Below are 72089 nucleotides of genomic sequence, written 5' to 3'. Positions count from 1 at the left end.
TGTATGGAAATTCCATGATGAAATCCACTTTTCTGTATAATTATTATGTACCAGTAAAAATAAATGAATTTAATGCCAAAATTTCCAAAACTTAAATCATGTTTACTAACTTTAATATGAAAGAGAAATTCAAATTCATTTCAAATTCAAACCATTTAAATCCATTGACTCCTATTGGGTTCTAATTAATATAGTGTATGTTAACTAGGATTCCTAGTTGGTTCAACAGTGTCAGTGAGAAGGCATTCTGCCATCTGCAAATAAATAATCAATACTGTTTATAGTTGAAGTGTATCTGAATGTGAACTAGTCCAGGAACTAGGAGATCATATTTTGGTCCCAGCTGTAGCATTAATATCCCAAGTAGCTTCACTGAAAACTATATTACATTTTTCAGATTCCTTTTTCCCAACTGTAAAATGAAATGGTTGGAAAAAAGGTTTAGATTTTCAAGCTCCATATGCTGAGAACCTCATTCATTTATTCACTCAGTGATATTTACCAGGCATCTGTGTGAGGTGCTGAAGACAGGCTCTGAGTCTATAGCAGTGGGAAAGCCAACAGAAGTCCTTGCTCTCCTGGATTTCACACATTCATGAAGGGAAACAATAAACCAAGAAGTAAATAAAATTGCTTCTGATAGTTTTAAATGTTGATAATATGATTAAGACTATCTTCATATCTCAAGGAGCCAGGGTTTGGTTTGGGTGCATGTGTACAAACTGATGTACAGTGCAGAAGGTACTTAGCCTACAGTGCTTCATATTGGGGTAGTATGTCTTGAAATTAGGTTAACCGCTGGTACAGACAGTAAAATTAAGATGTTTATAGACATTTGATATACTGTTCTTTATTGATTAGCCACCTAATTTAGACAAAGTTCCTTTTAAAATGTAATTATATCTGAAGCATCTAGAAATACTATTGACATGGAAGTGAAAGTATATTTAAGTGATAAGAAGATTAGAAGAGGGACATTCCCTTGTTTCTTCTTGTGGCACCATTATGAACTGGAAGGTAGGTAATATTTGCCATGTGCAGAAAGGCAAGATAGAATGAATCAAGAATACATGATTTCCCCTAGATGCAACAGTTCTGCTTCCATATTTATCTTTCATTAAGTAACAGAACTAAATTGTCCCTTTCCGTTTCATACTGGGAACACAAAAATAAGTATCAAGGGCTGGGGTTGTGGCTCAGTGGTAGAGCACTCGCCTAGCATATGTGAGGCACTGGGTTCGATCCTCAGCACCACACAAAAATGAATAAATAAAAATAAAGGTATCGTGTCCATCTACAACTTTAAAAAAGAATTAAAAATCAATCAATCAATATCTAATTTCCCTAAATAGGAAAAGCTGTTTGTTACTATATATATCTACATTGAATTCATAGGATGTATATTCACAGAACATATATTCTACAACAAAATTGCCAATGCATAATGTCACTAATAGGTAATTATAATTTTTAAGAAATAAAGAGTGGATCTATGTTTTAGATCATAAAATAAAAAAATCCCTAAAAATCATTTTTCTATTATATGATTTAATAAATAAGTTCTACATCTTCCAAACATGTATCAGGTACTTTAAATAGTACTAAGCAAGATGGATCCAAATAAGATAATGAAACAGTAGTAGTTCAAACTGGATAATGAAGGATGTCTATTTCATTGACACATTTGTTCACACAGAAGCTTTGAATGCTAGAGAGGAGAGGATCTTCCCTTTACATGGATATCACATCCATTTAAAAAAAAAAATACAAACAATAGGCTAAATTGTGCCTCCCTCAAAGCACGCATGGCTTGGCCCCCAGAACACTAATCACACTGGCTTACAGCAGAACAGCTGCTGCCTAAACAAGGAGCTCTGGGCAGTGCAGCAAGACAGAGGGGAATGAGTTGACCTCAGCCAGAGAGTCTGCAACAATGTAACTGCAGAAAATAATCCACCTAATTTCCAACAGTAACTAACTGCGGGCGGGGAGGCGGGGGTACTCAAAGTCAGAGCTAAAGATACCATCAACTACTTATTTAGATTTAAAATTTTTCTTACATAATATGGAAAGAAAGTGTATATATTTAAGCCATTTTAGATAAGACTGCTTTATCTGAGCATAAAATTCTTGGAATTTTCTTGTAATTTCAGCCTGCTCAAAAACAGTAAATAATGACCCACTGTGCTCTGAAGAAAATACTAAATATTTTCTGGAACAATTATTTGGCCAATGTAGATAATCTGAAAATAAAAGACAAATTATTTTAAGATAAAAGTTTCTAGTCATACTAGGAACACTGAGAAATACAAATTTCTTCCAGCTCCTTACAAATATGACAGTGAGAAGCATCACAGTGGTCACGCCCGGTGGAGCACAGAACATTGTTTTGTGTGCTCTTGTTCTCATGGGCCCCCCGACAGGTTATGCTCTTTGCTCAATGTACACAAGCTCAGCAAATTGTCAGCACAGACAAAACTATGGACAGGGCCACAGGGCTTGGATAACTTTCAAACGAGCTGAGCTATCACCAAAGATTGTGAAGCTATCCAGTCACAGACATTTTGTGAATTGTCTATAATCTTTTCTCCTGTGTGACTCAGAATTGATTTGTATGTTATTAATTTGTACCTAATTTGAACTATTCAGTGAATATTATTCACTTCCAACTCTATTTTAGAGGGCTGCATCTTGCTCTTCTTGTCCTAAGGTCTTCCAAATTGATATAAATAATCAGTGCATGGCAATGATTCTCAATATGTGGGGGTAAGGAAGAGGCCAGAGTGCCCCTCCACACACACACACACACACACACACACACACACACACACACACACACATTACAGAAGTAAGACACGTTGATCAAATGTCTTTCTAATCTTAAAATAATATCCTGTTTTGCTGACATGCTTTTATGACAATATCAGAAAACTCTCCTCTACTATTGCATTAAATTTCCAGAGAAAACACTTAAAATATTTCTAAAATATGTGAAAAAAGGTTTTTTTTTATTCTCCAGGGCATAACCAAATAATATTTGGTGGTTGACATAGTTCATCTTTACTTTCTCCTATGTCCTTGAATTTGCTTCTACCATTTTCTCCAGCCTCCCACCCATTCCCCATTAACTTTTTGTTCTGAATTATTTTAGACAAATTGCCCACATGGATCTACTTGTTCAGTTTGTGTCGCTCACTCACATTCCCTAAAAAACAGCATAATTGCTTTTGACTTGTAGATATGCTCATTACTTTCAACTTTAGTTATAATTGGTTAAAAATATTGGCTGATAAGCTATGTCCTTGAAATATTTTTGCCACTTTTTGAAGAATAGAAGCCCTAATGGGGAATGCAAGAAGAAAGATTAACTCATTGTACTTTGGATGAAGCATTTCAGGTATACTGAGATCCATATTTGGCTTGTCAGATTGCTACTTTGACACCCGTTACAGACATGTTAGGAAGGCTAAGGAGATAGCAATTCATATATGTGACCAGACTAGGGCAGGAAACCAGTCAGATCCACCCTGACTTACTCCTTAAAACTTCTGTTGTTTCTCAAGATGTTGCCACATGTTCTTATAGGAATGGAATCATTTGGTGCTAACTTAATAGTATATTAATTTAATTTTTGATATCAGGAATTGAACCCAGGGGCACTTAACCACTGAGCCACATCCCCAATCCTTTATAAAATTTTTTTATTTACCAGGTTGCTTACAGTTTTGCTAAATTGCTGAGGCTGGCTTTGAATCTGAGCTCCTCCTGCCTCAGCCTCCCAAGCCACTTGGGTTATAGGCATCCGACACCATGCCCGGCTAGTATATTAATTTTAAAAGAATCAAAGTGTGGGGAAGCAGGAAATATTAGCATATGATGTAGTTATAATTTTTAATTAAACCAGTAAAAAAATTCACACAGTAATCAACTGTGCATTTTTCTCAGTGTATTTCATTAATGTAGGTTTTCTCCAGATTTTAGTTTTGCATCCTCATTAATTCTTAACTGCACAATCTCCATTGACTTATGATCCCCAGTCTATAGCTTCACCCTGTTCCTCTTACTTGAGCTCCAGCTTCATATGGGTTGCTGCCTGCTAATCTCCCACATCTGTGTTACTTCCCATCTTGAATCTGCATGAATCCCTCTGTCCTGAAGGAGTGTGTTTACCTTCAGTGTACTCTACCTGGTGAAAGCCATCACCATTCACCTGGCTATCAAGCAAAACCAGAGATCCTGCTCCTCCTCCTTTGTCACCCCTCGTACCATCAATCCTGGTTGCTTTAATTCAGGTCCTTTATAGATATTGGAGCTATCTCACTAGACAAATTCTTAAATATATGCACTATTATAGTTCTTCATCACAGAATAGTAGTAGGTATAAACTCACAGTTATACTTTCAACAAATATTTGTTAACTGATGATCACCCAATTTACCAAATACAATATACTTAATAGACTTTAATGTGTTTTTTTGAGCACTTTACATGTTATTTGTTTAGCAAACTTACTTTCATACCAGTAAATCTGGATTTTTGATAAGATACTTGCTGTGCCACAAAAATTAAATTGATCAAATCCATTATAATCAAATGCTCTATTTACTATAAGCCAGATATATATAGTTTCATGCTTGATTTGGTTTGGTTTGGTTTAGTTCTAAGCAAAAATTATCAGAAAGTGCAAGGGAATAAAAGATGATGGGCAGAGAAGAGGCTTGGATTTTATTTACCTGTGAGATGTGAGGATCACCTGATTGATTAAATGTATTAATTTATTGGTACTCAAAGTGTGGTCTGTGGATGAGCTGTACAGACAACTGGCAGCTTGTTGGGAATACAGAATCTAAGGCTCCATTCCAAGTATACTACATTACATTTTTTTTACAGTATCTCTTGGTAATTTCAATGCATATTAATGTTTGAGGAAAAAAAACTATATCAAATTATCTCAAGCAATAATATATATAACTGAAGGAAGATTGATCATGCATCAAAAGTATTTTTAAAATGATACCCCCAGAAGAAAATGAGAAGAGTCTATTCCAGTATTGTTTACAGGGGGATAAAGTCAGTCTTCAGAGTGTATCCACTAAGAAAGCCATCCCTCCCATGAACTCATTCTCCATAAGCATTTCTCCAAAAAGAATATATGCCTATCATTATACCTGTCTTAAATAGGTGAAGCAATAAGAAATCAATAAGCCCATTTACAACCAAAACATACTTGTGACCAAATATGGGCCCCTTCTAGCAATGGTAAAAACTCATATCAAATAATAATTATTTGATATGGTTATTTTTATTTTAGCAAAATCCTAACTACAGTTTCTTCATTCTTATTATGGACTCAGAGAAGAGCCTTATTTGATAATCTGATGAAAATCTCCTCTTTTAGTAGATTGAACAAACCTTGTGTGGTTCTGTCTGCCCCTGGAACTTGTCACCCTAGTTAAATGAAAGTTAGAAAAAACTCAAGTCTATAAAAAGTGTGATAATTAGACTGTCAGTGGCTTGGTTTTTTCATGCTTTCTTTCTTCTTCTTCATATAGTCATCTTTACTTTCAGCATTGTCATTATATCTTTCTTTTCTTCATCCCTCTCAGACTCCATTCTTCCAATTCCTTCTAAACCATTAATACAGTATCCCATAAATATCTCTTTGTTTGAACTATTGTGGGATCTTCATACTCGGGAAGTGTAAGAATTTCCCTTGTACAGTCTTCCAGATTGGCCACAGCTTCATTAGGAAGCATGACTATGATTTTCCTTGTATCTGGTGAGATGAGGAATCAAGGAATGTCAGTGGGTTAGGATCAAGGAATAGAATGTCCTTTTGCCAAAAAACCACTGTAGGAGTTCCAAATAGAGCAAATCTTTGTGTCAGACCCATGTCCATTCACAAGAAACAGCAGATTTTCTTTTGATCATCTAATGGTGGAAATACCCTGCATCCTGACTAGCAGTGAAGAAATGTTGCTTCAAACTGGATTACTCATGCCTCCTACCATGCAAGGCTGCCTATGTAAAGAACTAGCTCAAAATTTTAAAAGGAGGGATCAAGTGTCTTTGAGAGTATTTGGGGTCTGACAAAGAATATTCAGTTGCAAGCTAGAGAGGCAGAAAGCTAGACATGGGTTTTGCCACTGTCTAGCAATAGCAGGTGAGTTATTTCATGTCTTGAACGCTCATTTCTTTAACTTCAAAATGAAGAACTGGATCTTGAAAGTCCTTTCAAACTAGCATCCTTTGTTTTATAGTTCATCATGAAAATTATTCCAAAGGGAAAAACCCCAGTTGCATTTAAATGAAATAAATGAATAGAATAAAAGAAGAAAGAGGGTGGAGTAAAGTGTGGGATGAAATTGTTCCAAACTGCTTGGTGGAATGAACATACAGCTATTGCTTTATGAACAAATGAGATCAATTTAACTGACAAATTCCTGCCATGCTTGTGGTCTATGGGAGTTCTAAGTCAGGCAGTCTTTTCTCCCTGGCAGGTCAGAACCTTGCCTGCTAATAGGCTGAATTTCATCAGTGAGCTTGGAATCCCAGAGAATATAAAGGGTGTTTGGGAGACATGGTGTAGACTCCTAGGAGCCTTTACTATTGAGGCAAGTGTTCTCTGTTCTATTTCACAGAGCAGTTTGACAGCCAGTCCACAAGCACTGAACATGGAACTTGCTTGTTCTCATGCTTTCTTCTTGAATGTCAGGTGGGAGTGGGATGAGAAAAAAGAAGGTATCTGCAAGAGCTGTAAAAAACCCCAAATAAATCTTGCACTTTGATAGAAAATTGAAATTTTACTTTCATAATTTCATTCTTTAAGTCTCAAAAACCAGAAATGACCAGGAAGGGGCCCCTCCTCCTTTTTTTTCTTTCAATGCAATTATTTTAGAAATATTATTTTGCAATGCTGATTTTAAAACTTTCCCACTTAACTGCTCTTTCATTTCTGCAGGGCCTGAGCAACTCCTGAAGTTCAAAGATCACAGTGCTTTACAAGGCTGCTCAGTTTAACATGATTGTGTTCACACAGAGCAATGAACTGTAGTATTTCATGCTCTTTCAGAATGGTAACTGTTGGCAGGGCAAAACTATTGGTAATCCTTTCCACAGCTGCAAAATAGCCTCTGTGTATCATATCACTAAGTTTAGTGGCAATCAAAATGCACAATATCTTCTCAAATCTACATTTACTCAAAAATCAAGATGACCAAAGTTTTACTTGCTTACATCCAATGATCTTATTTATAGAAGGTGCAAATTTAATGCGTTAGTAACATTGCATGAAATATGCATTGAATTTAACTAATCTCATCTGACAGTGGTTTATTTGGCTAGGACGCACAGTACTATACATGTGCCAGGAAGATTGCTATTTAATAAGCGGAAAAAAATGGAGCTCATAAATGTTTGTGGAGGACTGGAATGTTCTACACTAAGACAAAATTTCAGTGATGTATTATTTAAAAATTATAACAACACTTTGGAATTTGAAATGTCTGATGTATTGTGTACTCTAAAACTATATACAAATATCCTCTGTTTTGAGACAAACCCAGTAGCTTGTCTTTGCACTGCTACCCAGAGGAGTTAAAAATCAACAAATGAAAAGGACAAACTTCTCCACAGCTAGGTTCTTTAAGTCAGCATTAGAAGAAAATTATTCTGCTGTAGGATTTCTCCAGAAGTTTGTATTTAGAGACTGTCAACCAAAGGAAAACAATAAAAAATTGCGGGAAAAATCTTAAGTGACCAAGAGAGATCCTTGACTAGAAATCACTTAGCAAATGTGCTGAGGATGGGATGTTAGACAGCAGCATTACACATGTTTTCTTGGTGTAAGGCAGGAAACACAGCATCTCTACATGTCTCATTACTTAAATGCATGAAAGTACCAAGTGGAACAGCTGGGTTTTTTCAAAGCTTTTACCCTTCAGTTAAAGTAACATGTTCTAAAGTTAATTGTAGGTTGCTTTTAAATATAGTGTGAGGGGTCTCCAATTTATGATTCTCCTTTTCTTTATTGCAAAGGCAAAAGTAGTAGTATTAATAGTGTGTACATGTTGAAAATTTTTATAAGTTCATATCCTGATTATGATACTGATGTTCTTGGGAAATTCATTTTTTAAAAAAACTTTTTTAGTTGTAGATGGACACAATACCTTTATTTAATATTTTTTTAATGTGGTGCTGGGGATCAAAACCAGTGCCTCATGTATGCTAGACAAACACTGTACTACTGAGCCACAACCCCCAGCCCTTATTTTTTTAATTCTATTAATGCTACTGAGTAATTCTACATTCTTTCTTTTTTAAAATATTCTAGTTACTTCTGACTTTTTATAACTTTATTTTATTTATCTATTTATTTATTTATGTGGTGCTGTGGATCAAACCCAGTGCCTCACATGTTAGGCAAGCACTCTACCACTGAACTACAACCCCAGCCCTCTCTATTCTTTATTAATCTTGAATTTCTTTTTGAATTTTTTTGGTTGTAGATGGACGCAATACTTTCATTTATTTTTTTAATGTCGTGCTGGTGCCTCACACATGGTAGGCAAGCACGCAATCACTGAACTACAACCCCAGCCCAATCTTGAAATGTTTTTATGCACTTCATTATTTTTTAATATTTATTTTTTAATATTTATGTGGTGCTGAGGATCGAACCCAGGGCTTCGCATGTACTAAGTGAGTGCTCTACCACTGAGCCACAACCCTAGCCCCTATGCATTTCATTCTTTTAAACAATCTTGATCAGAAGAGGTGGATAACCCAATCCCATCTTTTTTGTAGTCTAATAAAAGATGTTTCCATAAAAAAGGCATTAAGAGTCCATTAAGATCACTGCACATGTCCAGGGGAAGATAGGCAAAAGATATGCTCCTTAACTCTCAAGAGTTTATAACTTCATGACAATATAAAATTACACATAATTTTATATTTTTTATACATAAAAAGTCATACTTTTTTATGGTAAGAACATTTAAAATCCCTCTTAATGATTTTCGAGAATACAATGCACTTGAGAACTTGAGACCCGTTGCTGAATATTGGTTCTTCTCTCCATGGCAGTTCCTGAGACCTGTCCCAACCATATTATTTGTATCAACAATCTCAATGAGAAGACCAAGAATGACGAGCTGATGAAATCGCTGTATACCATTTTCTCCCTGTTTGGCCAGAACCTGGATATCCTGGTGTCATGGATCATGAATATGAGGGGCCAGGCCTTTCTTATCTTCAAGGATGTCACAAGCATCTTACACTCCATGAAGGGTTTCCTTTTCTATAACAAGACCATGTGCATGCAGTAGGCCAAGAATGATTAATATCATTGCCAAAATGAAGGGCACCTTTGTGGAGAGGGACCATAAGTAGAAAAGAGGAAGCCCCAAGAGCCAGGAGATCCCAGCTGCCAAGAAGGCTGTCTACAGACCTGTTCTGGGTATGCCACAGAAGACGCAGGAAGCCAAAATCATGAACCCCATGCTGAACTAGGCTCCCTACATACTACCCCATGGCATGATCCCACTGCCAGGCCTTGCACCAGACAAGATTCTACCAGAGCCATGCCCCCACAACAGCTTTTACCAGCTTATGCCACCTGTCCAACTTTTTCCTGAAAATCCACCGAATCATATCTTGTTCCTTACTACATGCTATCCCTGCTTTTCAACCAGTTCCCTGGCTTCAAGGAAGTCCACCTGGTCCCCAGGCAGCATGACATTGCCTTTGAGGAGTTTGACAATGAGATACAAGCAGGAGCAGCTCTGGATGTCCTGCAGGGCTTTAAGATCACCCAGAACAACACTATGAAGATCTCCTCTGCCAAGAAGTAAAATCTTTTCCCCAGGCTTGCCCTCACCCCTGTTCTGTGGCTGCCCTTCCCACTTGGCTCAGACCCTGAAGATAATTCCCCAGTTGGAAGCCTTTTCAAAGCCACATGAGTGCATGGTCACTGTAGCCAGAGTCTGTCCCCAGACCTGTAACCTTGCACCTGGTGCTTAAGGCTGGAATTAAAGTACATTTTTGAGGTTGGTTTAAATATATTTATAATGCATTTTTATTAATTATATTCACCATATTGTATGATACATGTCTTGGATTTATTCCTCCTAACTGGAATTTTCTATCCTTTGACCACCATCTCCCCTGCCCCTAGTAATCACCTATCTAACCTCTACTTCTGTCACTTCAACTTCTTTAAGTCACACATGTAGCATCATGGAGTGTTTATCTTTCTGTGCCTTGCCTATTTCACTTTGTACAATGACCTTCAGGTTCATCTGTGTTATCACAAATGACAGGACTTTCTCTGTAAGGCGGAATAATATCCCATTGTGTATATACACCATGTTTTCGGTATCTTTTCATCTACTAATAGACACTTAATTTCATCCCATACTTTAGCTATTATGTATAAAGCTGCAGTGAACATAGAAGTGCAGATATGTCTTTGGCATACTGATTTCATTTTCTTTAGATGTATACCCAGGAATGGCATTGAGTGATCACATGGTGGTTCTAATTTTATTTATTTACTGAGGATTTCCAGACTGTCTTGAGTAGTAGCTATACTAACCCATATTTCTGCCAAGGGCCCTTTTTGCTCCACATCTTCCTCAATGCTTGTTAATTTTCGTCTTTTTGATGACAGACATTCTAACAGATGTGTGAGGGGACATCTCATTGTGGTTTTAGTTTGTAATCCCTCAAATAAGTGATGCTGAGCATTTTAAAATATAAACATTGGCTATTTGTCTTCCTTTGAGAAATATCTACTTAGTCCCTTTGCCCATTTATAACTTTTTTTTCTATTGGATTGTTCAAGTTCCTTATACATTTTGGATATTAACCCCTTATTAGATATATTTCTCCCATTCCCTATGTTATCTCCTCTTTCTATTGATTGTTTTCTTGGCTGTATCAAAACTTTCGGTGTGATGTAATCCCATTTGTCTGTCTTTGCTTTTATTGCCTGTGCTTTGGGTTTCATTTCCAGAATATCATTTCATAGACCAATGTTATGGAGCTTCCCCCTATATTTTAATCTAGTAGGTTTTACAGTTTCAGGTCTCATGTTTAAATCTTCAATCCATTTAACTTGATTTTTGTATCTGGTATAAGATGAGGGTGAAAATACATGCTTCTGCTTGTGAATATTCAGTTTTCCCAGCACCATTTATTAAAGAGACTTTCTTTTCCCTATCAAGTGTCCTTGGCATGTTTTACAAACAACAATTCATCATAAATTCATGGATTTATTTCTGAATTTATTTACTTATTTGTCCCATTTATTGACATCCATTATTTTATGTGTTTTAGCGCCAGTACTATGTTGTTTTGATTATTATACCTTTGTAATATGTTTTAAAGTCAGGTAGTAATGACTCCAGTTTTGTCTTTATTGCTCAAGATTGCTTTGGCTATTTGGAGTTTTTTGTGATTACATTATACATTTTAGGATTTTTTTTCTGTAAAAAATACTATTGGAATCTTACTTGTTTTTAGATATACATGACAGTGGAGTGTATTTTGACATGTTATACATACATAAAGTATAACTTATTCTAATTAAGATCCCATTCTTGTGGTTTTACATGACATTGGAGTTATACTGGTTGTGTATTCATATATGATCATAGGAAAATTATATCTGATTCATTCTACTGTCTTTCCTATTCCCATCTCCCCTCCCTTCTCTTCATTACCCTTTGTCTAATCCAACAAACTTCTGTTCTTCCTCTCCTCACCCTCCCTTTTATGAGTTAGCATCTATATATCAGAGAGAACATTTAGCCTTTGGTTTTGGGGGATTGGCTTATTTCACGTAGCATGATAGTCTCTGATTCTATTCATTTACCAGCAAATGCCATAATTTAATTCTTCTTTATGGCTGAGAAGTATTCCACTGCGTATATATGCCACATTTTCTTTATCCATTCATCTGTTGAAGGGCACCCAGGTTGGTTCCACAGCATGACTATTGTAAATTGAACTTCTATAAACATTAATGTGCCTGTGTCACTGTTTTGAGCTTTTTTTAAGTCCTTTTGGAACATACTGAGGGGTGGGGTTCCATTCCAAGTTTTCTAAGGAATCTCCACACTGCTTTCCAGAGTGGTTGCACCAATTTGCAGTCCCACCAGCAATGTATGACTGAACATTTTCTCCCACATCCTTGCTAGTATTAACTGTTAACTTGTATTCTGATAATTGCCATTCTGACTTGAGTAATATGGAATCTCAGTGTAATTTTAATTTGCATTTCTCTAATTACTAGAGATGTTGAACATTTTTTCATTTGTTCACCATTTGTATTTCTTTATCTGAGAAGTACCTGTTCAGTTCCTTTTCCCATTTACTGATTGGGTTATTTGGGTTTTAGGTGTTACGTTTTTTGGGTTCTTTGTATATCCTGGAGATTAATGCTCTATCTGAGGTGCAGGTGGTAAATATTTTCTCCCATTATGTAGACACTTGTTAACATTTTAGATTGTTTCCTTTGCTGTGAAGAAGCTTTTTAGTTTGATACCATCCCATTTATTGATTCTTGATTTTACTTCTTGCACTTCAGGAGTCTTATTGAGGAGGTTAGTGTCTAAACTGACATAACATCGAGTTGGGCCTACTTTTTTCTTCTAGTAGGCACAGGTTCTCTGGTCTAATGCTTAGATCCTTGAACCACTTTGAGTTGAATTTAGTAAAGGGTGAAAGATAGCTGAAAGAGAAGAAGGGAAAACTATATCATTCACAATAGCCTCAAAAAAAGTAAAATACTTGGGAATCAATCTAACAAAAAAAGAGGTGAAAGACCTCTACAATGAAAACTATAGAACACTAAAGAAAGAAGTTAAAGAAGACCTTAGAAAATGGAAAGATCTCCCATGTTTTTGGATAGGCAGAATCAAAATTGCAAAAATGGCCATACTACCAAAAGTGCTATACAGATTTAATGAAATTCCAATTCCATTCTGCAACTGGAATTTTAATAGAGATTGATTTGAATTTTCAGATCACTTTGGATAGTATGGACATTTTAACAATATGAAATATTCCAATCAATTAACATGCTATATATTTCCACTTATTTGTGTCTTCTTCTTTCATCAATATTTTATGGTTTTCAGTGAATAGATCTTTCATATCCTTGATTAAGTTTATTCCTACATATTTTATTTTTGCAGCTATTATAAATAACATCATTTTCTATATTTTTTATATCCTGCAATTTTACTGATTTTATTAGGTCATAATTGTGTGTGTGTGTGTGTGTGTGTGTGTGTGTGTGTGTGATCTTCATAGTGTTATCTATAAAGATTTGCACCTAAGACCATGTTATCCGCAAAAAGGGACAATTTAACTTCTTCCTTTCTTATTTTTTCCTGTTGCCTAATTTCTCTAGCTAGTGCTTATAGTACTATGTTGCACAGAAATGGTGAAAATATTTATCCTTATCTTGACCCAAATCTTAAAGGAAAAACTTTCAAATTTTCATGGCTGATTATGATATGAGCTGATTATTATATGAGGTTATGAATAAATTTTGAATTTTGTCAAATGCATCTGAGATGATCACAGGGTTTTTGTCCTTCATTTTGTAATGCAGTGTATCTCATTTGTAGATTTCTGTATGTTAAAACATCTTTGCATCTCTGAAGTAAATTGCATTTTATGATGATTAATGATCCTTTTGATATGATATTGAATTCAGTTTGCTAGTATTTTGTTGAGAGTGTTTGCCTCTATGTTCATCAGGGCTATTGGCCTGCAATTTTCTTTACTTGAGTGTCCTTGTCTGGCTTTAGTATCAGGGTAATTCTGGCCTCATGAAACAAATTTGGAAGTGTTCCCTCTTCTTCAATTTTATGGAAGAGTTTTGGAATGATTACAATTAAATATCCTGTAGAATTAAGCAGCGAAACCATCAGATATTGGGCTTTTCTTTGACGGGAGACTTTTAATACTGATTCAGTCTCCTTGCTCATAAATAGTTTATTCAGATGTGCTATATTTTGTGATTCATAAATTAATGTTTCAGGATATTTTATTTCATGTTCCAAAGGAGAAAACAGGTTTTGTTTTTTGTATAAGATAGAAGCATAGGGAATATCTATTCATGCAGAATTATTTTATTACCATATCAACTTATAAATAAGGTAAATAAAATTCAATGTTGTAATCACATCAGATCCAATTTAGATATACAATTGTAAAACCCTTGCCACAATAAAGAAAAAATACACATCAATCCTCTCCAAAAGTTTTCATGTGCCCCTTCACTCCCTTCACCCTTGCCATAGGCAATTGCTGACCTGTTTTCTTCCCCTATAGATCACTTTTAATTTTTTAGAATTTTATGTAAATGGAACCACAGAATATATACTGTTTTCTCATACTTCTAGCCATTCAGCATAACAATTTTGTGACTCACTCATATGGATGTTTATATTAATATATTAATATAAACATATATTAATATGTTCTTTTTTATTTCTGAGTAATATCCTTTTTTATGGATATTCAACAATTTGTTGATCCACTCTTGTTTTGATGGACGTTTGAGTAGTTACTGGCTGCCATGAAGCATTGTGTACAAATCTTCATATGGGGTTATGCTTTCTTTTCTACTGAGAATATTCCTAGGAGTAAAAAGTGAAGCCATAATGTATGTGTATGTTCATTTAGGTCAGTGTCAAAATGTTCCAAAGAGGTCCTACCAATTTATAACCCTTTCAGTAGCAATGAACATTTCAGTTGATCCACATCCTCAACAACACTTAGTATGGCCAGTTTTTAAAATGTTATATATTCAAATATTTAAGGTGTGGAATTTCATTGTTTCCTATTAATAAGTACTGCTCTGAATAAAGGCCCTCTTAGCTTCACGTCCAATTAGCCCCCAAGAGTTTAGTTAAGAGGTATGAGAGTATGTGTTGCTCGCTTCAAATGCCTCTGACTGCTTATTGGATAGGTGATTTTACACAGATATATAATGAGAGTAATTACAGTCATGCATGCTTTTTTTCCTGTCCTAAATTTTGTTTATCACAGATATGCCTTTTTTTTATTTTAGGAAAAACACTACTCCCTTGTTTCTGGTATGCCATTTATATTGGGATGGAAGCTATACAGTCTAGCTGTTCAACCCATGATTATAGTAGAGATCATTAGTTCAACAGCTCTACATAACTTATATCCCCATTTTCAAAATGTCTCTCACCACTGCCCTAAGGCAGCCAATGCCAATTAGTTATTAAAACAGGAAATAAATTGTATTTGCTTTCTGTATTTTTGGTTAGTGGCAAAAACTTTCCCAGTAAGTTGTACTTTTCCAAATTTTACAAATGGAATTGCATTCCTGTAAGATAATAGTTGATGATGACGAAAGCAATAAAATATTGAGGCACTTGTCAGTGGTGCTTTGGAATACCTACCCTACTCATATTCTCTTCTGTCAATGTCTATTCTAAATTTTTCAAGGTTTTCTAGGCACCATTTTTGGTCATAGAGAAAATTAACTGAACATATGCAGTTAAGGAAAATGTACATTTGGACAAAAACAAAGATTCTTTTTACAGGGAAAATACTTCTTTCCAGTCTGCTTATGTAAGTGCTGATCTGGAAGCAATTTAGTAAATCTATTGCATGTAAATTATAATTAACTTTGGACAGAAATCATTTATTTTCTTAAAAAAGAGGTAGATAAACTCAAGGACAAAGAGATCATGTTCAAATCTTAATCTCAGAGTTAAATGAGGCAGAAACAGAGCCAATATGTGGTGCCAACTATATGTATGTGCTCGACTGTTTAAATTGCTGTTACTGTCTACCATGCTACATTGTTATTTTACAATAACAAAATCTTACACATTTATTACTCAGAATACTCAGTATTATGAATATGATCACTTTAATTTATTCTGCCAATCACATAAAACTGAGGTGAATCGGAATTACTATACAAGCAAGCACCAAGCCTGAAAATGCGACTTTTAAATTCAAAGGTTGTTAATATGAGTGTCAGTGAAATTTCTTAAATAAAACCAACATTAACCATCCAACAAAATAGATGATCTGAGGCATAAATTAAAATTCTGCTTATAAAAAGACATAGTGGTGCTTTGGAATACCTACCCTACTCATATTTTTCTTCTGATGCTCATAGCTTTGGCTTAGTGAACAATGGACCCTACGTTTCCACCTCTCCAGCCTATAGATGGTTAGAGAGGTGTCAACCATTTTCAATCCTGAGTAAGATAAGTAATAAAAATTTAAAGGAATAGGTGCGGGAGGCAGGACAGAGGCATGGAGAAAAACAAAGATGACTGAACTAAAATATAAATAGAAGTTGTATCTTTCTTTCTGCACATCAAGGAATCTGAGATCACTAATTTTTTGCCTGGGGAATTCCTTCAAGGATGAGGTTTCAAAAATTATTCCTGTGCAAAAAAGCAGACATCTGCTGGCCAGGGGACCAGTTTCAAGGCATTCTGTCTCTATTGGGGACTATACTGGCTGCATCAGACTGAGCACTAAGCATACCAAGGAAATAGCCACAGCCTTCCATGGGATTCATAATCCTGGTTGAGCTTTTCATTATCTTCTTTTCTATCATATTTTCATAATCATCAATCTCACAGAACCTGTTTGTTAGGTGAAATATATGTCCAAATTTACTCTTTTCTCCTGTTCTGGACCTCAGTTCCCTTGTGTTCCTTAGGCATTGCCTCGTTAGATACACATCTCCCCATTTACTCTTTTTACTCAGCTTTATCACTAAACCTGTCTCTCTGGAGCTCCCACAGCACTGCATCTTCCTACCTAGGGCCTCACTAATTTGTTGAGCCTTGCTTTAAACTTGTACTCTTCCTGCCTCAACCACCTGAGCTTCTAGGATTACAGGCATATGCCACTGCACCAGGTTGGTTTTTTACTATTTTTGAGCACTTGATGTAAGGTTATATAATTAACATGTTACCGGATTCTCTAGATTCTTAATTTTTTTTCTTTCCCTTCCCAATTAAGAATTTTGACAGTCTCAGATGTACTCATAATTTCACACCTCTCATTTGCCCCTCAGCCTACTGCAACTGCCTTCTACTCTCATTCCATGATGCTCCTCTCATTATACCCTTGACCTCCAAATTGCCAAGTACAATGTCTTTTATAACCTGAGCAGAATCCTCCTCATGTACTCCACCAAATTTATTCTCCACCTTCTCCACTCTGTGCCTTGCTGAGAGAAACTGACTTATAAGAACTACATCACCAGCTCTCCTTCCTCCGACATCCAATTGGATTTTTGTCAATAAGAGGCACCACAGGAGACCAGAAGATGGTATATGCTTCCCCAGTCCCTTCTTGATACACCATGTTTTGGCAGCAACCATGTTTCCACTTATGACCACAACTTACATTGGGAGGCCTTCTATAAGTACCCCTGCAACCCATTCTATTCTTAGTTACACCATTTGAAGAGGCTAAAGTTTTCCTGGGGCAAATCTGGTTGATTCAAGTTCTTATTATAATTATCTTACTATTGTATAATGTATATTGTATATGTATAATTATCTTACTATTGAATTTTGTACTGTTAAACATCTCCTCCACCATGATATTCTCTAATGTTTTGATACTATAAATTTTTGATTCCATTTTCAATCTACTTTGTCAGTTCTTTTTCCTCTGATAGTTTTTTTTAATTGGTATTATTGCAGAGCCTGGATTATATTTTCTTCATATTTTCACTAGGATATCTCGATCTAGTATCCTAATTGCCAAAGCACAATGGTTGGTATCAAATAGGTACTCAATAATAGTTTGCTGTTTAAGTGAATTAATATGTGTGCTGATGACCACCAACCTTAACCTCTACCTTGGGTCTCTCCCATGTCTATTTATATGTATTTCTTATTCTTCTCTAAATAACACCACTTGGATGCCTCACAACCTTCTCAAACTTGACACACAAACCAAACTGGATGAATTTATTTTAAATCTGTGTTCTTTTAACCTCCATACTATCTAATTCAAACTTATTTACCAAGCCACTTAATTCATAAATATAGAGGTAATCCTACACAATCACCTAATTCTACACATTGCTCATTAAATCTTGTTGATTTTACCATACTAATTTCTTATTTTTCCATGTTATTCTCCCTTTGCTATTCTCATCATTAAGGTCTTGGTGGCCTCTTATCTGACTAATGTGCAACATTTTTTTTTTTAACCTGGATCTTGTTGGCTCCTCATTCCTTCCCTAAGGATTCTTCCAACAGCCTTCAGGCCAATCTTTTTATGTCATTTCTCTACTTAAAATAATTTAACAATTCTCATTTGCATGGCCTTCTTGATAGGCTTCCTACCTCACTTTCAAGTATTTCATCTTAAACTTCCAACAGGCACTTCACTTCTAAAAACAACATTACCTATACCCATTACAACTTTCTTTCCATATTTATTCTTCAAATTCTTCACATAATCCAAGACAACTTAAAAGTGACTTCCTCACTGGTGTCATTCTTGGTGACTTCCTCTCCTTTTCTTGTTGCACATAGTTCTTTGTATTCATATTATAAACCTGATCATGTTGGGTTGTGGTAAGTTACCTATTTACCCATCGCACCCAAATTTTTGTAAGACCTTGGAAAATATATCTTTACCTAGTTTGGAATCTTCAGTGCCTATCCACCATGTCTGCTGTGTGTGGAGTTTAATAAATAATCATTAAATGAATTGATCTTTAAATTCCTGCTATTTCTATTCAGAATTACCATTCCTTTTATATTAGTCTAATATAACTGATGCTGTATTGATGATGTTTTAAATCTGAAGTCCTTCGACACCTGGAAATATCTGAGCTCACTGAGAAAAAAAAAAGAGTTATAAAAATCCATTTATCAACTTAGGAGTGATACTGACAAATTTAGAAAATGTTCCTAGTGAATATGACTGGAATAGTGAGAGCCCAGAAATCTATATTAAATGAGAAATGGTTTTGAATTATGTGTGCTTCATGTAGAAAAGAAGAAAGTCATGAGCAGGGGCATCATGTAAACCTTCACGTACATGAAGAACTTTTCTGGGAAGGAAATTAAACTTCCCCAGCTTCTCAGGGGGTCAAGCAATAATTGATGTACTATAGTATCATTCCTGTAGGAAGACTGTAGCTTGATATCAAAATACACTCTACTGTCATATATATCTAAAAAGAATGAATAATAACATAATAAAAGAACAAAAAAGCAAAACTTTGACAAGTGGCACTGGATAATGATATGACTGTCTTATGAAGTGGATGTTACCTCAAGGCAATTTTTTTTAACAAAAATACCAAAATGTGAAGAAGAATGCATTGTTATATACAATTCTTAGGAATAAAAAATTAGTGATGGGTTTATTAAATACATTTGAAAGAAATTGACTCATGACTCATTTAAATGAATTTGGGAGGTAGTTGACTAATGTTTTCATAACTTCTGTCTAGACTAGAAGCTTAAAAAGCACACCTGTGACTCCCAAGCTTCTGATAAAGCATTTCTGGTAAGACAGCCTTTATGTACAATAAAAAATTCATCACCCACAATACCCACAACTATGAATCTAGAGACTAAGGATGCTGAGTTGTCACTGTCAGGATCCCAAATGCTGTTTCCATATATGTCTCCAGCACATCTTCCAAAGAGCTTTTTAGCTTTGTGTTGGTACAGAATGTATGTTCCAAGAGTGGCTCAAGGAGGGGCAATTGTGGGAATGAATAAAAGTTTGGACCATCTGTTAGTTTCCACTCCATAAAGTTTCACCACCCTTCTTCATAAATCAATTCCAGGGGCCCTGATTCTTTTTCTTCTCCCCTGCCACTCCTACTCACATTTGAGACTTTGTCACTTTCTCAATTTAACACTTGGGAAAGAATGTTGTTCAAGCTGCACTAGTTTATTCTGTGTGTTCTTAGCTAAAGTGAAATACAGTTCTTCCAAATTATCTCACTGGGTAGATGTACCCATTTATTGAAAAACTCTTTATTCAAGTTTTCTATAACCTAGGAATTAATAAAAAAAATAATTCTTTAAGTAATTAAAACTTTTGTAGTCATCCTTAAGCTTTAGTTGCTAGCAGTTAAAAAACTTTATTGATTAAATCATATTGGCTCTCTCTGATACATATCACAGAGCTAAATATCTCTGGCTAAAATAGCATTAAGAGTCTGAATTCTACAGACTCCACTTCTCTAGGGCGCTGCCTTTGAATCACCCCCTTAATTCCACAGGCAGCTCTGTGACTAGAGAGATGAGACAGACATGCAAATAACTAGGCAGAAATTAGGAAAGGTTAAATTTTTTTGATATTGATATATTAGTTTTAGGTGGACACAGTATCTTTATTTTTTATTTTTATGTGGTGCTGAGGATCAAATCTAGTGCCTCATGCATGCTAGGCAAGCGCTGTACCACTGAGCCCCAGCCCCAGCCCAGGAAAGGTTAAATTTTATTAGGAGTTTTGGACAACATCACCAGATTGGCATTTGCTTTATCCACTGATAAAGTGGCATTTTGATAAATGTACAGAGAAAAAGAATGTGAATAAAGGGAAAGTTGGAGCAAAATTCACAGAAGCTTGGAAGTAGAAGTGTGTTTTCAGAACAAAGACACACAAAAGGTGCACCCTCTGTCCTTGTTCCCTATATTCTTCATCTCTGCTTCACTCTAGAATGTTGCTTTGGTGAGAGTGATACAGCACAAAACACAGAAGGTGCACAAGTTACAGAGGCTTTATTTACCTCTGCTCTAAATAAGCTTCCAAAGAGGAAGATAAGACTAGTAGAATATAGGAAAAGTTAATATATATATAAAAGCCTTACTTACTGAATCCCAGGTCAATCACAGATAAAAAATATATTTGGCGTCCCAATTAGCATTGATAATTTTTCACCATTTCTTTTCTCATAGTCTCTGAAATTTTCTTGAATTAATAACTCCAGATAATTAAAGATATAACCAAGCTGAAGCTTCTTAGCTCTACTATAAATTGAAGGAGCTGGATTAGCAGGTCATGAAAGTTTTCTGAAGTTATAATAGTGTTTGATTCTATATGTATAAATATAGTCAGCACATAATATCTTTCCTTTTTCTATTCTCTGTCTTCCTCTTGTTTTCTATCTTCCTCTCTCTCTCTTGCATACATATAGCATAGAAGTGACATATATGTTTTAACAATAAAAAATCACTTAATCCTAATTTTTATCCCTAAGTGAACATTTTTATAGTATATTTATAAACAGAGTACAATAATTAATATAAAAATACATCATATATATATTGTGGTTGGCACTGTTACAGACAAAATGTGATTGTGAAGCACTTATAATACAAAATGGTTAATGGCAAATGTGAGTCAACATCACTATTCTTCCTGAAAAGAATATCAGAGATAACTAAAAAATATAATAGAATGCTTATTTTAGTAGCCTCACTAAGGCTCATTAGAATGCTCCTTGCCCCCAAAGTTCAAGGCTCAAAGCTGCAATGGCTAGAGTCTCTAGGGATTTCATTCTAACAAAACTGACCATCCCATAACAATTCCTCAGTCCTTACAGAAAAAATGAAGTAAATGCTCAAATCCCTTGGAGAAGTTCCTCATGGTGATCCTGAACTCAGAGTTCTTAGGGTCCTATGGGATTTTCAGAACTCTCTTCAGGAGTTCAGGGTCTTTCGGGACTAGAGTTAGCCCATGCCCCAGACAGACCCTGAAAAACAACTTCCACTTAGAACTCTATCCATCCTGATAGTGTCCAGTTACACTGAAGCCCATACACTCACAAGAAGTTCTATTAAATGTGGTTTCTTAATGCCAAATGTTAAAAAGGAAAGTGCGAGCTGTGGAAATGGACAGTCAGCCCATGAACCAGGCCATGAAAAGTCCTAGAATGGTGGCAAAACACAGGGAACAAGCATCTAAGCAATCCATACAAACTGAATTATAATGTATATTTCATAAACATAATGATATTTAGCTTCTCTTAAACATGTTGAATGTTACTAATTCATTAAAAGTATTTGGATAATTTCACAATAGGAATAATAAATAACTTGATCTAAATTAACAGCAATTGACTAGACTTTACTAGACGGTTATATAATGAATTATTTCTTGCAAAACAACACAGTACCTTCTATTTGTTAAAAAAATTCATAAACTCCATAAAAACTTTATTCTAACATCTGTAAAAAATTATAAAGAAGAAATCATATGGAAATCTTCACTCAGTAAATCTCAGTAGCAAAATACTTGGAGATATCTTAAACTTTCTGACTCTGGGTTTTAACAAATTTTGTTAGTAAATTTTAGTACATTGGTTATAACATATATTCCTAGAGAGATACTTAAATTGCACCAGAGGAAAACAGAGAGAGTCTTTCTAATCAAACAAACCACACTCTAAACATGCTCTGAAAGTTAAACTAAGTAAATTTTATAGAATCTTTGAATTGAACTAGCCTTTAATTAAACTAGAACTATTAGTTCTGCAACAATTAAATTATGCGTTGTCAACGTTTCCTTTAACTCCTTACATTTGGAAATTAATAACTTGATCAGAAAGTTTTACTTTTAGCTAAAGTTTGATATGAGATGACTATAATTTAACTTTAAAACTCATAATAACAACTTTACCTCAGATACAGTCAAATAGAATTTTCTAGTAATCCAGACTTTATACATTTTGTCAATGGCATCTAGTTCAGATTTGAATTGATTAATTCTAGGTTGTTAGAATTTAACATAGGTTGTACTAATATGTCATTCCCACAAAAACAAGTTTAAAATGCATTCAAAAAAATTTTTATGTTTCCTTTAGGAGTTTGTACACAGAACTTGGAAGGTAACCACAGAGGGCAAATGCATTACATATACAATGATTATAGAGAAAAACACATTATCAGTTTGTTATTTCAAAGTCATAATGGATGAACTATGAAGAAACTGTCTTTGAAGCTTTTGTTTAAAAAATAACACTATCATTTTAAGAAGTGAACATGATATTTGGAACAGATTACTATAATTTTAAAAGCAGAACCAATTTTAAACTTTAAATTATAAAATTCTTTTAAATGTTTGTGGCTTTCTAGGAAATCTATATTTTAAATTGCTTGTGCATATATGAATAAATTACATATTCCCTTAGGCAACAATTATAGTGAAGTATTAACTACATGTTTTAAACTGGTTTAATAAGAACTTAGATAAAATAGGGAATAATGGAACTATGCCCAAAGGCAAAGAAAATTATTTTTCAACTTCTGCCTGTTATTACCACCATGATAGACTGACTTAACAGTAACTATTAAATACTGCCTTACAGAAATATTAACGTAAAATATTTATACCATCTTATAGTGTCTTTAAAATAGTGACTTAAATATCTAAATCTTATAAATCTGGTAATTAAATTTAAAACATGGCTGCCCTAAGTTCTGAAACTATAAATTCAGACAAGTGTCTGAACCATTCCAAATCATTCATAGAATGTTACCTATATATGAAAATGAGATGTAGAGTTTGTGCCTCCTTCTCAAGGTTTCCCCAATGTCTCTTGATCATGTAGTTCAATTATTTAGCAATTTGGGGGGATTAATTAAACATTTTAAAAGGAAAGACCCAGGAAGAGATTGTAAGATATCCCATACTAAAAAGATTATGTGGTTTACGCTTGACAAATGTGAAGTGACATCTGCTAGGCCCTTTTGTAGAATCGGATAAAGGAATTGGTTCATCAAAGAAAAAAGAATCCTTACCAGGAACCAATGAGAGGGACAATCATCATCTAAAAAGGAGCAGGGCCAAGGAAATGTTTCACAGGGCAAGGCTCACAGGAGATGAAAGGGGATGATTTTTGATTCATCCTATGTATATCACAGATAAGGAATCCTCCAGATCAAAGCCTACCAACATAATGGGAAGGAATTGAAAGCAACTAGATTTTAAAACTACTGTCGAGAGTTTATTTTTTTCTTTTTTTTTTCCTTTCCACATTTTTTGTTGGCACATTATAGTTGTTCATAATGATGGGATTTGTTTTTACATATTCATACATGTACACAATATAACTTGGCCAAAATCACTCCCCAACACTTCCCACCCTCTTCCCCTCCCTCAATCTCCTGGTTCCTTTCCTCTACTGACCTCCCTTTGATTTTCATGAGGTTCCCACCCCCTGCTTTCTTTTCCTTTTTCCTCTCTAGCTTCCACATATGAGAAAAAATATATGACCTTTATCAAGTGTTTAATGGGCAACGATGAATACATTGGCCGTATCAAGTGATCTTTAAAGATCCTCTCAGGTTTACTGTTGTAAATATTATGTTATGAAATGAGAACTAAGAGGACCTGTATACTTTCAAGTTGGTATTTCCAATGGGAATGTTGAAGAGTATATCACTTCGCCTCGCAATAATAAATGAGGCTATGACAAATGGCTGGAATGTAGGTACTTAAAAGTTTTTCAAGAATTTCTGATACTATTTCAGGCAAGATTCCATAAGTTTTAACATTTATAAATGGAAATCATTGGGGAAAATGTTCAGTATTTTAATATTAACTGGTCAATGAGTCTATTAAAGTGTATGAGCTAAATTTCAAGTATTAGGCTCAGATCTTCATAATATCTTCCTCACAATGTTGCAGTTCTCTCCTTATAGGTGTAGCAAAGAATTAGTAGCATTACCCAGGAAAGCACAGATTTGTAACTTTGTTTTGTGAAGACTCATTTGTCTCTTAATGATGTATGGCTCTTGGGCCTCATCATTCTAGGCAAAGGATAAATAGATAAATAGCCTTAAAGAGAGATTTTGCTTATTCTGCAGAGAATCTCTGACCTGGCCTTCCTTAGATATGTAAATGTTCAGCTAGCAATGCCATTGCTCTGTCAGAGGATATGATAAAACACTATTGTGAGGATTTTTTTTTTTAAAGCTGCCTCACTCAAGTGTGAAATGAGTCAGGTACTTGGGAAAATATGGTCTACAAGGAAGCCCTCAAGTTCTTTTACAGCTGGATGATAAAAGGGAGGAACTAGTTAGTGCCTTGGTGAAGGATAAACTGGACCTTTGGACTTCATGCATGAAAGAGCTTAAACTCTGCAGACTGGGGAACAGCTGGAGAAGGTATTTACAGTTCATGAGGAGCAATGTAAAATTACAAACTCATAAGCCCACAGATGCTAGCTAGACAGGTGTATTGTCTGAGTGACTCGCACTAGAAGACTTGTCTCATCTAAAAGGGACAGCTGCTTCATGGCTCCCTACAATGACACTGGTCTAAATACTTCCATGGGGAAGTATTTAGATTCCATGAGGAAGTATTTAGACCAAAACTGCTAGACTTTCTAAGACTTTAAAAGAACCCAGAAATCCAAATTTTCACATCAAAACTGCTTTTAAATGAACCCAATGAATTTTAGATTTTATTAAGGCACAGGGATAGATTGAGCCAGAGAGATTTACATGCCATCTCCAGTTAAAGGGAACACTTTGGTTACAAGTGACTATCTATACAATGGAACTAGCTTCCAGGGGTAAAAGACCAGATCTTCAATACCCTAGAAAAAACTGGTGCCATAATTAACATAGGGTTTTAATTCACACAGAAGTTTTTCATATATTACATAGTGACACCTCCAAACAGTCTACTGGAAGGGAAACTACAGAAGAATGTTTTGCAGGAGGAACCCTCTAGTTCCCTTTCAAAGTTCGTAGAGCCAATGTTTTGTTTGCTTTCCTAGGGTCATGGACCTGGGTTCAAGTCCCCTCCCTCAGGACTCCATCTCTGTCCTTATCTTATCATTTTCATTCATACTCCCCCTGCAGTATTTGGAGGTAATAGACAAATGGGTTGAAGGATAACAAATTAGGGAGAGGAGGGAGTCACATGCATAGGGTAAGGCCTTTATTTAACTTCTATTGGATTAGATATTGAAGGCAAAAATCTTTCATAGTGATCTTCTAACTAACTAGCTATTCCACACTTAGAAATCTAAATATTGTTACTTGACCACATGGACCAAGTCAAGGCAGAAAAAGGAGGGAAATATATGGCCTATGTCTTGCATATGAATATTTTGAATCATAAACTGTTATACTTGGTCCAAGGGAGACAAAGCTTATAAAAGTCATATAAAGGAATTTTGTGACTCCCTGGAAATGGGCTCCACCTTTTATTATGTAAGACTATTGAACTCAAGCACTTTACATATTAAATAAGACAGTAAAAATGTCTGTACAGACCACTGCTCTTTAAACATTTTGGTTATGCTGAGAGTTTCCTGTTAGAATAGGGCATATTAAAATTAAAATAGGTGCATTAACTTGTATATGATGATATCTCTTATAATGTCAGAAATATGTCCTCTAACCATTTTTTAACCTATTATATTATGCACTCTTGTACTCTACTGTGTAATACTCTTCACTCCTATGGCTTCAGTTATTATTTGTATGCTCATAGCAATCAAGTTTTTCAGCCTTTGTCCCATACAACAAACCACTTACTACATTATTCTTGAGCTACCACAAACTCACATAGCTCACTTTTATTCAGTGTTCAGACTACAGTAGTATTTTCTCTGAGGAACCTACTCCAGCCTCCAAAGACCATTTCTAACATCTTTCCCATGTACTTATCTGCTCTTATCACTGAATTTTTTCCATCTTATGTTTATTCAATCAATAACTATTGAATGCTAGGTGCTTGGAATATAAAGGTAAGTAAGCACAAACAAATGATGTGCTAGGAAGTGGTCTAATGTAGAAAAAACAATTAAATAAAGAAAAACATAAAGTTACACAATGAAAATAAGTACAAAATAGAAACATGGTGCTGCAGGAGAATAACATGGTTATTTGAACTAGCCAAGGAGGTCCAGGAAGGAACCATAATAAGCATGAATTTAAGTTAACTGGGTGAAAGGGAAAGAAATATAAATCTCAGCAGGTTAAAGAGTAGGTTGCCTGGAAACTACTTGAGGACTGGCACATTATCTTATTTACAATCATATTGCTGACATATATAAAAGTGCCTGACCCACAGTAGATGTTCCATAAATAATTGTCAATTCTAGACCAACATCAATATTCAAGTGGGTGCTGTAAGATGAGGGATTACCACCAACAGAATGTTACAATGCTACTCTAGGCCAGCGTTTATGGAAGTGTGATACACGAACTAACTTCTGAGCCCTACCCCAAATCTACTGAATTTCTGTGAGTTAGATATGAAGATGCATATTTCTAGGAGCTTCCCCAACTAAGTAGATAATTTTGAGAAATCATTGGTCTTAGACAAGAAAATGGCAATGAAAGGCTTATTTTTTTTTTTAATGGTGCTGGGGACAGAACTCAGGGTCACTCTACCACTGAACTATATCTCCAACCCTTTTTAAGATTTTTTAAGACAGGGTGTCACTAAGTTACCCAGGCTGACCTCAAAGTTGAAATCATCTTGCCTCAGCCACCAAAATAGCTGGGATTACAGGTGTGCACCACTGCACCCAGCAACACAGGAAATAGATTCGACTTTAGCCAATGGTTGTTAATTCAAACAACAGGTTCAATTATCTTGCAAAGGTTGGGAAAGATGTCAACAGACCCCAACTATGTGAGCTACAGATTCATGGCACACTTCAATATGAAACAGCAATTTGCACTCATTAATAGTTAACATTAATGTCAACAATTGGAGACAACAATATCCCATGCTCCAGGCTGAGTAATCTGTAAGATCTATGTGCATTTAAACCTCACAACAACACTATAACATAGCATTTTTATTACCCTCAAATTACATTTAAGTAAACTGAACCACAGAATTATTTGCTAAGCTTTCCAAGATACACTATTAATAAGGCAGAATTTTATATAAACCCAGGCAATCTATCTCCAACTGCAATCATGGAGAACCTTACCCCTGTAGACTCAGCTCTGATTGGCAAAGTAGGAATCAGCAAAATAGAAAACTAGTTTGGATCAGTCAAATCTCCTGGTAACACCTGCATTACTAGGAGAGGACTCATTCTAGTCCAGCTTTCTGACCAAGGAAGATGAAGGAAGTGAATGGCTCCTGGCTTATTGAAATCTTTCATGACTTTGGAGATGTCACTCTTTCATGCCCAGAGTCAATTGTCAATGACCTTAGAACACTTACCACTTCAGCTTACCACTGAGTAATTTCCCTAAAATAGGAAATCAGCTCCATCTGGTTCTCATACCCCAGACCGCACCAAGAGAAGACTGCCTGCAGCCTCTTGCTGCTGAGGTTTTTCATGCACAAGACAAAAAGTGAGAGTGAGGGTCTCATACTTCCATAAACCTCACATCTTCTTCCAGTTCTTCCTTTCTCTGCTCACAAGATCCAAAGTTAAATCAACAAAGCTGCTGAGTAGCTGACCTCCACCCAAGAAATAAAATTCCAGTCTCCCTATTTCTCTAAATCCTCAATCTTTCTTAAGCAATTGTCTTAGATCACTCATCCTTGATAGAGAAGATTGGAAACAGCCCTCTCTCTTCAGATTTCCTTCATGGACAAGATCACTTCCAAAATGTAATGACTCTTGTCCTCCCTTGGGCCTATTTTTACATTGACTTGAAGGAGAATGGGTAAATGTGGTTGTTAGTGATAGAGTGGGCTTTATAATTAAGCAAGACTTACAAAAAAAGTGGTTAGCCTGACTTCTGGAAATTCCTTCAATATGAAATATAAAACTTCTAGAAACTTTGCTATTCAGTTTTTGGCTTTAATATATATATATATATATATATATATATATATATATATATATATATATATATATATATATATTTGTATTGGGAATTGAACCCAGTGGAGCTTAATCACTAAGCCACAACCCCAGCCCTTTTTTATATTTTATTTAGAGACAGGGTCTCACTGAGTTGCTTAGGACCTTGCTAAGTTGATGAAGCTGGCTTTGAACTCATGATCCTCCTGTCTCAGCCTCATGAGCTGCTGGGATTACTGGCATATACCACTGGGCCCAGCTTTGGTTTTAGCATAAATGTAAGGAAAACAAGAAAAAACCATTTGATATTAGCTTACAAGAATCATCATCTCTAGCAATCAGAGAAACGCAAATCAAAAGTACTCTAAGATATCATCTCACTCCAGTCAAAATGGCAGCTAATATGAAGACAAACAATAAGTGTTGGTGAGGATGTGGGGAAAAAAGGCACACTCATACATTGCTGGTGGGATTGCAAATTGGTGCAGCCAAAATGGAAAGCAGTATGGAGATTCCTTGGAAATCTGGGAATGGAAGCACTATTTGATCCAGCTATTCCTCTCCTTGGACTATACCCAAAGGATTTAAAAACAGCATACTGTAGAGACACAGCCACATCAATGTTTATAGCAGCAGCACAATTCACAATAGCTAAACTGTGGAGCCAACCTAGATGTGCTTCAGTGGATGAATAGATTTTAAAAAGTGACATATATACACAATGGAATTTTACTCATAATTTAAAAAGAACAAAATCATGGCATTTGCAGGTAAATTAATGGCATTGGAGAAGATAATGCTAAGTGAAGTTAGCCAATCCCCAAAGGCAAATGCCGAATGTTTTCTCTGATATAAGGAGGCTGATTCATAGTGGGGTAGGGAGGGAGAACATGGGAGGATTAGATAAATTCTAGATAGGGAAGAGGGATGGGAGGGAAAGGGAAGGGGCAGGAGATTAGCAAGGATGGTGGAATATGATGGACTTCATTATACAAAGTACATGTATGGAAACAAATTGGGTGTCAACATACTTTATATAAAAACAGAGATATGAAAAATTGTGGTATATATGTGTATTAAGAATTGTAATGCATTCCACTGCTGTCGTGTATTTAAAAAATAAAATAAAATCAATTAAAGATTAAAAAAAAGAATTTATCTTGTGAAAAATACCTCTCTACCTTATTCCATTTTCTATCAGTCCGTGAGAGTTTATGGTGATAAAGTGAACTGTATAAATTAAAATTTTTTAAAATTTTCTCTGTTACCTAAGTATCAACCCAACTACGAATGTAGACATGTGTATTATTGGATAAAAATTGCACCAAATCTGCTCTTGCTAGAAATAGCTCCAATTCAATCATAGCTCAACTTCTCTCTGCAGAATCGTGATTCCATCACATCCTTTCCTCATTGTTAATTTCAAGCAGACTCTGTAATACATATCCCATATGTGTTCTTTTGTTTAAATTCTGGAAAAAAATGTCATCTAAGGAAATATTTTAGAATATAAGTTAAAATGATAATTTGAGAAGTTGGATTTAGTCTTAGATTGGAACAATCACAAAAGGAATAATAGAAAATGAGACAATTAGGTTATTTTTAATGATAACATTCTATAGGATTTCTGTACTCTGTTGTTTTTGTGACATTTGAATTTTAAAAATATTACATAGATAGAATCTATACAATAAGAGGATTGTTTACTGACAGAAACAGCTGAAGAACATGTAAGAAGAACATGTATGTATGCAAAAATAACCAGAGGTACACATACAGCTCAGGAAAGGGAGCAGTCAGGATAAAGAGTTGCAGCATTATGCTGAGGCCAAGCTCCACACTAGAAACAATGAGAAGGTCACTATCTTGTCTACTCAAAGTTTCTTTTATAAATATATCTCCAAGACCCCCACTTTGCAATAGAGTTAGCCTTCACACAGGAGAGGAGTCTGGAGTAAACACATTCTGTGTCTTTTCTAAAGTTTTCTAGTATAAAACCTTTCTCTTTCAGTGATCAGCGGTGGTTCCCACCTGCCCTCTGTTCCAAGTGAAGAACATGAAATTGAACCCGTTTGCTCCCATGTGGACAACGCAAAAACATGCCTTAATGAGTGTTTTGAATGTAGTTGATTTCAAGTAGGTGGAACTCTATTTAGTTCTTTTTTATTTTAGTTCTTTTTAAAACATTTCTCTCTATTTTGATCAAACACACAGAAAACCTTGAAAATATATGGCAATGACTTTCTTGCAACATTTTGCAAGAGATATCTAGGAAGTAACATATGCCTAACACTTTTCTATTTAGTCATCAGAAGTTTTCATTACATCTAGCCAAATAGATTTGATAAACCTATTTCAGTTCCATGATGAAAATAAATATTACTAAGTAAAGGCACTGGTATGACATTGAATTTTCAGAGAATACATTTTAAATTTGACACTAAGAGCAATTTTGTCCCATAAAACGCAAAAAAGAAATTTGCTTACCTTGCTGATTTATTTTCAATGATTTATAATTTTACAAGCAGACTTGTAATTGTAGAAATTTATAAGTGTATGTACTTCTTGAAATTATATTTAATTAGAGTTATAGGAAACACTGGTAATTAAGCAACTGAAATATAATTTCCTAAAGTAGTATAGGTTTGTTCTTGCATCCTGGAGATTTGAATGGGCTTTGGTCAGATGGCATTTTCCTCAGGCACTACCTAGAAATACTATCTTCGAAAGGAATCAAACTTAATAATCTACTAATCACATTATTTAAACTTACTTCTTGATTTTTTGAGACTTTCCCAAATTTTCTTAAATAATGGTCACCTCTGTAACTCCCAGAAATGCATAAATAACCTCAAATAATAAAAAATTATGGTTTTAATACACACGTTAAAATGCAAAATATCATGTTCTTCAATTTATGACAATATTATCAATTTAATGTTAACTTTCAAATTCTAACTTTTTACTCATTATTTTTAATAAAAATCATTTGATTAAAATATTTATGAGTAAATATAATTTTATACTTTGATTTTATGGTAGTAAAGTCATGGTTTTATTAAAATACAGTGAGTAAACTGAAATATATTTACCCTTTTTGCATTCTTGTAATATTTGTGATTAATTTCAAATAAGATCAAAGAATTGGTTTAACTTAAGAGGTAGATAATACCAAAACAATAACAATACAGAATCCACAGTGGAATTATGTTTACAAAGTACTTTTACTTCTGTTAGAACATTTGATACATCAATTATCCCTTAGAAGAGAACTAGTATGCTAAGGAGAAAGTATGGGTTTCAGTATCTAGTGGATCTCCATATAGGCAACTTAACTAAATTCTAAGCCTCAGTTTCTATAAATAATGATGTATTAAAGTAAATTATATTATATGTATATATAAATATGTTGAATGAACTCCACTACTGTGTATAGTTGAAATAACACTAATAAAAACATTAACAAAAAGGAAAAAAAAAAAGACAGTAACTAAGAATGTGATTGTAAGAAAAATCAGGGTGATACAGGTAATTCACTTAGCAGGTATAAAATCCCTGGTACATAGGTAGGATTTAAAATACCAAAACTATCATTAATATTTGTAGTCAAAATTTCTGAATTCCTATTTCTATAATTTGCTGAGTTCTGGACAATTCAAGATCCTCTGCCTTGCATACAGGGCATTAATAATATCTGACTAGTCTTTGGACAAGTTGTTTTGAGGATTAAATGAGATAGTGTCTATTAAAGTAAAATATGATCATGACATATTTTCAGATGAGGAAACTGAGAACTACTAGTTGAAAGTAAACTGCTCATTGTCATAGTACTAGGAAGTAGCAGCGCAAGGACAGGTAATCAAAGCTTTATTCCAGAACCCAGGACTCATTTCATTTTATCACACAGCTGCCTCTCATAAAGTTTTAAAGAACTTCCTTTGCATAGGCCAGGATTAGTTTCAGAGCATGGATGGGATTAAACCAAAAAACGAAGTGAAAGAATCTCAGCTGCTGGGGTGAAAGGTTATGGGAGTGGTGAGTTAGGACAGATAACATACCAACCAGTCTGCTTCTAATAATAGCCTTCCGTCTAGTGAATTCAGTGTCCTAAAGTCAGTCTTTGACTTAATCATTCATAGTTGTTCTTCCAAATCCCACTATCTTTTCCTTTAAAATATTTCATTATCCACACACCCTTCCAGCTTGCATAGATGCCACTGTAATATAGCTTTTATTGCTCTATTCCTGCCTACAGCAAACACCCTCAGTCTGCTATCCCCTTCCTCTGCCAAGTCACTCTCAGCAATACTAATCGAGAGTTCTTCCAAAGGTATCACTTCTAAGATTTATGAGAGCTGGGATCTGCCAGTGCTGTGCTGGAGCAGGCTCACACCAGGGGAGAAAAGGGACTAGGAGCATTTCTTCTCGAACTTCACATTCGCTCATGTCATGTGGATAGCCTGAAATTGTTCATTCTGGGTGTATTTATGCCATTGAAATCAGCAAATACTATAAATTAGGGCTTTCCCCAAGGAGCCAGTTCTTAAACATGTAACAGCAAAAATCACATAGTAGTCACTCATTATAGGCACTATGCACAGTGTCTGACACATAGTAGCACTCGATATGCATTTGCTCAATAAATTTAAATCATTCTCTAACTCAAAAATCTTACTTACCATACTTTAGTCCAATTTCTCGCCTAGCTTTCTAGACCTCCCTGACCTAGTTCTTCTCTGTGAAGTCAATATTGTTGTCATTTTTTTTTTTTTGTAAGACCAAATTCCAGTTACGCTGGCACAGCCAGTCTTGGTGCTGGCACAAACTTATCCTCATTCCCCTCCCCCCACCACTGTGTTTCATTTCATGCTCTTCCTCCTACTTGGAAAGATTTGTTCTCCTCCTGAATTTCCAAATCCTACTAGTTCCTATGATCAGAATTTCACATCTTCCTTAAGTTTTCCGCCATTCTAGGGCCTTCTGAACTCTATGTGGTTAGTCCATTTAGTTAGCTTTTAATTATTTTGTATTGTTTTATTTCTGTCAGTTTTATTTTTGTAGCCATATCACAGACTCCTTGAAAGCAAAGTCTACATATTTTTCTAATTTCTATTTCCACAAATAAGGTAATATGTATTAAGACTCAAGAAGTTCCTCCAGCCCAGGGGTTTCCAAACACTTCTCCATGATCTTATACAAATCATGCTTCTCAGATACATTCTAGACTGCTTCTCTTGGAGGCATTTTGTACACAATCCTTCCCCATCCCCATGCTCACTGTGCTCAGTGAGAAGAGAACCCTTCAGCTCCACTTCTTCACTGGCCAGCCCACCCAAACTGCAGCCAAAGGCATAAGGCAATCATTGCTTTGACTTTCAAAGTTTTCCCAGAACACAACACATCTAAGTGAAATAGTATTTTCTATATTAAGTTATAAAAAGTAATATAGGAGGATAGCAAAAAGTTAGATGAATGAGCTCTACTTTGTGATATAGAATTAAATATGGATTTCCAAATTAACAATTTTCAATAAATTACTAAATAGAGAACAATAAAATAAAATTTTTTATATTATAACATATATTTAATAATATTTTTGCACTGTGTTGCATATTTGTATGTGTGTGCATGAATACTTTTTCCCGATGAGGTCATTTTTATTATATACTTGAGTCCTTACACATTTTTTTGCTGGTAAAATGATCTTTGTTTTATGAAATGATGGTGGTAATTTAATACAGTCTTAATAGCTTTATTTGCAAAATTAAAATTGATAACTCAATGATTTTTTTCCTACATCCATCCTCACAAAATCTTAAAACTATGCACATATGTATATATATTTATGTGTGTGTTTGTATTAGTCCATTTGGGCAACTACCATAAAATTACCATAGATTATTTTATAAATAATAGAAATTTATTTGCTTATAATTCTAGAAGTGAGAAGTCCAACATCAAGGCATCAACAGATTCAATGTCTAGTGAGATTTTGATCTCTGCTTTAAAATGGCACCTCTCACAGTGTCCTTACATGGAAGAGAGAGAGAATAGTAATTGATATTGCAAAAGGAACTGGAGAGCTCTCTTCAACTTCTTTCATAAGGGCACAAACCCTTAAATGAAGGTGGAACCCTCAAGACTTAATCACGTCTCATAAGGTCCTACCTAATAATACTATTACAAGAAGAATTATGTTTTAACATGAATTTTGCGGTGATGAGGTTAGACCACAGCAATATGTATATGCAGTAAATACGAATGTGCAATAGAGGGTTAACTCAGGCCTGAGATATCCAAGTCTGGTACAAATCTTTAAGACTGGCCCTCAATTGTGCATTTTTCCTTTGCCCATTTTAACTTGTAACCTTTTGCTATAAACTGCAATCAGGGACATGACTTAAATCAAAGAATACTGATTCGTAGAACAGAGCCAAAGCTCTTGGCCATATAGGCTATGAGAGTGGCACCTTCTGGAGGTATTTAATACAGTGGACTTAACCTTAAGCCAATTTGCTGGGAAATTGGGCACTTTGAGAAGTTAAAGGTGTAATAGAGGGATAATAAGAGGTTTGCAACTGGGATTATTCATTTATCTGCAAATAAGATTCTACTTGTATAGCAAAAGGTTAGTTGTTTATGTTGTTGTTTGCTAAGTAATTCAGAGGATACAAAAATGGATCAGATCATGTTTCTGCCCTCATATTTCTTACAATCTAGTAAGAGAGAAAGGCCAATATGCTACACACTGATAATAATTCACTAAAGACTGAAATCTACCAGGCCATCAATTTTAACTCAAAACAATGCAGCAAATTCATCATCATTTTCTGAAAGACAGAACAATGATGTAGCTGACAACACAGATGGGTGAATTTGAATTCCAGCTTGCAATGCCAAAATTCCCCATGCGGTAAATGTGGGTAATAATAATTATATCTACCTCTTAGGAGTGTTAGGAGATGTAAAATGAGTTGATATTTTGAAATGTTTATTTAGTACAAGGTCTGTCATGTGGTAAGTGCTGAGAGATAACTTGAAGATCTATTTTCTTCCTGGTATTTTTTTCTTTTTCTTTTTTTGTACTAAGGATTGAAGCCCAGGAACATTTCACCACAAAGCAAATAAACTACTCATACCTTTTTTTTTCTTTGAGACTGGGTTATACTAAGTTGCTCAAAATGGTCTCAAAATTGGATCCCCCAACTCAAGCCTCCAAAGTAGCGGGAATCCCAGCTACATGCGTGTACCATCACACCTTGTTGCTTTACCAATTTTTTGATGGTGGTGGTACCAGTTTATCAATTCTTAACCTGTCTCATACATCAGAAAACTATTTACATTGTTTGGTCTCATTTGAGGAAAGAATAAGACAAAAACAAAAGAGGGTAAGTAATCTATATTATATCATTGCTTTTCTTATTCATGAATAGAATGAAAATTCCCTCAGGATGCAGCATTTCTGGTTCCTGGGAAACTGTAAAACTAGAATTACTTCACTTCACAGAAACAATCACGTGCAAATATTTTATGAAGTTCTAACCAACAGGTGAGGAAATTAAAGCCTGTTTGGAAATTAAAGTCTGTTTGGAAAAGGCTTGAATTCTAACCTAAATTTAATTTGCATCAACTGGATTGGAGGGCTTCAATAAAAACTGGAAATTTCAGGGGCTCACAAACAAAATAAATTCAAAATTTAAGTTAACCTCATAATTGCCTTCTCCTGTCCAAGTAGATTGACAGAATGAAGCACAATTCTGAAATGCAATGACATTGAGTTACCCTGCACAAATACTTTTAGGAATTGGCCTAGAGTCTAATCAAAAAAGCATTGGAACAAAAGAAAGACTTCTATATTTGTTATATTTTCTTTAATCTAATTTAGTGGCAAAACCAAGACTCAACATTTACAATAATCATGTACATACCACTGGGATATTTAAAGGAGCAGTAGACCCTTTACATGTTGAGATGGTTATAGTTTATTATTTACTTAAAAATAACATAGTAGCCATTTTAAGTTAACTTTTCTTACTTTCTATCCTGTTGATTTAAAGCAGACTTTTCCTATATAAGCAAGCAAAATCTTAATGATTAATTGACAGCAAGAAAATTTAATCATGATCTCTTCTCCCCCACAAGAGGTAGCAAAGATTAAGCCTTTAATCCTACATATTTCATTTAGGCATGACTCCTTAGCTGTTAAAAAAAAAAAAAAGCCTTGGAAATATTCTCAGATAACATCCTTCACTGGTTTCATCTGAAGATACTAGAAAATGCTAAAATAAACTGTCCAAAATAACTTTTCAGAAATTGTGATCAAATCAAATAGCTCTATTTTTATAATATCTATTTTAAAAATGAGGACAAAAAATGTGATTCCATGAAAGCACAAAATTACCACATAAAAAGTGAGCACAATTTCTCATCTTTTTACTTCTTAAACATTATAAAAAGTAGAATGATTTTAAAAATTGCTTGATTAACGCTAGAGAAAGGAGAGAAAAGGGAATATAAAACACAAAAAAGGCCTGTGTGCCGCAGTCTGGCTGGGCAAAATAACCGGGGGTGATAAGCAACTTGTGAAGATTGAAACAGCTGGAGCTGCTTTATTGCGGGACAGCAGAGGTATTTATACCTAACTGATTATACACAGTGTGTTTCAATTAACATCATCTAGATACAGCAATCAGCCAATAAGGAATCTCCATCATCTTAATGGCTCCGTGGCGTTAGCTCAGAAACCACTCCTCCTGCAAACTGTCAGGCGCCATCTTGATTTGGTTGTGGCCCTCAACACCTGTGCAGTGGAGCATTCCTATAATCCCAGCAGCTAGAGAGGCTGAAACAGGAGGATCACAAGTTCAAAGCCAACCTCAGCAAAAGTGAGGTGCTAAGCAACTCAATGAGACACTGTCTCTAAATAAAATACAAAAAATAGGGCTGAGGATATGGCTCAACAGCCAAGGGCTCCTGAGTTCAATCCCCAGTACCAAACACACACACATACACACACACATACACACGCACACATACACACACACACACACACACACACACACACGAAAATAACAGACTTAAGTTAGATATACCAATACTTAAATTAATATAAAATATCTCAGTTAAAAATCAAATATTATTAAAATGAATCAAGTATACACATTTAAGTAACACATCAAATTAACAGATATACCATTCAAATATTAATAAATAAAAAGCAAGAATAGCAACAGCTGTACTTATAAAGCTGTATCAGTTAGGGTAAACTTCAAGGCTGAGGTATTGTTAGAGATAAAGAGAAACATTTCATTATGGTAGAAATGTCAAGCCACCAGGAAGATGCAAAACTCAAATTTATATGTATATAATAGTATAACCCCAAACTATATAAGGCACTATTTGACTAAAAACTAAAAGGAGAAACTGACAAATATATTTTAAACAATGAAGAATACACAAGGAAAAGAACGCACAAAGAAAAATCTAATCACAGTGGCTGTTAGTGAATTCAACCAAATATTTAAGAAATAATAGCAGTCTTACACATTTCCAAAGAATAACAAATTGAAAACACTTCACAACTGGTGAAATTTGATAAGGAAAAAGAATGATGGGAGTTTATTTTTAAAATAGTTTGTGGGAATATGGACATGAACTTTAAAGATGCATACAATTTTGGAACTTTTAGACTTTTTTAAACCTTGTTTTGATCTTGAATTTTAATCAGAACTCAAATAAATTACTATTAATGTGACTCAATTTTTTTTAACCAATGGAAGGTTGGGTTGGCAGTAATTCTAATTAATTCAGATCCATGCAAATTCATTAAATCAGAATTTGGGATAACACTCTATAACATATGTTAGATGCTTTTCTTCCAACTGCCTTTTAACTTCTCTCCTGACCATGGCTTACCCTCTTCATGCGAGCATGCTCAATCACCTTTCTTCTTCAGAACTCTCCTTCACCCCTGCAGTTTCCTCTGCCACTCTATTCCTTTTCCATGACCATCAGGACTTAAAAAAAAAAAAAATTAACCTGATATTTTGTCGCTATTTTGTCAATTTGCATTTTCTCTTTCAGCCTTAGCAATCTGATTTCCAACCATACCTTTCTAATCAAAGTGCTCTCAGAAATTTCCCCAATGAATCCCCAATTGCCAAACGCAATGGGAGCTTTTTAGTCTTTGTTTTACTGGACTTTTCTGGTGCATTTAACACTGTCAACGTGGACTGCTTCTTGAAACAGTACTCCTTTGACAACCTTGACAATAATCTCTTCTGGCTTTCTAATCAGTGTGTTTCTGCTGGTTTGGATCCTTCCTTTTCTAACTATTTCTTATCTTTCCTTCAGGGGCCCAAGGAGTGTCCAAATTATAGATGAGTACAGCATCAAATAAAAATAAAATAAAAGTATTGTGTCCAACTACAACTAAAAGAAAAACTAACAGCTTTTCAGAAAAATCTAATGAAGAACAAATTTATGGCTTACACACATGAAGTAGAATTATTTGAATATATTGTGAAACAGATGTCCTGTTCAATTTTTTAACATGCAATATTTTTATTTAGCAAAATAATTTGCACATCCATAATTGCTATAAAAAAAGCTTTAAGAGACATTTAAGTTGGTTAAATATTTCCACCTATTTCACTATGAATGTACCTATTACCCAAAATTAAATAGTCTAGAAATAAAATCTAACATGTACTAGTATGTTGCCAGAAATTCTGATTTGTTGAATTTGCCTGGGTCTGAATCAATTAGAATTACTGCCAACTCCACTTCCATTGACTGAAACATTTGAAGTAATTTTAAATGCATGATGAGAAGTCGTATTATCATCCTTAAAATAAACAATAATATCCAGAAAAGGTAATGACCACAAATTTAATCTTCTCTCTTGCTCATCTTTTGAAAATTTAAGAACTGCCTCTGGGTTTGTTTGTTTGTTTGTTTTGCTTTGTTTTGTTGCTTTCAAGATAAATCAGAATTTTCAGAGTTCAGAAGGTAAATGACAAGATTAATAAAATATATGTTACTCTCCCTCAAATCCTTCAAAGACAATGCAGCTAATCACCAGGGCTTCAACCTCATACACAATTCAGAGACTGGGATAGATTCTTTCTAGAAGAACTTCACAATTGGCTCTTTCTACATGGGAAATAAGAACATAATTGTAATCTCCACCTAATAGCCTAAAGCTTTCCCCTTACTTTGAACTGACTTAAACTACACATGAATTTACAAGTTGACAATTAAAAGGAGAGTACAGAATATGGGCAAAGAGAGTACTGATCCAGATGTTAGAAAACTACAACTTTCATAAGTACCTGATAGTATTTAAGTTAACTTGTCCTTTGGTTTAAAAAAAATGAGGTTTTTACATTTGTCAAACACTTGTCTTACATCAGAAAAGCAGTGTTCTTCACCTCACTGTAAACTGATAGTACATTTTAAATTCTAAATGTCCCCTCAAATTAAGGGACAGCTATTTTATTAAAGTAACCATTCATAAACTTAGTATATATGATTCTGGTAAATTCCCTGAAAGCAGTATTTAAATTGAGTTTGGCAAATTTACAAAATAGGAAAATATATGTTGAATTCACCCAAACAAAGCACTTCTACTATTTGTCTACAAATTATTATCTCTCATGGGTATTGACTCCTTTCATAAATTATAGCCTGATTAATAATCTAGTGCACCACAAAATTAGAGAAAAACATACCAAAGAATTTAGTATGTTTATTTAAAATTTTTAAATCTTTCTAAAAATAATTTTAAAACATTGTCTAATAAAAGTTATATTCTTTATTCTTTAGTTTGGCTTTATCTCTAATTGTCACATAATCCTTTCATCAAATGGATATAAGTTATTAAGGAATGAAAATTTTCTAAGTAGGAAAAAAATCAATGAATGAGGAGAAATTTGTGTGGAAAAGTTACTCTACTTGGAAAGGTAAAGCTCAGATTTGTAAATAAATTTTTCTGTTAGGAAGGACGTAAAGTTATTAAACTGAAACAGAATTTATAATTCTTTCATTATATTTCAGTTTTAGGTAAAATTTCTCCACCAAATATGAGGCCATTTGTCAAAAACAATTCTTTCTTCCTACATAAAATGTCTAGCTGCCCTTTGGGTCACTGTGAAGAATGGGCCTGAAAAACACAAATATGTATGTGCATTAGCATATAACCCAGTTCTAAGAAAGAGCCCGCTAATGTCAATTCCTGTGAGTCTTCATCTAGTGGAGAGTTTTGCAAAACTGATGGTGCCTTCTTTGAAAGTGTCTTCGTTCATAGTCACAACATAAAGACAGAATAAGGGATACCATAAGAGTGCGTAACATATCTGGCTGAAATAAATTTGAGCATTTTCAATTGGTATCTTAATGTCTGTTTCCCATTAACGATAGAACAAAGTACTAGAGGCAGCTAGTGCCCATGCCTCCCACCACCCCAGTTCAGCCCTGTCAATCTTCACTGCAACAGATTTTTCTATTAACTGACATGAACAGAAGTCTCCACCACGCCTGTAACCCTAGCTCTCAGCTATGACTTTAAAGATCTAGCAGAACCAAAATAAGATGAATGAGGCAGGAAAGAAAATTGAATCACATTTTCATTTTGTTGACCCTAGTCTGGACTCACTTCCATGCCAGGTTTCTTGTCTGGCCTTTACCATAGATCATCTGAGTTTCTTCTTGTTACCTTACAAACCTCACACTCTCCTCTTTCTGCCGCTTCCTGGTTGCAATACCACAGCCCCCTTCAAGGAAAATCCCCGTCTCCTATTAAAACTGTCTTTCTCCATCCTCATTCTCCTCTACTTGTTCCAAATTGTCTATGGAGAGAGAGAAAATCCTGAAAGCACCGGCCACTCCCCACAAAAATAAATACATTTTAACAATAATTTGGTATAGAGAAAAATAATATTTTGGGTCAAAAAAAGAGAATTACATTTTGAGACTGGATGAAAAACTGAGTATCTTCCCCTCCCTTTTTCTGCACTTATACTATTATTTCTTTTTCACTCCTCAGATCAGCACATTGCCATAGAAAAGGTTAAGTGCCCAAGCGTGACCCTCTGTGCAACTTACTGGGTATATTTTCTAGGACAAGTAATTTAGTCTTCCTCTCAGGCTCTCAGTTGTACATAGAATTACAAAAAACAATGCCTAACTCTTGAGGTTATTATATGGATCACACATGAAAAACATCACAAAAATGAAAATTTCTCCTTCATTATTTAGTTAATTCTATTATAAGCCCTAGCTTTCTATTATCTGATTCTAACTTATCAAACAATATTTTTCTAGTTTTAATCAAAGCGCACATTCTCTAATGCCACATTTTAAAATGTGTTGCAGCTTTAACTCTGTACAGTCGGTAACATTTTCTTAATGAACTACATGTGACACATTCTTCACAGTAAATAACTAGGCAAGAATAACTAAAAGCAAGACCTTGGCATGTGGCCAAGCTGTCATCATTGAAACTGGGTTTGGCTTGTGTGAAAAGAAGATGGTTGAATTTCCAGATAGTCCTACAGCAAAAATATATTGTCCATATGCCAAGCAGGCAGCAAAGAAATGAGTATATAGTGGTGTAACTGCAGGCTTTTGGCATAGCTATGAAAAACACAGAAGCTACACAGACTCACCATTTTTCAGGAAAGTTATACAAAAGAAGAGGTTAACATTAAAAAAATATTTAAGAGTCTTAAAGTAGAAGAGAGAATCAACAATACTTACCAAATCTCAAGGTCTCAAAACATTGGTCTATGGTTAATGTTGACATTTTGCTGTTAGGAAGACTAATGGTTGCAGATTGACTAAACAACATTTACTGACAAAGTATAATTACACATTTTATTTTAAAGCCTCTAAGAATCTCTCCCCCACTAATTATTAATCTGAATGACAATTCCTTTGGCAACCAGAAAGTAAAATGGCTGGTGAGGTCAAGGCTACCCAGTCCTAGGAAAACCTAAAGTAGATTTCAGATAACCAGTTCTGATATTGCTCAAAGAGATAAAGATAATTCTCTCTCTTTGGAAGAGCTTTCTTCTTTGGAATGCATTCTTCATATTAATTTAAACATTTCTAATCATGCTATGTGTTGGCTGTCTTTTTTAAAGTCTATTATTAGGGTTGGGGATGTATCTCAATGGTTAAATGCTTGTCTGGCATGAGGCCCTGTATTCAATACCCAGTACCACACACACACACACACACACACACACACACACACACACACAAAGTCTATTATTAGAAAAGTGTTATTTCATTCAAATGTCAAAATAGATAAAAATTTATCTTTTAAATAATATCTCTTTCACTATTTCTTATTCCACAATAAAATCACTTATCTTGAATAGTTATGAGTGGGATTTATTTATTTATTTATTTATTTACTTATGGTAAACAGCAATTTATTCTCACAGCTCTGTAGGCTAGAATATTAAGGTACACCAGATTCAGTATCTGGTGGGGCCCATTCCTTATAAGTGTCACCTTCTATCTGTGCTCACATGGCAAAGGGTAAATAAGCTCCCAGGCCTCTTTTATAAGGTACTAATTCCATTCATGAGGGCTCTATTCTTATGACCTAATCAACTCCTCAAGACCTCACCTCATAATATTATCACCTTGACAGTTCAGTTTCAACATATGAATTTGGGAATCGCACAAATACTCATCTAGGCCTTCTCATCTATGTTTGGGGTTTTCTTATGTTGAATTTTTAAATTGACGAACTAGGTATGATGTCTGCATGGATAGTGAGTTGCATTTCAGAAGTGTAATCCTGAAGCCTTAGAGAGAACCCAGATCTTCATAATGGGTAATTGGCCTGCCTAACTTTGCACTTAAGAGTGACATATTTAGTATATTGCATAATAAACAAACATGCACTTTGCCCTGGAGAAGCCTACTATTTCTGTCTTCCAAGGCTAATTCTTATACCAGGGGTCAGCAAACTGGTTTTTTTTACAAGATAGAAAACTTGCTAAGCTGTCTGGGTCATATAGTAATGTTGCATTTACTGCTTTGCTGTTATACTATAAAAGCAAAAACAGACAATATATAAATAAATGGCCTTGGAATGTTCCAATAAAACTTTATTTATAAACAACAGATGGTAAGTTCATTTGACCTGACCCATGGCCATCTATGGTATAAAAATATCTCTGAAAATATAGTATGAAACAAAGGCACTTAGTGTCTCTGCTTATAAAATACGTAGCAATGTAAGAGATCATAGAGAACTGTCTCCAAACTTTATGAAGGAGTTTTCAGATATAATTTAAGGCCAGATATCTAAATAAATTATATATCAGTGATACACACATGCGCACGTGCGTGCACACACACACACACACACACACACACACGATATCAGAGAAAATATCATTTAAAATGACTCTGTATAAGCAAACTGGCCCATTTATTCAATAAATGTTTATTAAGCATCTGCTTTGTGATGGGAATTATTCTAGGTGCTGGGGAAAGAAAGTTAACAAATCAATAGAGTTTAAAGTGGAGTAGCAGGAAAGAGATCATGAACAAATATGCAAGTTAAGTGTAAATAAGTACTAAAGAATACCAAATAGAATGACTGTGAAACATTTTAATATTATAAAAACACAATCAACAGACTTAACATATAACCTAAACTGATACCTGACAGATGAGACAAATGGGGAAAACCTGGAAGTTTCAATAATTTTTCAAAACTGGCTAACAAAATGCAACAAACAAAATTACAACATTACCTCACATAATGCACACAAATACTGTCTAGATGAATCAATAATCTGAACACAAATTAAAAGTCAAGAGAACATGAAGAATATGTCTGGTTGTGGAGAAAAGATTTTCCTTCATACACTTTTTAAAAATATTTTTTATTTGTTCAGACTCTTATTTAATACTACATTTGTACATAAAAATTCCTATTCCAGGATACTGTCTATAATAGTAACATGATTTACACAGATGATCCTCAACTTATGATAGTTTGACTTGCAATTTTTCAATTTTACAATGATGTGACACTAACATGCAACCAGTAGAAGCTATACCTGGAATTTTGAATTTTGCAGATGAGCTATACAGAATAGCTATTCTGTTTTTCACTTTCAGTATAGTATTTAATAAATATCATGAGATATTCAACACTTTGTTATAAAAAAGCCTTTGTGTTAAAAGAGTTTGACCAAATGTAGGCTTATGTGAGTATTCTGAGCACACCAAAGGTAGACAAAGCAAAGCAAATCATGTTTGCTTTGTTAATTATATTAAATGTATTTTGACTTATGACATTTTCAATTTACAATGTGCCTATTGGAATTTAACCCCATCATAAATCAAAGAACATCTATAATAGCAAAAGCTAGAAAAAAAAATCAAATATCCATAAATAGGGGAATAGACAAAATATGGTTCATATTTTAAGATAGAATACTGTAATTAAAACAAAGTATATTTAACTATGTCAATGTAAGTTTATTTCAAAAACATTTGGAGTGGAAAAATAGCCAAGATGCATAATAATTTGTATAGTTTGTTAACATTTGGCGGGTTTAAATTATGTGCACATAAACACAAGAAAATAGTACTATATATTTTCTATGGATGTGAACGTATAGAGTAGTAAAGGCTTTTAAAATTACTAGTATAGTTATTGCTAGTGGTACTGCAAATTAGTGCAACCACTCTGGAAAGCAGTATTGTGATTCCTCAGAAAACTTGGAATGGAACCACCATTTGATCCTGTTATCCCACTCCTGGTTATATATCCAAAAAACTTAAAATCAGCATACTATAATGATGAAGCCACATCAATGTTTATAGCGACTCAGTTCACAATAACTAAGCTATGTAACCAACCTAGATACCCTCCAATAGATGAATGGATAAAGAAAATGTGGTACATATACACAATGGAATATTACTCAGTCCCAAAGAAGAATGAAATTATGGCTTTTGCTGGTAAATGGATGGAACTGGAGACTATCATCTTAAGTGAAATAAGCCATTCTCAAAAAACCAAAGGCCAAATGTTCTCTCTGAAATGCGGATGCTGATTCACAATAGGAAGGAGGGAGGGAGGAGTGGAGGTTCACTGAATTGGACAGGGAGGAGTTGGAGGAAACACAGGAGGGATGGGACTGGGAAAGACAGTAGAATGAATCAGACATAACACTCCTATGTTCATACATGAATACATGACCAATGTAACTTCACATCAAGTACAGCCACAAAAATTGGAAATTATACTCCATGTAGGTATGTCAAAATACATTTTATTGTCATGTATAACTAAAAAGAACAAATCAAAAAATATTAAAGAGGAAAAAAAAAGAACTAGTATAGCTAACTAAATATAGTGATGATATTTGAAAAATTGTGGAGACATCCAAAATTGGGAACAGCAGTCAACTGGGATTTTTAGCTTTAACTGTAACATCCTATATTTTAATTCAAATAGACCATATATTTACATATGTGGTAGGCTGAATATATTCCACCTCAGAAAATAGGGTGTTCGATTCTAGTCCCATCCTATAACTTTAATTAACCATATATGGCAAACCAGTAGTCTGCTTTTCACTATTGTAACTCAAATACCTAACAAGAATAACTTAGAGGAAGGAAGGATTTGTTTTGGCTTACAAATTCAGGCATTGTAGTCCTTAGTCAGGAGGCCCCATTGTTTTGGGCCTGAGGGAAGCAGAATATCATGGTGGAAGGGTGTGGCAGAGGAAAGCAACTCATCTCATGGCAACTAGAAAGCAGAAAGACAGAGAGAGAGAAAGGAACTAGGGAGAAGATAAGCCCATCCAGGGCACACCCCAATATTCTATGTCTTCTAACTAGATCCCATCTCCCTGTAATTCATTGAGCTACCAGTGGATTGATCCACTGATGGATTAATTCACTGATAACATCAGAGCCCTCGTGATCCATTTACTGCCAAAAAGTCCCATCTCTGAACCTTGCTGCATTGGGGACCATGCTTTCAACATGAGATTTGAGGTACATTCAGATCCAAATCATAACACAGATATAATTACATTAAGAATCTTGAGATGAAGAGATTATCCTAAATTATCTGGATGGGTCCTACAGGTAATCTCAGCCTATTTATAACAGAGAAGTACAGGGATATTTGGCACAGAACACAGAGGAGAAGAAAGACCAAAGAGAGATTTGGTGATGCTGACCCTGAAGACCGGAGTAACACAGCCATAAGCAAAGGACCAGCAGCATCCCCCAGAAGCTGGGAAAGGTGGGGAAGAGAATATTAAGACAAGAGCTTCTGGAAGCAGCACAGCCCTACTGACATCTGAATTTGAGGCCAGTAAAACTAACTTCAGACTTAGGGCCTTCAGAACTGTGAGAGAATAAATTTCTGTTGTTTGAAATCATCCAGTTTGTGATGATTTTTAATAGCGGTCACCGGAAATTAATGAAATGTTACTTATGCAATCTCTTAAAAGAATACACAGGGAAAAGAGAACAGCAAAAAAGCCAAAATGTTAACAGCTATTGGTTCTGGTCATGGAATGTGGTCATTATTAATTTTTAATAGCAGTCACCGGAAATTAATGAAATGTTACTTATGCAATCTCTTAAAAGCATACACAGAGAAAAAAGAACAGCAAAAAAGCCAAAATGTTAACAGCTATTGGTTCTGGACATGGAATGTGGTCATTTTTAATTTCTTCCTTTTCTGATTTTTCAAATTAAAAAAGGGAAAAAGAGAACAATAAACAGGACAGGAAGAGGAGAAGGAGAATCACTCTGAGAAATTAGAGTACTTAACAGAATTTCATCTTGGAGCTAAATTTCTCAGATAGGTTATTAATTTAAAGATCATATTGTTTTCTAAAATGGATTAATGTCCTTAAAAATCAAAGAACCATTCCTTTTAGATTAATTTAGTTCTTATATAAGTCCAAAGTTTTTGGAATATCATGAAGAAAATCTGGATTCTATGTAATATTCTTGGGGTTCCTTGCTTGTTTCCAGACACTGGAGAATTAGCATTCCATAGACCCAGATTACAGAGAGCTCACTTTGGCCCAGAGCCTCTATGTCAAAGAAGGTCATTGGCCTCTGGTAGAGAGCAAAGGATTGGACAAGGCTATTAGTCACTATCTAAATTAGCAGTCTTCAAATTGACATATGTTTATCCCAGATACACCTAGATAGCACAAACACAAGAATATTTTTCAGGTGATTACATTTATAGGGATCCTAAAATAATATCCTAAGACCCTGATTGAAAAAGTCCCTTTGCTAGAAAGCAGGTTTTCCTTCCCCATATTACGTTTTAAGGAAAAGATAGCTTCTCCCTAGCAAGAAAATATAATATTCTCACCCACCCTTACAATGTTTATTGCCTTAGTAAATACCTTAGCATTAATTAATGCTCATCCATGGATACAAACTAATTATGGAAAATAGTCCCCCGCCCCTCTCACTTAGTGATATGTTACCAATAACAGTTTATTTTTATACTTAACATTAATGTATAAAATTGCATGTGTTCATGTTTTAGCATTTGTGTATTCATTATTATAATAATTGAGAAACTTTTTTAAACTTAGAGCTTATGATCAGAACATAAGAAGTTAAATCCCAATGTATATATACATTTGTATGAAAAATAAGTATGATGGGTATTTAATTTAGTATGGCTCTGAATAAAGTTATTATTTTTTGCACATTTATTTATTTTTGGTTGGTACTTTCTACATGCAAATAAAGATGAAATTCTTTTTCGTACATTTATATATGCATGTAACATGCTTTTGTTAAATTCATTTTATATTTCTTCCCCTTTTCTATCCTTCCTCCCTCTCTCTTATTCTCCTTCTTATACTCCACTGTTCTCCCTCTTATACTTATGATATCCAATCCCCACCCCATGGCCTTCTTTCCCTTATTTTGCTCTAGCTTCCATGAATGAAAGAAAACATTTGATCCTTGATTTTCTGAGTTGGGCTTATTTCATTTAGCGTGATATTTTCCAGTTCCATACATTTACTGGCAAATGCCATTATTTCATTCTTTGTGGCTGAGTAAAACTCCATTGTGTATATACACCACATTTTCTTGATCAATTCTTCTATTGATGCTTATCTGGGCTGATCCCATATTTTGGATATTGTGAATTGTGCTGCTATAAACATTAAAGTGGTTGTATTACTATAGTATTCTGATTCTAGTTCTTTTGAATAAACACTAAGGAGTGGAATAGCAGGGTGTTATGGTGGTTCCATTTCTATTTTTTTGAGGAATATCCACACTGTAAAGTTATCATTTTAATGAGGGAGGTAAACCCAGGAATTGGGGTAAAGGATAAGAAAAGGAAGGCACAGAAGGAGGATGTACAAAGGAGGGCCAGATTTGTGCCCAATACCAAGAAGACTCAAAGTGGGGAAGGAAACTTATTCCAACAACCTTGGCAGCATCAGAGCAAAAGGATATGAGTACTGGCAAAATGGGTGTTTTCCTATTGTCAAGAGTCCTTAGACCTGAAATTTTTAACCTTTTGCTTCAGTTTTCCTCTATTTAAAAAACAAACAAACAAATTTGGGAATGGGGCATATAACTCAGTGGTAGAGATTTTACCTCGCAACCATGAGGCCCTGGGTTCAATCCCAAGTATCACAGACACACAAAAACTCTCTACTTTTATTGCTTGATATGTTTGCTATTTTAGAAAAAAGGAAAACAAACTAGAAAAGGAAATATACAATGGGATGTAGTTTTACAAAACCATTCATCTTTTCCTTGATTTTACATTTTGATACTGTAAACAAACTTCTTTGTTTTTTAAAAAACAAACAAATAGAATTATAATTTTACAGAGGTTTAATTTTGGATTTTAGAATAACAATCATTTCATTAATCCCAATTGCTCCATTGAAGCATCTCCAATTATAAAGGACATTTTCAACAGGCAGACCAATAATTATATTATCTTTAGTCTGGATATTTGATCAAGGAGTTTCCTGTCACCTTGGAGCAGGAATTTCTGTTTCGATTACCAGTCAGATACATGCCCTATATTCTTTTTAATCAAGCTAACAACTCTTCAGGCAAAAACTACAATGCAACCAAAAGAGACAGAGAAGCACGCATCTGCCAGGAGGGAAAGACCCACGTCACATCACCACACACTATGATGACCTGTTTGCTGTTAGTGAAAAGGCTCACTGCTTCTTTAACAAAATCACACTAAAATTCATTTTAGGCATATTCTTCCAGCATACAGTGGTCTAGGAACAGTCTATAACCTAATTCTCAGTCAATTTTAGATTATAAATCTTTTTAGAATAACTCTGTTTTATTAATCAATAACCCCACATGCCTTCTTTTGCTGTACTGATTCTTTTTTTCTTGATGGATGACACCTAAGAAATTTTGTGTTCAAAACTGAATTGCGAGAATATTCCTCTCAAGCAGTTCCTAGTGAGAATTAAATTACTCTCTTAGCTCTCACATTCCTAAACTATAGGAGTAATGATAAGACCATTTCCACTCTTGGCGACTGTCCCTTACCCCACAGACCCAGAAGTTGAGGCAGTAGTAACAGGGGGATTGGATGAGGTGAGGCTACTGTAGTATTTTTCTAAATGTTTCAAAAACTCTAGTGTCAAGGGATGATCCAAGAGTCTCTGCTTCCTACAACTGAATCTTCTTGTCAAGGACTCTGGGGCCTGATTTTTGTTGAAAGGTTGCTTAAAAATACAGACCAGAGTTTTTTTTGTTTGTTTGTTTCTAAATGAAATGCTTTAAGTGGGTATTTAAATAAATATTGTTATTCTCCAAGTCAAATAAACATTCAGGTAATTCTGAGCTTTGAAAGAAATTTAATTATCAAGGACAAAAGCCCCCTCATTTTGTTGAAAAGCTGAACAATTTTCTACTGTGTTTCCTTTTAAGTGGAGGCCTCTCAATAGTGTTCAACCCTCAATAAGAAAACTCTGGGGTGGACCCATCAGCTCTGGGTACATCATTATTTTTCAGGATGATTGGTGATTAACAAATGCATTATATCATCAACTTGCATTTATTAAGTGCCCAAATGAACATAATGTTATGCTGCGTGCTGTATGAGGCAAGTTAAATAGACACAATCCCTACCCTCTAGAAGGAAATTATTCATATTTATCAGATAGCAGCATGACGTAATCCATTGTTCCTTTCTTTTGCATAGGTGTTCTAATACTGCTTCATTTCAGTATGGGAAAATCTGGCAACCATGAAACCAACTTTAGAAAAGTTTCCATTTCGTCTGATTAATTAAGGTGGTTATGAGAGAGCTTCCAAAAGGGTAGTAAACTTATGAGTACCTAAAACTAACTCAAGGTAGTGCATGAATAACATTTCAACTTTAAAAGCTGTATATTTATTATAAAACGTGGTAGAAGATATTAGTGTTTTAAAACCTTAATTCATGATATAAAATGTCCTTTTAGATAAACTTAGGGTTTAAAAAATGATTTGATTTTTAAAAATATACTAAATGGCTGGTAGATATGAAGGCAGAAAGAAAATAATAAACTTTGGAAAATATTTGATTAGAGTATGAATTTGGTATCTTAAGTAGCAAGAGAGCAATGCCAATGTAGACGGGCTGGCATTTCACATTAAACTGTCTCATTTGATATTGTGATGACTTTTTCTGTGTAGAAACACACAATTGAAATATTGGGTAAGAGACTGAATACATTTATAAAGTCTATCAAAACTCATTAAATAATTCAAAAGTTATAGACAAAACCCCAAACCATTACAATAACAATAATCTAATAAAGTGTTATAAAAACAATAAAACAGTTAAGAAAAATTTTTGTTAAATTTGAAATAAAAATACCATTGAGGCAAATTAAAGATATAAATGAATGACATATTGCTTGTAAATGGTTGGAATGACAATATTGTTCAAATGTAGTACTCCACAAATTGACTAGAGATTTAATGAGATTCTTTGTAAAATTTCATCTCTTTTGGAGAAATAGACAAGCTAATTCTAAAATTAATATAGACATGTAAGGGACCCAGAACACACAAAACAATCTTTCAAAAGAAGAACAAAGTTGGAGAATTCCCACTTTTTTATTTTCTAATTTTATTTTATTTTTTTTATTTTTTTTTAAGAGAGAGTGAGAGAGAGGGAGACAGAGAGAGAATTTTAATATTTATTTTTTAGTATTTGGCGGACACAACATCTTTGTTTGTATGTGGTGCTGAGGATCAAACCCGGGCTGCACGCATGCCAGGTGAGCACGATACGGCTTGAGCCACATCCCCAGACCTTTGTTTTCTTTTTTATCTATTCTTTCAAATTTACTACATAATTAAGACAATAGAGTAATGGCACAGAAATAGAAATGCAATGCAGCTTAATGAAATATAAATTGGAGTCCAGAAATAAACTTACATCCATGGATTTTGGGCAAGGGTGACAAGAAAAATACAATGAGGAAAGAATAGTTTTTTTAAAAAAAAATCATTCTGGTAAAACTGGACATCCACATGCAAAAGAATCAAGTTAGACCCTTACTGCATCCACTATTTATAATTTAGCTCAAAATGCACCAAGTAACTAAATGTAAACATTACAACCACAAAAATCCTGAAAGAAAACATAAATATAAATTTTTACCTGAGAAAAAGGTGCTCATTCCTTAGATATTACACAGAAGCACAAATAGCAAAAGAAAAAGTAGATGGGTTGTACTTAGAATTGAAATCATATAGAGTATCTTTTTCAGTCACAATGCAATACAAGTAAAAATCAACAAGAACCACTTTGGAAACTATACAAGTACATGAAACTTACTTTTGAACATCCAGTGAGTGGATCAAGAAAGAAATCAGAAAGGAAATTTAAAATTTTTTTGAAGCAAATGAAAATGTAACCACAACATAACAAAACTACTGGATAAAGCAAAAACATTAATAAGAAGGGAAGTTTATAGCAATTAACACACCAAAAAAAAAAAAATAAAGATCTCAAATAAACAACCTATCACTGCATCTCAAGGAGCTAGAAAAACAAGAACAAAAATTAATTTAAAAAACAGACCTTAAATTAGTAAAGGGAAAGAAATAAGGTCAGAAGAGAAATAAAACTGAATCTTTTTTTTAACACAGCAAATTTTACTTATTCAAGTAAGTGCTGTTTTAAAATGGTCCTCCCAGGAGGAATGCACTCATTGCCACCATACAACTCTTGCTCAATGTATTTTTGGAACTCTACTTTTGGACCTATCTTCAGAATCTTTTTATGAATTAGCAAGAAAATCAACTTTACTGCTACATAATTACATACAATGTAGCATTATCTGCCTCATTCATCAGACTTAGTCCCAGATGATTCCCAGCTCTTAAAAGAATTAAATCCATCTGGCAGTGTATAAACACTGATGAGTGTACATATTTATTTTAGGAAATAAATAAGCAAAAAGGAAAATTTCCATCAACCTAGCAAAAAGTTTCCTGTTTGGAATGATTTGGTATATCTCTTTTCAGTTCTTTTTCTATGTAGGTATATGTTTATAAGCCTATTATCAAGCCACACATACTCTTTTGTAACAAAAATTAAATGTTACTTAAGTGTAAGCAATTATTATTACTGTAATTACAACCATTTTTTCATTTGAAAGCATTTTTAAATTTTTTTTAGTTGTAGATGGACACAATACCCTTATTTATTTGTATGTGGTGCTGAGGATCAAACCCAGTGCCTCACACATGCAAGGCAAGTGCTCTACCACTGAGCCACAACCCCAGCTCCTATTTGAAAGTATTTTATGAATATTTATACACACACACACACACATATTAATTTATTGGCTACATAGAATTTCACTGTTGGTTTTACCACAACTTATCTAATCAACTTTTGTTAAAAGTCATGTGGTTCAAATTTGCTTTTACTATTATCATGGTGATACAATAAGCTACCTGATACATACGTCTTTGAAAACTTGTCCAGTTATTTATTTTTTAAATATTTGTAGAAATGAAATTGCTGAGTTAAAGTTTGAGTTTTGATAAGTTTTGCCAAATGATCGTTCATATTATTGTCCATATATTGAGGGCCAAGTATTGCTCAGGCCTAGAGGTAAACAAGGTTGACAAGATGTTTGTACTCAGATAATGTACCTTCCATTATAGAGATAGATTTGGGTCAATAAGTATAGGTTTGTGAGAGGGGAAAGAGTGGTTGATTGCCTAGAAGAAGTGGCTCTCAATCTAGGGGCTCAGTGAATATTTTTCTGAGAGATATTTAAACTGAGATTCTGAAGAACAGAGGTTACACCAGAAAAAAAAAATGTATTTCAGGAAGAGTGAAACAGTATAATAGATGAACCAGGGTTAAAATAGAATACGTCATCCAGAGAAAATTAATCAAGTCCAGTTTATCCGGAGATATACATTTTTAGGGACAAAGAGTTAATATCTTTGTTATATGAAGAATTCTTATAAATGAGTAGAGAAAGTTTGATTACATCAGTGGGAAGAGACAATTCATCAAAACAGAAATATGAATATACTACATTTTTAAGTTCAATATCATTAATCAATAATGTCATTTTAATAAGGAATTTTAAAAATTATTTTGCCCATTATATCAACACTGTTTCAAAATAATCAGTATCCAAAATCTGGCAAGGGGCAACATGAACAGCAATCCCTAATAGTGAAGCACTTGGCTTTAGAGCCAGACTGCTAGGTTCAAAATCTGCCTCTTTCACTTAGCAACTATATGATCTTTGACAACTTTTTTTTTAAGCACTCTATGTTTTAGTATCCACATCTATAAATGGTACTAATACAACCTCATCAAGTAATTGTGAGGATTAAATCATATATGTAAGTGCTTACAGTAGCATCTGATGCATAGCGAATACATAACAAATGCTGTTATTATGCGACTTTCCTGAATGACTTTACAGACCATTGCATTCATATACTAACTCATAAGAGAAATGGAATTTTGGCTTACTTGCCAGCTTGACACTGTTACAATACTAATTTAATTACACAATACATGCTATTATAGTACATGTTAATGACTGAAGTCTTATATTTTAAAATAAATATTTATGATAGGATAACTACCCCGATTATTATTCTTTTGAAGTTTTTGAAAATTGCCTCACTATTTTCACACATCTTTTTCCAAAATCCATGGTACAATACTTGTTTTAATTTTCAAATTGAAAAGTAAAATGTTAACAAAACTAAGGCTTGGAAATATATTTAATTATACAGTGATATATTGAGAAATGACATTCTTACCATATTGATAGTGTCCAAAAACAATTTATGTTATCCCCCTTTATTTTATCCATTTATGTTCCTTCATATATATATATGTGTGTGTGTATGCTACATGCATATATGTTCAATAAATAGTTCACATAAGCTATTTGAAGAAAAAAACTCATATACATAAGTATGTGTGCTGTGTACATATATATGTTTGTATGAATGTAGATACAAAATAAATTCTGCAGAAAAATTCCAAAATTCTACTTATTGCAAGCACTGTTAAAATAAGTGAATAAGCATGTCACTTCCAAAAATGACTCTATTTTAAAGGAGAAACAAATCATTTTAAAGTAAAATTACATTTAGCTAAAAATGAATCCCATTACGTCATAGTTAAAGTATGTATATTAGTAATACATAAACATAAAGTATTGAGAAATTCTTTATTTTTTAAGTAAAAATACATTTACATACACAAATATATCTGTTATGTTTGGATCTTGAAAAAAAATCTTTGTATCCCAAAGGCCCAAGTATTAAAGGCTTGGTTCCAGCCTGCAGTGCTTTTAGGAGGCAGCTGGTCATTTAGGAGGTGGGGCCTAAGAGAAGTTAGGTCATGGGGGGAAGCCCTTGAAGGGGATATTGGGACACCAGGCCCTCCTCTTCCTCTCTTTGACTTTCTAGCTGCCATGAGTAGCTTCCTCCGCCAAGTACACCACAATGTGCTGCCTTATCACAAGCCCCAAAGCAACAGGCCAACCAAGCATGGACTGAAACCTCCAAAACAGTGGGCCAAAAGAAACCTTCCCTCTCTTTAAGTTGAAAATCTCAGGTATTTGTTACTGTAATGAAAATCCAATTAACCCAATACCCAACTTTTTATTTTATAATTTACTTTATGAGGAATTCACAGACATGATAAATGAGTTATACTCACTACATTTCATGGTACTTTGATTGCTACTTGAAATAGTTTTCATACCAGATAATCAATATATATAGGATGAACACATGTCATTTAACATAATTCTTTTCAGAAGAAAAAATCTTTTATTAATCATTTACCTTTTAGAAAAGAAACTATATGGTCTCTTGTTAAAGAGAAAACAAAAGGGCAGTCTCTAAGTTCTAGCACATGGGCTGAAATAGGTTCCCCATGAACAGTCAGGAGCCTGGTATGCACTGTTCCAACTTCTATTCTGTCACTTAGTAAATACAGTACTTAATACAAATAAAATCTATTAAGTAAAAAGGTAAGATTAGATGAAGTATAACAAGTTCAGGGCAAAGCCTCTAAAAATACATGAATACTGTGGACCAGACTCTCTATGATGCTGAAAGCTTCAGGGTCTCTCACTTGCACAGGCAGCCTCCAAGACCCCAGGATAGACCTCAGAATTGTGGATGCATGGTCATTTTTCAAGCTTGCAAAAATATTTGTATTCTTATAGAGGATTCTCCCTCCACCCCACCCCCTGCCATATTATGTGAATTTCAGGAATCAGAAAACCAGAATTTATCCCTTCTTCTCACTCTTGGAAAGACACTCACACTCCCTTTAGTGAGACTTCTCCCCACTAAAAGTAAAGGGAATGCATCCTCTTGACATGTCAAGATCCTTGTTGCTCCTGGATATCATTCCAGTAAGCTAAAGGAAAAAAGGAAGGATGAAAATTTTCCAAATATTTGAATTTCTAATTAGAAAGAAAAAAAGAATAGTTTGTAGAAGTCTTATTATACTGCACAGAGTGTTAATAGCAAACTTATAATTCTTGTGTCCTACGAAATATATGTCGATGTTGTTATAAATTCCTGGCTATGGTTGAGGAAGAAACCAAGAAAGACCTCTTTGTATTATCATCCCACCTTATTCTAAAACACAGCTGCTTCTAGAAGCAAAGAAAGGAAGGGAGTGGGCAGTAGATGCCTTGAACAGTCCTGAAAGTTTTACTTTGGTTACAATTTCATAGCAGGAGAGATGAGAAAATGCTAAGATTAGTGAGGGAATATAATTATTTAATAAATGACATCTGTTTGAAAGTAACATTAAAGAATTCAATCTTTTCAAGTGTAAAAACAGTGAGAACTCTAAACTCCCCTTCAGAAGTAAAGTATAAATTGAATAAAGCATTTCTGAAGGAGGGGGGAGAGGAACACATTTTTTTATATATTGAAAATTAATATGCAAGAAAAAGGACAAAACTGTGGAAAACAAGTGATATAAACAATGAATTAAGAGAGCAGTAAAATTGGAACTTTCTGGTGTTAATATTCTTTTAAAACTTAAGTTTCTAAACATTTATTCCTCATTTTAAAAATATATTCATACATGATACCAAAATACTAAGGAAATATAAAAGCTAACATTGTTGCACTAAGATTTCATTATAGTTTTTGTTCTACAATTTGTGGATGTCTTCCTAATTGTCTCTCATGCTGTCGCAGCCAGTCCCTACCTTCTGCTAAATGATGCTAGTCAGAATTTTTAATCCTCCTCATTTGTTTCAACCTCATGCCTGTTCTTTCCTTCACCTACAAAGCAACAATACAGGAATATGAAATTACTGAAATGCTAACTTATTAAGGAGATTTATATCAATTTCAGATAATTTTGTTCTATTCTTATTTTTTGTACCTGATCTGATTTGGTAAATAAACAATCAAAACATATAGCTAATGTTTTATTTTTACTACTTTTTATGTCTTATTCCAAGCATATTTAATTTATTAAGCTGAAAACAAACATGGCAGGTTATAAGACATAAACACATTGTAACTTTTATGTTAAAATATCACAGACTATGTCAACTATCTACCCTGACTAATTGAAATATTTCATTTATTTTCAGAGCATCTATAGCTTAAAGTAACTTACACTCCACATTGCCTTCAATAGTACTTCTTTTCATCCATAATTAAAGAACTTCTAAACGTCTAGATAGATTCATGGATGCTGTGATAGTTTGGATACTGAGTTCCACCAGAGGACCATATGTTACTGTTCAGTACTCAGGGTGGAGCTTTAGGAGATGATGAAACCCTGAGGAGGAGGGTCCAGAGGGAGGTTCTTAGGCCGGAGTGCATTATTTGAAGAGAATGTGGAAGACTCTAGCCCTTTCCTCATTCTGTTTTGCACCCTGGCCATAAGGTAAAAAGTTTGTTTTGCCTTGTGCTCCTGGCTATTGTCATTTGGCATCCCCACCACAGTCCTAAGACCAACCAGTCCACCCAATCATGGACTGCACCCTTTAAAATGATGAACCAAAACACATTTTTTTTCCCTTCATAAGTTAATTATCTCAGGTGTTGTTAAAATGTTAGAAATCTAACTAACACAGCTGTCCAAAATACAAACAACATTTTCTAGCATCCATTGTAGCTTCATGTGGCATACAACTGAATTCTAGCAAGAATATTCGAACAACAGCTTTCTATTAAAAGAGGAGATACTGGAGAATGAAATCCACCAAATTATTATTGTTATCTTGTGTGCATATATGAATATGTAAAAATGAATCCAACTATTATGTATAATTAGAATGCACAAACAAAAAAATTTTTTTACAAAGGTGACACACACTTTTTGTCTTTTTCTTGGTCTATTTTCCTTCCTGCCTGGTAGAATATGGATGGAGCAGTGAACTTAAACCATGAATGGGCTTTGGGAGTTAAATCCTTATATATCTTTAATAACCTAGAATGTAAATTCAACAACTACAGAGATTGGTTAAATGGATGAGAATTCAAGAACCGGCCATATTCTGCCTAAAAGAAATTCACTTCACTAGTAAAGAAGGCTGAAAATGGAAGGATGGAAAAAGATATTCCACACAAAAAGAAAACAAAATAGAGGAAGAGTATCAATTTCCGTACTAGACAAAACAGATCTGTTTTAGTCATTTGTTTTCTCCTGCTAAGACAAGACGACCGGAGAAGAACAATTATAGGAGAAAAAGTTTATTTGGGGGCTCACAGTTTCAGAAGTCTCAGTCCATAGACAAGTCACTTCCATTCCTTTGAGCGCAAGATGAGGCAGCACATCATAACCAGACAGTGTGGCAGAGGAAAGCAGATGGGAAGCAGAGCAAAAGAGAGATTCTCCTCACCAGGACAAAATATAAACCCGAAGGCATGCCTGCTAGGGTCCCACCTCCTCCAACCACACACTCTACCTACAGTTACCTCTCAGATAATTCCTATCAGGGGATTAATCACTGATTGGTTGAGGGTCTCATAATCCAAACATTTAACCTCTAAACCTCTTGCATTATCTCACACATAAGCTTTTGGGGGTGTCCTCACACCTAAACCATAACAAGACCTTATGTCAAAAACTGTAAAAAGGAGACAAAGAATGTCACTATATAATGATCAAGGGGTCAATTCTACAAGAAGACAAGAAAATCTTAAATGTATATTCACCTAATGCCAGAGCACTCAGTTTGATAAAACAAATCTCATTTGAGCTAAAGGAAGAAATAGGATTCAATGCAATAATAGTGGGAGACTTCAAAATATCAACAAAGAAACATCAAATTTAAACTATAATATACATCAAATGGACTCCCAGACATTTGCATAATATTTCATCAACAGCTACAAAATGCACATTTTTCATCAGCACACGGAGTTTTCTCTAGAATGCATTTTTATACATCAATAATGAGATAGATGAGAAAGAAATTATTAAAACAAATCCCATTAAAAATAGCTATCAAAAAATCCAGAAATAAATTTAACCAAGGAAGTAAAAGACCTCCACAATGAAAATATTAAAGCTCTGAAACTGAAGAGAACATTAAAAAGAAAAAGGGAAAGATTTCCCATGTTCATGGATTAGAATAATTAATGTCCGTATTACCCAAAGTAACTTACAAATTCATTCCTCATCAAAATACCAATGACATTCATCATATTAACTAGAGAAAAATCTTTTTTTAGAGAAAAATCTTAAATTTCATGTGGATGCAAAAAAGGCTCAAACTATCCAAGGCCATCTTGAGCAAAAAAAAAAAAAAACCCAAAAAACAAAAAACCAAAGATGGAGCTGGGCATGGTGGTATACATCTGTAATCCTAGTGACTAGGGAGGCTGAGGCAGAAGGATCATGAGTTCAAAGCAAGCCTTAGGAACTAAGCAAGACACTGAGCAACTTAGTGAGACCCTATATCTAAATAAAATATTAAAAGGGCTGTGAATGTGGCTCAGTGGTTAAGTCCCACTAGATTCAAACCCTGATACCAAAAAAAAACCAAAGATGAAGATATCACAATACTGTATTTCAAAGTATGCTACTGAGGCATAGTAATTCATAGTAAAACATGATGTTGGATAAAAACAGATACAAATACCAACGGGATAGAATAGAGTACTCAGAAACAGTACCATGCCCTTATAGCCTATTGATTCTCAACAAAGGTGCCATAAACAGACATTGGAGAAATGACAACCTCTTCAATAAATGATTCTGAAAAACATGGCTATTTATGTGCAGAAGATTGAAACTAGACCCCTATCTTTTATCCTATTAAAAAAAAACTCAAAATGGGTCAAATGCCTATTAAGTCCTAAAACTGTGAAACAACCAGAAAAAAACATAGGCAAAACATTTTAAGGTATCAGTAATGATTTTTGGATAAACCCTAAAAGCATAGTATACAAAAACAAAAATAGATAAATGGGAACACATATAACGTCAAAGGCAACAGATAAAAATTCAGCTGACAGAATGGGAAAACATTGCAACTATTTATCAGATTAAGCATTGATATACAAAAAATATAGGGAAATTAACTCAGTAACAAAAAATTAATAACCCAATTTAAAAATGGACAAAGGATAAAAACAGACACCTGTCAAAAGAAGAAACTCAAATAGCCACCAAATTTATGAAAAAAATATTTAACTTCAGAAGATGTCAAGGAATGCAAGTCAAAATTATAATGAAATATCATCCCACTTCAGTTTGAATGACTATTAGCAAAAAGACAAAAAAAATAACTATATTGGTAAGGATGTGAAAAAAAGTGAGATTGGAAATTAGTATAGCCACTGTGAAGAGGAGTCTGGAGTTTTCTTGACACTAAAAATAGATCTATCATATAATCAGATATCCCACTTATGGATGTATATCCAAAGAAAATTATATCAGTTTATTAAAGACACACAACATATCCATATTTGTTGCTACATTATTCACAAAAGCTAAGCAATGGAATCAACATAGATGCCCATCAATGGATGTTGGATACAGAAAATGTAGTTTACATACCCAGTGTAATATTAGTAAGTCTACCCTATCATTTTCAGTAAAATGGATGAAACTAGAAAACATTATTTGAAGTAAAAAAAATTCAGATGCAAAATAACATGTTCTTTTGCATATGTAGATATTTTTAAAACGTTGATTGGAATGTATAATAGTGGTAGACACTGGGAAGAATTGGGGGCAGGAAGAAGGTGGGAGATTACATAATGGGTGCCTAAAAATAATTAAATAGAAGTAATATATTCTATAGAAGAGTGAGGGGACTATAGGTTGCAATAATCCATTATATATTTTGTAAATAACTAGAAGAAAGGAGCTTGAAGGCTCCAAATTCAAAGTAACAATAAGGTAATAGAAACATTAATTACCTTGATGGTATCAGTACATACTATATACACATATTGGAATATCATACTATCCATAAATATGTATGTTTTACATGCTAATCAACAAAATTTGGGGCTGGGGTTGTGGCTCAGTGGTAGAATGCTTGTCTAGCACATATGAGGCACTGTGTTCGATCCTCAGCACTCCATAAAAATAAATAAAGTTTTTTTTAAATGTTATATGTTTAAGGAAATGGAAATGTTAATTTCTCTGATTTGATTATTACATACTATATATGTGTGTCAAATTATTACACCGTACTCCATAAATTTTGTATAATCAAACTAATAATTTAAAAATTTAAAAATCTTTTAAATGAAGGAATAGATAAATTCAGTGGATATTTTTATCACATTCTTACTTTGGTAGAATTAAGTATATGCTGACCTGTCTCATGTCTTAAAAGGATAATGCATAATCTAAATTATTGCTGGGAATCTGAAATAAGATATTTGATTTCAAACCTAACAATGTGAACCCTAGAAGTTGAGTCACCTGAGGTCATAACAGATACTGTGAATACTGCTATGAGGAAAAACCAATCAGGTAATAGGAACAAGCAGTGTTGTGAGCTCCTTTTACACAAAATCAGTTTATTTGCCTCAGTGTAGGACAGAAATCTACCAACTTTTCATAGTAACATTTTACTTACCCAGATTTTACCTACTCCTAGAATTCCATCATCATTAAACAATATAAAATTCTAGTTTTTAAATTTAGATTGATTTTTAAAAAGAGGGCAGGAATAGGCTTTCTTCCATCCACACATAGCTAAATTATGAACTCTAATAGTATATATGTGATATGAATAGATAAACTTGTTCTGCTGTACTGTGCACAGAAAAATAGTAAAGTTTGAACAAACACAGATAAAGAGATACTGCTATAGAAAAATCAACAGATCTAGATTTCTAAAGGGAGAGGGAAAAAAAGTGAGAGCACAAAAATCTAAAGTAAAGGGGTAAAATTACAAAATGGGCTTTCAGACAAGCTGTAAGTACTCCAGGCAATGAAGGATGACTGAAGACTTGAATTTAAAACAGATTCAGCCAACAAGAAACATATTTTGTGAGGAAGGACAGATGCAATGGCTTGAGGGGAAGAAAGGAAGTAAGCAGTGGAGCACCGAACAGGAAAGAGTGACTCAGCTGCAGTCACAGAAAGGTGATCAGAGAAGAGAGGTTAGAAAGTATAAAAATGAACAAATAGAAATTGGCTTTGCAAGTCAAGCAGGAAATCTGAAATTTTGTTTCAGAGTTTAATTAGACAGAGTGAAATGGTAGATGATACATAATTCATTGTCTCTCATTCTCAAAATTCTTGAAGTGAGAAAAGATGGGAATTTGCAGGTGAGAAAAAATTAACAGCTGCTACATTAGACAAAACAAGTAGAAAGGAATTCAAGCAAAGGACAACTCATTGATTACCTAATTTAGTAACTATAAAATGCAAAGAACTGTGATATGGTGAAAGGTTTTCGGTTCAATCGTTGGCTGCTCCTCTTACCATCTCATCATCTCATGCAAGCTCTTGACTTTGACCAAAAGAATCTGCACTGATAAAGTGGAAATAATAACCTATTTAACAGAATATAATCAGGATTATATCTAATATACATGTAAATCATGTTTATTATTATTGAAAATAAGAGCAAATATTTGTTTTTTAGAGTACTTTTAAGCAGAAGAGAAAACTACTTAGAGAAGTGGAGTCATGTACCCACAGGGAAACAGTGACAGAGCATACATTTGCCCAAGGTAGTGCAGCTATGAGGAAGTTCATGATTCAAACATCCTCAGCTATACTGCCTCAGTCTCCAGTTTTAGGAAATCTACAATCTAGTTGAGAAAGTATATGTAATGCTGAAAACTGAGACAATAAAAGGTCACAAAGGAACTATGATTCCATGTCAAATGAATGTTAGACTCAGGGAGGTTGACATTGGAATATCTTTAGAAGGCCTCCACAGAGAAAGAAGAGGAGTTATGCTAATGGGCATAATTGGAATTGGCTAATAAGAATAAGGAATAAGAACAGAAAAAAACAAGTGAAATAAAAGGCTAAAAACGTAAAGCATAGCTATTCAGATTACTTATTCCCATTTATGTGAAAGAGTTTCAAAATAAAATTTAAAGGAAGTTTCAAAATAAAGTTTCAAAATAAATGGGGCATACCAACCAGGAACAAAAAAATCAATAAAAGAAAACATAGGACAAAATAAGCATAATACTTTAAATATTTTATATTTAGATTAAACAGTAGTTTTTAAAAGAAAAACATTTAAAATATTGTTTCTTATTTTAGGCTTCTTTCAGAAATTAGGTTTAATAAAGTACGGTTTCCAAAATGTTTATTTTCATTGTCCTTGAAAAAGGCTATGAAAAAAATTTACTCATAAGAATAGTCCTATCTAAAAAACTATTAAGCCTTATTATAACATGGACTTACAAAGTATAAAAGCTGCATTATATAATCTCTTTTTACTCTGTGGGAATTTTGAAAACACTAAGTTAAAACTCAACCTGGAAACCCAGTTAAAATATATGAGAAAAGATCTGTGTTTAAATTAAAATGAAGATTACCAAAGCTTGGAGGTGCATTTAGGAAGCATAGATCTGAAAACAGTTCCTGCTTTCTGGATCTCTTTGCATCTTTCTTTGCTTTTTTCACTTCTGACAAAAGTATGAAATCTGAATGCTGTCTGTGTACTGGTAAGAGTGAGAAATATTGTTCAGGATGGTCTCTGGGAAACTTCTGAATAAGAACTTACCATATTATAACCAAAATGTTTGTTCCACTAAAGCATTTCTTATAATAATGCAAGTAGTCTCTGGCAAGAATAATACATTCTCTGATTAAAACCATGATTAACATTCATTATCAGCTCAGGTATCTACTTCCCTGGCAGGACTAAATTTCCCAGAGGACTTATATGGAAAGTTAGAGAAGACACTGGCATGGCTTATGTATTATTTAGGATTCTTTCGTAACAAGCAACAGAAACCAAACTTGGATAACTTAAGTCAAAGCAAACATAATATGAACAGCTCTTAGGACCTAAGGGAGGGCTGAGAAAAAAATGCACAAAGTGAAACCAGACAACTTCAAAAGATCTTCCCAATCCCACGTGGACACCAGTGCACAGATATGAACAACTGTTTTTCCTATCTTTACATTACTTCACTCAAGAGTCAGTGTCCCAGGAGAGTAACTGATTGACCATGTGCATTACTTCCTTTCCTCTTGACAATACTAGGAAGCTCATGGGAAGCATTTGGCAGAAAGATACAAAGAAATTCTCTAGTTTCTCTCAGAGCAAACCAGGCACCTGGATTTTATACAAATGTATGAAGGTATGAATTTCATACTTCATGCAGTGAAGGAGAGTAATATGAAAAGAACAAAATCAAGGTGACATTAGCAAAGGGAAAAAAGTCTGGGCGGGGCAGAGGGGGAAGCAAATGGCTATAATTTAGAGTTTTCATGGAAGTTCTTCAAATGAAGCATCCCAGGATATCCAAAGGGAGTGGCCTAAAAAGAAATAGTGCTAATGTGCATTCATTGAGAACATAGAACATACACTATTAAATAACTCAGTATTGAGCACTGGAGAAAAGGAATGAATATAGAATATACTAATCAGAAACCAAAAGGCAATTTTTAAAATGCCAAAATAAAGACAACAGAGTTTATAAAATAATTAGTCAATAAAACAAAAAATAATAAAATAAATATTATTGGCTAAGAGCATAGACTCTGGGACCAGCTTGGTTTTATAACCCTTAATGAGCTATTGAATCTCAAATAGTTCATATGACTTTGCATGCCATAAAGATTGTTTTCATGTATAGACAAGGCAAAATTCTTGAAACTGGTAGCATATGCAACACAAATTGCTATAGAAACTTGGGAAACATAAAGTTACTTCTTTTTATTTTCCTAATTAATTTCTATGTCCATACTTTAATAGTAAAGTTGCTACTTTAATAGTCAATTTGGATAGGAAAGGCAGCAGAATACAACAGACCCTAGTATGGCAGTATGTAAAAAACGTGGATGTGTAACCGATGTGATTCTGCAATCTGTATATGGGGTAAAAATGGGAGTTCATAACCCACTTGAATCAAATGTATAAAAAATGATATGTCAAGAGCTTTGTAATGTTTTGAACTAATAATAATAATAATAAAAAGATTTTCCCAAATTAAAAAAAAATAGTCAATTTGGCATCTACCTTTGGATGCCTCTTTTCCTTAGAATTTTCCAAAATCCCTGGCTTAACCCAGTAGAAGAAACATTCATTCTGCCTTCTTCACACACAGAGAGAGACAGAAAGAGTGCAAGCTGGTTCTGCCATTACTCCTTCCTGCTACCATATGTATGTTGATATTGAAAGTTAGTGCTATAGTCTTGTCAAATTGGGCATGATCATCCCACTGAGGATACCCCACACTTGGTTCCCAAGGTTACAACGGGCTATTCCAATTCTTTACCATATTAAAGACTAAGGACCCAGAATTGCTGTCTTTTTTTTTCCTCCCTAAAGATCTGGAAGTGTTTTGCCATTGAACCTCCTAAACCCCAAAATTCAGTTTACATCCTTCTCCCCCTAACAAGGCACTTTTCCAGAAATGACACTTTGAGTGTCTCCTCCCTCCACTTCCCAAGGGGATCACCTTCAGTGTCTCCAAGGTGATTTATTGGCCTCAAAGACTCTCCCACTTTCAATTTCTTGATTGAGTTCATGTTGTCTTAGATATCAACTGTAAGCACAATTTACTTATTTTATACGAAATATCAAACAATCTTGTCTGTGAATACTCATGCTCACTGTGAGTGCATGAAAGGTGAAATCCATGGCTTGGGAAGCCTTGCAGGATGGGTCTTCCTGAGTGTTATACTATGTAACCAATTGCACTCATACCATCAACCTTCCTTTCCATTATGCCAAGCTAATGTGCTGCTCAATGCCTTGAACTTGATGCTCCCTCTGAAGGCTTTTCCCATGACTCTTCAAGTAGTTGATTCTTACTCTTCACTTCTCAGTTCCAATGTCACCATCTCAAGAGAGTCCCTCCCTGGATTCCCTCTCTATAGTCACTCTCTAGTTGCATCACTCTGTTTCTCTTATAATAATTATTATCACTACTAAAATCTATCTTTTAAAATTTAACACTTTATAGTTATACATAGTAGTTGGGTTCATCCCAACAAATTCATACATGCTTGGAATTTGAATTCAGATCACGACCCCCTCTCTTTTCCCTCTCATCCTCCCTCCCCTCTCCTGTTCTCCTTCCTCTACTCTGCTAGATTTTCTTTCACTTTTCTATTTACCTATATTGATTGGTTCTTTTTACTCATACATAAAGGTGAAATTCCCTGTGGTGTATTTATATAACATGACTTTTAAGTACTCATTCTGCACTACCTCCCCTTTCCCATCCCTTCATTCTGCCTTCCAGTCTCCTTATTTTACACTACTGAACGTCCTTTTTTTCCTAAACTTCCTTTTGTCTTTTTTTTAATATTTATTTTTTAGGTGTAGATGGACACAACACAATGTCTTTATTTTTATGTGGTGCTGAGGATCGAACCCGGGTCCCGCCCGTGCTAGGCGAGCACTCTACTGCTGATCCACAATCCCAGACCTTCCTTTTGTCTTTATAGTATCCTATCCTTCAACTCAGGTGCCTGTCAATAGATGAATGGATTAAGAAATTGTGATATATATATATATATATATATATATATATATATATATATATACACACACACACACACACAATGGAGTTTTGCTCAGCCATAAAGAAGGAAATTATGGCATTTCAAAAAATGGATGGAAATAGAGAATATCTCGCTAAGTGAAATAAGCCAAACTCAGAAACTCAAAGGTCAAATGTTTTCTCTCATATGCAGAATCTAGAGTGAAATAAAGAAAAGAGGGGGAAAGAATAGGCTATCAAAATAATTTCTTTTTACTGTATTCATTTCTTTTTTACCACCCTCAAAATGAAGGATCTTTCTATCTTGTTCATTTCATTTCTGTCTCTTTTGACTCCTACAAATATTGCTGACATGGTGAGCACTCAATAACTATTTGTTAAACATAAAGCATGATATATATATATATATATATATATATATATATATATATATATATTCTCTTTTATGTGAGAAATGGAGGAAACATCTACGCTGTCAGAAACAAATAAGAAAACAAACAAGACAGCCTTCTGTTAGAGAACAACTACAAGTGTATATACAGGTGTATATAAAATATTAGAAATGGAGGCTTGATAAGTTTAAGAAGTTATTGCCAGATAATCCCCTTCTCAGGGGCAGGAACTGTCCTGCCCATGTTCACTCCATGTTTAGTATAGTGTCTGCCATGCTAAGTGAATGAATGAATTAGTGAATGACAATAGACTTCCATGTAGAAGGAAAAAAATCCAGTTATAGTACTTCATAAGAAATTATATCATTATTATTGTCTTTCAGTTTTCATTTATTCATTCATAAGAATTATTGAGAACATATTATGAGCTACGCACTATGACTGGTCTCATGGGACTTCATATTATGATGAGAAAGACATTAATCAAATAATCACTCAAATAAAGGCTTATAATTACAAAATATTAATGTTGAGGAATTGATTTAAATCACTGTGAAAATTATAATTCATAAGTATTTAAATCAGATGTTATAATATTTGTCAGACAAAATATATATTTTGGTCATTACTAAAGAGAGATAGCTGGATAAGAAATAAATTGGTATTTTTGGCTCATCCACATAGGTTTACTAATTTAAATTAATTACAGAACAACTAACATGTTCAAATATTTATTTTCAAAGGACATTTTCTCTATGTTCATCTTTAAGTTCATAAGTTGCCTTTAAAGTCACCAGTATTTGAAATGTCTTTTTATCATTCAAAATGAATATTTCCTCTTTTGAAGTTTGTCTGAGTTCTTTTGAGATAAGAAGGATTGAATAACAATTTTAAGAATTTAAACTATCATGATAAACATATGTGGATGAGCAAGTAAGTATGAAATGAGAAAATAAAGAAAGTACTAGTGTTTTTAAAGTTGGAAATATTGTCTTTATCTAGCACCTCAGAAATTATTTCCAAAATGTCCTAGGTGATCAGATGTTATTTTGGATGCATTGATGGTTCTTCTGTGTGGACTTTCATTTCTATGTCTTGAATGCACCCTCAATAATGTAAGCCAATTCCACAAAATTACTAAAAAATTCTTAAATTAAATATAATTTTAGTAGAAAAAAATCCACTATGGATATCCATATATAATTAAAATTTTTGTCATATCCTTTCTGTTGATAATCAGAGATTTAGTTTGTGTCTTTTTCCCACTTGGCAATTATTCATCATATTTAAGATCTAATACAAGTAGATATGCAAGATATAAACTATTAAAACATTGCCTGTTCCTTGAATAAATATTCAAGAATGAAAACTGCAAAATACTTGACTTTTACCTGGGTTATAAATAAATCATTAGAATATTATATAGAGCTTATAGATTTCTACCACTATTAGAATGTTTTATATTCCTAGGGAAGGAGTATAAGTATATTCTCTACATTTGCAAGTGTCTGTAATACAGGGTCTACAGTTTTATTAGATCATACTTCCAAATCAATTCTTGATAAATTTATCATCGTGTGAATACTGTGATTACCATTTCATGCTTACTTGCTCTCAATGTCCCTCTCTTTTTCCTTTCATTTGTTCATTTTTCTCCCTCCCTTCCTCATTTCATTCCTTCTTTCTTCCCTTCTCTTTCCTGTTCCTCCCTCCCTTCTTCTCTCCCCTTTCTTCCCTTCCTCCCTCCCTCAGTTGCTTTCTCCTTCCCACCCTCCTTTCTTCCATTGGTCCTTCCTTTCCTTTTTTGATAGGCAGTACATTCACATACATACTTTATACATATGTAAAATATGCATAAAAAATTCTCTCCCATGTTTACATTCTATTACCCCAATTCTCAATTCTCAGTTCCATTCCACAGAAGTAATCATTCTTTAATTTCTTTAGTATCTTTTCAGTTTCAATATGTGTATATGAACTGTATATTCTTACTATTTTCTCTTTAAAGAAATAAAAAAGAACTCATAAGATAGCATACACACTGTATATGTTTTTTTTACTTAATATGTTGAGAAAATTTTACATGTTAGTACATAGCAAAATTTTTCTTTTTTTCTAACCATATGGTATTTCATTTTATGGAAACAATATTTTAGAAAAGATCAAAAAAAGAAACAATATTTTAAATTATTCCATATAGAGGAAATTCTCCCAGATTTTTTTTTGCTGTTTCTAATGTTTTTGATTTTTGTAACAGGTATACAATATTTTTCATGTATGCACATATTCTGTAGGATAAATTCCCAGAAATAGAATGCCTATTCAGGAGGTAAATGCATTTGTGATTTTGTAGACTTACCTGATTGCTTTTGTAGCTGTACTGGTATGTCATCTCAAAAGCAATGCAGGAGGTTGACACCTGCCCCCTCCTCCAGACACACATACACAGATCTACCAACAGAGTATAATCAAGATTTTGAATTTTGGCCAATATAAAGGATGAAAATGGTATTTAAGTAGACCTTTATTTAACTTTCTCAGTATAAATAACGTTTAACATCTTTTTCTAAGCTTTTGAGCCATTTGTATATACTTTTCTGTAATACTGTCTATTCATATAAACACTTCATATTTTATGCCCCTTTTTCTATTTGTTTATTAATCTGTATCTCACTAACTTCTAAGATGTCTATATATTGGAGAATATGTATAATATAATTTGCAAATATTCTTTCCCAATGTATTGCTTACACTTTTACATAGTTTCTTGTTTACATTTTGACATTATCATCCAGAAATTTTTTTAATATACTTGATTTTATAAATCTTTTCTTTTGAAGATTCAAACATCCAGATTTTGGGCTGTGGTACAGAGGCCTTTTGCAATCTGATATACAGGAATTCACTCCTGCGTGTCTTCTTAATTTAAATAAGTGCATATTTTACATTTGAATCTTTGTTCTATTTTTTATCCATACTATACAGTACATGAAATGGATATAATTTTACGTTTTCAAATGATTAAATCATCATCCCAGAACTATTTGTTGAATAATCCACTTTCCTCCATAATTTGAAAGTATACCTTTATAGTTTCTAATTTCTACATGTATTTGGGTCTATTTCTAGACATTCTACCCCATTGATATTTCTGACTATGCTCCATTAACTATTGGAGCTTCTTATTAGTCAGGGTTTTCCAAAGAAACAGAATCAATAAAATATATCTATAGAAAGAGATTTATTATAAAGTATTGGTTCACACAAATATGAAGGCTCAGCAATCTTGTCATCTATCCTCTGCAAGCTGGTGACTCAGAAAAAACAGTGATATTAATTATAATGTTAAATTTATGTTTTAGCTCAGCAGACAGAGCAGGTAAATTCTCCCTTTGTCCACATTTTTGTTCTGTTCAGGCCTACCATATTGAGGAAGGCAATCTGGATTATTTAGTCCACTGATTCAAATGCTAATCTCTTCTAGAAGTACTCCCATAGACACAGACAGAAATAATGCTTAACCAGATACCTGGGTACCCAATGATCCAGTCAAATAGACACACAGTTGATCATCACAGTCTTATTAATATATTTTATATCTATGCAAGTTAACTATTGTCATTTTTTTCTTTTCTTTTTTTTGCAAAGTTTTACAATTCTGATACACATATGTAACCTTTAGAATTGGTCTAAACAAGTTTTTTTTACATAAAATCTATTAGATGATTGATTTGGGATTGCATTGAAGTTATGTATTCATTTAAGAAAAATGGGTATATTATGTCTGATTAGTTTAAGTCTTCTTTTGAATCCTTTTGTGGGTTTAAGCTTTTCTTTAATAAAGTCCATCCTTTTCTTAATAAACTTTTTTTAAGTTTATTTCTAGATTTTTTCCTTTGGATGATGTCACAAATAGAATCTTTACTTCCCTTGTATCTTTAAATTGACGTTTTGCATATATGTAATTTATGGGGCCATACATTTACATACTTGTTATATACTCCAGTATGATTTAAATGTATACTCATTTTTCCATTGACTCTGTTAGGTTCTCCAAGTATACAATTATATTATCCTCAAAGAGCAATAATTGTATTTCTCCATTTCAATTTGTCTGATTTTATTGGCTAATATCCCCACTCCAATGTTAAGTAATAGTGGTGACAGTAAGGACCCTTGTTCTATTCCTGGTGCTATGAGAA

This window comes from Urocitellus parryii, chromosome 5, assembly GCF_045843805.1.
Source record: "Urocitellus parryii isolate mUroPar1 chromosome 5, mUroPar1.hap1, whole genome shotgun sequence".
In the NCBI taxonomy this organism is placed as follows: domain Eukaryota; kingdom Metazoa; phylum Chordata; class Mammalia; order Rodentia; family Sciuridae; genus Urocitellus; species Urocitellus parryii.
This window is presented reverse-complemented; position numbering follows the sequence as displayed.